This window comes from Tympanuchus pallidicinctus, unplaced genomic scaffold (genome assembly GCF_026119805.1).
Source record: "Tympanuchus pallidicinctus isolate F22 unplaced genomic scaffold, pur_lepc_1.0 scaffold31, whole genome shotgun sequence".
Taxonomy (NCBI): Eukaryota; Metazoa; Chordata; class Aves; order Galliformes; family Phasianidae; genus Tympanuchus; species Tympanuchus pallidicinctus.
Window position 1 is genome coordinate 11,511,423 of NW_026294749.1, and position 72,089 is coordinate 11,583,511.

The 72,089-nt window shown below is 39.4% G+C and overlaps 1 long non-coding RNA gene across 1 annotated transcript; it reads right to left on the reverse strand.

Annotated features, from left to right (window-relative positions):
- Positions 1 to 18,357: 18,357 nt before the first annotated feature.
- Positions 18,358 to 39,377, reverse strand: LOC128087946 (uncharacterized). Its single transcript, XR_008210084.1, has 4 exons — positions 38,500 to 39,377; positions 20,041 to 20,241; positions 19,579 to 19,684; positions 18,358 to 18,477 (listed from the first exon to the last, which is right to left on the reverse strand). It is a non-coding gene; the product is annotated as an uncharacterized LOC128087946 (long non-coding RNA).
- Between the last annotated feature and the right edge of the window lie 32,712 nt (positions 39,378 to 72,089).

Below are 72,089 nucleotides of genomic sequence, written 5' to 3' on the forward strand. Positions count from 1 at the left end.
ATGTTTAAACAATATTGCTTTGGCTAATGAAGAAATCCAAGCAAACCACTTCTGTTAGTCAATGTGGTCATAGAATTTAGCATGTTTTACCATATGCTCCCACCAAGCTGATCAATTTTTTTCACAGAATCTTTCAGTTGAAATTGCTTAATGAATGAGGTGGATGAACATACCCCATGTGAACTGTTCTTTATTGATCACTATCTGTATCTGTTCAGTATTACTAACTTTAAAGATAAAATCATTTCTATTTTGTTCAGACTGTTTTACTCAATATTGCCTGTATATCTTAAAGTAAATATTTAAAGAAATAACTCTTCTAATATCTGGATTCACTGTACAACTCCAGTGCAATAGAAAAGAAGTAATAGTAGATACAAGACCTCTAAGTTAGTCAGGGACAGACTGGGAAATATCTTAATACATTACAAAAATCCCAAGAAAGAAAGTTAGAAGAGCTGTATTACAATTTTTAAAAGCAAAAGAATCCTATAAAGAGCAGTAGATCTTTAAAATAATTCTTGCTTAAAGAACAATACCGTACTGTGATAAAAATAAAAGAACTGACCAAAATGCAAATGACTGAGAACTACTTCACTTTTTTTGGAGATGGAAAGAAGAGTAAAAAAGAAAAAGATCTTCCCTACAGCAGCAAGAATAGACAAATGTGATTCGTATCACAAGACCAAGTCCTGCACTTCGTTCACAACAATCCCATACATTGCTGCAGGCTTGGGTCAGATTGTCTGGCAAGCTGCACAGAGGAAAAGGATCTGAGGGTGTTAAGTCAACAGCCAGCTGCACATGAGCCAGCAGTGTGCCCATGTGGCCAAGTAGGTCAATGGCATCCTGGCTGGTATCAGAAATAATACAGTCAGCAGGATGTGAGAAGGGGTCCTTCCCTCTCTACTTGGCACTGGTGAGGCCACACCTCAAATAGTGTGTTAGTTTTTGGCCTCTCACTACAAGAAAGATATTGAGGCTCCGGAGCATGTCCAGAGAAGGGCAATAAAGCTGGTGTGGGGTCTTGAGCACAAGTCTTATGAGGAGCAGTTGAGGGAACAGGTATTGTTTAGTCTGAAGGAGGGTCAGGGGAGACCTTATAGCCCTCTGCAACCTTATAGCTCAACTACAACTTGAAAGGAGGTTGTGGCTTGGTGTGATTGTTGTCCTCTTCTCTCAGGTAACTTGTGATGAGAATTAATGGCCTCAAGTTGCATCCAGGCAGATTCAGGTTGAACGTTAGGGAAAATTTCCTCTCAGAAGAGTGGTGAGGTATTGGAATAGGCTGCCCAGGGATGGTATAGTCATCATCCCTGGTGGTGTTCAAGAAAAAGGTAGTTATGGCACTGGGGCACTGGGTGTCATCATTTAGTAGGGATGGTGGTGATAACAGTTGGATTTCACTGTAGAGGTCATTTCCAACCTTAGTGATTCTATGATTCTGTGCATGATTCCCTATTAATAGTATTCTTCTATTACGTACAAGAAAAATAATAAAATCCAGAGCCATCACTAGAGAAATTTTATATCAGAATTAAAAATGAAAAGTGTCTCCAAGACTAGAATATGTTCAAAACCAAGACATTACCATTATTGCTTGCCATATTTTCCTCTTCACTATTTGTAGGTCTGAAAATCCCTATCTGATTTGAGATTTTAATTTGTTCATCTCTACTAGTAACTTAAAAATCCTGGCAGCTGTCAAAAATCATATCCAAATAAGAGGTGAGATTAAGAGACAATATGCTGAACGTGTTACTTTTAGGTTAAAGGACATCCACAACTGTCCAGAAAAAATGAAGTAGCTCAAAAGATCATAGATAAAATATTCTGTGGAACAGTCACATGTAACTGGCAACAGCACCAGCTCAAACATTAGTCTGTTCCCATGGATAGACCAGGCAACTCAAATACCTCAAATAAGAGATTATTTACTTATGGAGGGATATGAAAGGGACTTAGATGAAAGAGTCAGGATCTAAGAGATGGGCAACAACAGCTAAGGCTGAATCTAGTTACACTGTTTACATGCTATAACAAAGGAGTGTGGGTGAAGTTCATAGAATGGACTGGAAGAGATCTTTAAGCCCATCCAGCTTCAACCCCCTGCCTTTGGCAAGGTTGCCAACCACTCGATCAGGCTCCTCAGGGCTCCTTCCAACCTAGCCTCAACTGCCTCCATGGATGGGATATCTATAACTTCTCTGGGAACCTCTGCCAGTGCCTCACCATCTTCTGAGTAAAAAAATTCTTCCTATTTAAAGAATTTCTGTCTAGCTATCCTAAGGTTACTCTGTGCACAGAAAACCAACCTGTTTCTGTTTGTTTATTTTTTGTTTTGTCTCCATCTTAGACAGGGGATCTAGTAAAAAATACCATGTTTTTTCTCTAGGCCACATTCCAAATTTCCTTGTGCAGAAAGTAAGAGTACATCACACCTAGACCATGGTGGGTAGGTGCCATGCAGCCTGGCATGGACTTGAGGAATGCCTCTATGCCTGCTGCTTGGAGTGCAGCCCAAGTGATGCAAAGAAGCAGCAGCCTGAAATTGGCAGCACAGCCTAACAAAGGCAGGAGCCTTGTGTCTGGAAAGTTAGGAGCAGATACTAAGCACAGGGAGAGTTTTCTCCTCCCCCAGCCTGTGCAGGCAAATGAATGTCACCAGCATGTGCAGCAGTTGCCTGCAGCTCTTGCATTCAATTCAGTTGTGTTAAAATGTCAAGCAGGATCTTTGCCATTGGCATAAACATTTTAGAGATGCTTCAGGGAATACACTTCAGTGTGTACATTTCTGCTAGTTCTTGTCTTGCAACAGAGGAAAGATCCCTCAGAAACAAACACAGTCTGTGACTTGTAGTGCAAAGTAGGTTTTCAGCTGCGAACAGATGAGGGTTTGGAAGGGAGGGGAGGAGAGGTGTCAAGATCTAAGAACCTAGAGAAAGGTCAGACATTTCCCTTAAACATGCAGCTCTTTGAGAACAAACCACACGGCACTCTTAAATTATATATAAAACATTGTTCCTGCAGCATTTGTAATTTCATATCCAAAATTCCCCAGCAGTAGCAGAAGACAGTCGTACAGATCCCTAAAGTGCCTGGGAGATTTCAAGGTCATACACAGTGTGAAGAAAAACGCTTCCCTTTAGCTTTTTCCATGTCTGTCAGAGTGGTGATTAAATTAAATGGGAAAAGACAACTAAGGAGCATTGCAAGAATATCACATTTTGTAGCTGCATGGCTTGTGTGAGACACTGTTCTTTAAGAAAGCTAAACAATCACTATTCCCCCTCCTGTTAAATCTAGTAGCCTCTGAGATACTGCACTATGTCCTACGTTCCATGAGTGCAAAGTGATACTGAAAAGGATCAAAGTAATAAATGAACACCTGATTTTCACAATCAATAGAATTCAGCAAGGGAGAAATATCATGGCAATGGTCTGCAGTTTTCCTCACACAATTAGGTAGCCTTCAATTTAAGAAGACTGAGATGCATAGCTTTATACAGACTCTCTCTTTCCATTCCAGCTCTTTTCTTAGACAACAAATTATACATACATACATGCCCATAAGGGATTGTGATGGTCTGAAAAGATAGCAAACCTCCTTTTCTCTTAATCTCTTCGACAAGATGCATATGACCGCAGCAGAGTTATTGAGAGCTATGAGCTATATGGGTCTATATATAAGCCTAATAAGTGTAGTCATCTCACAATTTGAACGTAGAAAAAAGCACATAATGTAGCTAACTCATACATCCTTCTCTTTACACTCACATACCATTTCCTTTTATTCTTAGTGATGCATGGAAGCAATGAAGAGAAATGCTAACAAAATACAAGCGTAGAGTTTTGTAAATTCTTGTCTCAGACTACATATTATTGTCATCAAGAACCATAAAGTTTACAGAAAAGCTCCTCTGATTTTTTCCTCATTTTTTGCTATTGTGGCAGGAATGAAAAATATTTAAAGTGACAAACTGCTTTTTCATTTGTGGCCTCGAACAACTGTTGAAAGGCACTTAAATAAAGACCCTTTTCCCCCTAATTCTGGCAGATACAACAGATTGAGACATCACTAGACAACTACTAGAATGAAGTAATTAAACATTATAATGTGCAAAGAGCATTTTAGAGGCAGCAATTAGATCACTCAAATTAGATGTTTTGTTTGCTCAAACATGTCTGTTAATCCGAGAGAACAAAAGGCTTCATTTACAAACAATGCAGCATCAGACTTTCAAAGCACATTGCTAGAACATGGTGGACTGCTGCCCATAGACAGTATATAGATAGATATTTATATACCAAATATATCCACTTGTTTTTTTCCTTTTTCTATCTGTACCCAGAAGGTAAAAACAGCAGAGACCTGCCACAGTCTTCTGAGCCCAACATTGGCACACCACCAGGTTGCACCCAGTTACTCTGCCTCTTGGTATGAGCAGCGGTTGCTCAAATGCCATGTATGGGCCCTACCTTGGACTGGACCCAGTTTCTCAAATGCAAGACAATAATGCATCAGCAGTACGACATGAACCGATCTGATCTGCTTGTTTATCTTTTGAAATTTCACTTGTAAGCATTTTGTTCTGAGCTTATATGTTTCAATTTTAACTTATTGTTTCTGAAGCTTTCCTGTTCATTACCTTGAAAATTGAAGTCTTTGGGTCTGGACACAAGAAGAGTAAATGAATAAAAGCAATATGATCATCCTTTTAAAATAATAAGAATAAAATAAAATTGATATTGTTCTTCTGTTATGCTTTAAAGAACAGCTTAACGCCATTTAGCTCACTCTGAAAGTAATGCCCCTGTCTATTTCTGTGGAAACTACAGCAGATACAAAGATCACAATAACATTATTTGATAGAGCAAATTCTCAGCTACGAAACACTATTTTTCAACATAGTCACCAACATTAGCTATGCAATAAACAAGACCTTGCATTATGTGCTTATAAAAATCTGCACCAATGGACGTGACATACTGTTGCCATTGACTCACTGTGCTCACATACACTCTTTGGTCTCCATCAACATCCAGCAAGCACTGATGAGTGTCAATGGTTGTAATTATTCCCACACTGAGGAATCCAGCGACGCATCTCCGCTTCATATTCACTTCCATGTCAGAAGCCGTTTTGTCAGACCGCCCCTCTGCTGCCACCTGCCAAATGGCAACAAAATGTAATGGAATATTGGATAAAAGGTCACTTTCTAAAAAGTAAAATAATTAGTAAAATTAGTAAAGTAAAAAAAAAAAGCAGACATAATGCACTGACTTCTAAGTTACTCTTTGACAATGTTATATACACTCTATATCTTAAGTAAGAAAGTGTTTTCTTAATGAAAATCTCTGAAAAACCATCCAAAAATCTTCATTATAGTTTACACTAACTATTGTAATTAAGCACCAAGAAAGTTGTTCACATAATATAAGCTGAGTGTATTCACAGGTTAAAACATATGTACCTGGCCAAACAACAGAGCGTGGACTCATTCAGGAACAGAATATTGCAGAATGCTGAAACAGGAATGACTAAATTTGACACTGGTCAGAAATTTCTTACAAAACACCATCAGAGCACTAAGTCATGATTATAATATTCTGCTATTTACAAATCATCCAATGAATCTCCAATGAAGCTTGAAAACTGAAAATGTTTCACATGTCTGTTGTTTTAGACACCAAGACAGATGCTGGGTAAGTAAATCATGTGCATTGTCAGCTAGGTGCACATTGAGAGTGGAAAAAGTCCAGACCCAGTCCCATTTAAATCACTAGCATCTTTTACACTGATTTCTGTTCAGCTAGAACTAGATGCTGAATATATTTTCTTTGAAATCAAGGTTATTCTGAATGATCTGTGCCTTCTAGGTACTGCAGGAATAAGTACAGAAGCAATAATCAATGGGGCCATTTATAAATAACGTTGCTGAGCTTGTTTCCAGGAGGAAGTCTCTCTTTGTTTCTTCTTTCCTTCTACTAGTGAATAGCTTTTGCTAAAGCTGCAAAGAACATCCTGGAGCACAGCAGGACATACCTTTCAAAGGATTAGCAGTTTTTAGAGCAGGTACTCAGCTGGCTTGAACATGTTTTAGTCCTAAATAGTCTCTTATGTCAACATGAACTTTGCAGAGGGAGAAAAAAGATTTTCCCTTTGTTTCTCATTTTCAGCCAGAAACCGGTTGCAGATGTATAATATGATTATTGCCAAGGCTGATTCACTGCCTTTCAGCAACACAGGTAAAATGAAAACATTGTAGATCCTGCAGAAAGAAAAAAGCTGAGATGTGCTTCCTCCACTCACATACAGGAGAGGAGGAAAGAGAGGGACAACTCTTGTTGGTCTGACTTGCAACGCTGCTTGCATGATGTTGCTCTTGGAAGAGGTCAGCTCTCTGAGAAATAATTCATTCTCCTCACAACTTAATGTCTGCCTCTGTAGCATCAATCAGGGCTTTGACACAGAAAAATGAGCTAGCAGGACCAGGGCAGTTCCATCAAAGCCACAGAACAGATCAGGTGTTGTAACAATCTTGCCTATACCTAATCCCAGATTGTCATAAATAGGTTATACAGTATTCCTATCTAATTGTCCTTGTATATCCCAGTGGCTTGGGAATGGGAACAATCTTTTCTATTACAAAGGAGTGTAACCAGCAGGAAAAAGCCAATTCACTTCCCTCAAGGAAAAGCAGTCAATCCACTCATCCACTAGAATCTTAGAAGAACTCACAACAGAAGAATTGAAAGAAATTATGAAGAAAAGTGAAGCAAAAGCAGTAAAGAATACCTGGTTCTACCTGTGTCCCAGCAGCTATCTGGAGCCATAGAGCAAAAGCAGGATCTGCATTCCCTCCAAGATTCTTGCTGGTAAAGGGTACCATTGCTCTTTCTGTCATGGGCAGATTTGGCAGTTATTCTGGCACCAAAACAAACCTCACTTTGGGTGATGTTTACCTCTCCAGCTGCAGTGTTTGATCCTGAGAGATACTGTGAATGCCCTGCTGGTGAGTATAATTGGCCTCTTGAGGGGGGGAATCAAGCAAAGAATGCTCATAAAAACATAGCACATGCTCCAATTTGCCACATTCTCAGGGCTGCCACAAGAACATCAGTATAATCTCAGCTCATGTGACTATGAGCATAATACTGCAGCCCTTAAATCATAAGGTCCTGTCTCACCCTTTGAGCATATATGCAGAGTTCAGCATTTATCTAGCATTTATCTAGCATTTATCAGCACTATGAGAACTCAGCAAAATATAAAGCCCTTTCCCTTATTTGTATGCATATGTTCTTTATTTACATTTCTTCTCATGTGACTGTCAGACATCAATATTCACTGCAGTAGCTGGAGGGAGGCAGGGAAAAAGGAGAATGAATGCATCATTACATATTATTATTGCTTACTATATTACTTACTATCGTAACTCACCACTGAAGCTTCCTTTCCTGATTTAAGCCAAGCAAGTCAAACGGATTAAGAGCAGCTGACAAAACCAAACCAAAGCCATTGGAGTATGATGAAAACCAAGGAAGATTATTAATGTGTTTCAGGTAAAGGAGAAAGATGCAATTATAAGATTCAAGGAAAATAAGGCATAAAGAAATCTGCACTGAAAGTCAAATCCTTTGAAATGATTTAATTTAATAAATTCTCCTATCACTTGAAGTTTAAAAGATTCACAGCAAATATCATTGCTTGCCAGAAAAGCTTTGACAGAACACGCTTTGAAATATTCATCATCTAACTCCAAGGGTACAGTAAGAACTAGAAATAATGTGTTGTTTCTTTTTCTTTTTTTGTAAAGGCAGCTTTAAAAGAGACCACTATTACTCTGACAGTGCATTTCAAGGAAATAAAAAAGAAATGAGATTATTTTATTTCTTTTTTCCTCCTCTTTTGAAAAAGTGTTCTGTAATCTTGATCTCAGTACACTAAGTACACTGAACTGCTTCCTCTGTATGAAAGATGTGCACTAGGATCTATTCTACTCTGATCAAAAACAGATGAGATGCACCTGCAAGAGACTGAGAAAATCAACAATGTCTGCACGAAGTACCAACATAGAAGAATTCATAGGTATGACTAAAGAAGGAGGAGAATACTGGAAGGATCTGATGATAAACTCCTCTGTAACAAATGGAACCCCTATATTTAGAGAGCTTTTATGAACTGGTTGGCGAGGGATGGGCTAATTGAGTGCCTGAAACACTTCCACTCTACCTTGTTGGTGATTAATACCGTTTGGATTACATCAGGCTGTGCTACAATGCAAACAAGAGCCTGGATCTCTCTGCTCTAGCAATTGCACAAACAAGCCTTCATTCCTATAAGTCTGACTGGCTGAAGACTCTTGTGTCGTCTGCAATATTTTTTTAAGTGTTAAGATTCCTTGAATCATGACAGCAAGGGTTAATCACTGTTCAGCTGACCTGAATTTCCTTCTGAACATTCTATGACATGGAGCCTGCTCAATTCAACCAAATTCAGAAAAAAAGGTCAACACATTTAATGCCTTTTTTCTTGCCTCGGTGTTTAATAGTAATGACAGATCCTGAGATGCTCAGACCTCAGATTTGGAGGATCATGACTTGGGAAGCAGTGACTTCCTAACATTGTAAGGCAACAAATTTGAACATTCGTTAAGTCCATGGGAATTGATGGGATTCATCCCAGAGCTCTGAAGGAAGTAGGCCTTATATCTGGCCAACTCTTAACAGTTTGCCTAAGCCAATGGGAACTGGGAGGTGCTTATTGCTTCCTGGAGGGATGAGAGGCCTTGCAGAGGGATTTAGATGCATGGGAGCATTGGGCCATTATCAGTACCATGAAGTGCAACAAAGCAAAATGTTGATGCTACACCTGGGATGGAGCCATGCTGAACACAGGCAGAGGCTGGGGGATGAGTGGTTGGAGAGCAGCTCAGCAGAGAGGGACCTGGGGGTGCAAGTGACAGCAGCTCAGCAGGAGCCATTGGTCTGCCTGGCAGCCAAGGGGCAAATCACGTTTGGGGTGCATTAAACACAGTTCAGCCAGCTGATCGAAAAGTGTGGTTATCCCACTGTATTTAGTGATGATGCAGCCCCATTTTGAATATTGTGTGCATTTCTGAGCTCCATGGTATAAAAAGGGTGTTAAAATCCTTGAAAGCTTCCAGAGGAAGCACCGAAGCAGGTAACAGAGCTGCCAGGTATGTCCTGTGAGGAAAGACTGAGGACACTTGGGCTGTACAGTCTGGAGGAGAGGAGGCTCAGAGGTGACCTTGATACTCTCCACAACTCCCTGAGGGGGGGGAGCAGAGGGTCCACCTGCCTCAGGCTGTGGGTTGAAGCAGCCCCTGAGCCTACCTCAGCACCTGCTCTAAATGACTGTAGCTCTTGACCACAAATTTAAAAGCCATTTCTATAGCAACAGCAGCAGCATGTCCATACACAGCCTTGGGATAAGGCATGAAAAAAGGTTGGCCTTTTTGCTGTACAGTCTGCTGTAACAGGTATCACACCCCAGCCCTCACACACAGTTTTATCTGTGGTGAGGTTAAAAGAATGAAGTCTCAAAAGAAATCTTTCCTTCCTCATCTCCCAGCACAGATCTCCAGAATTCTCTGAACGTGAATCCAATTGAAATAACTTTCCTCTTAAAATTACAGAGCATCTCAGAGGGAAAAGAAGATTTCCACAGACAAAGCTTCTGAAACCAGAGTCTGAAAAGCTGTTGTAATATTGATGTTTACAAATGATCATACCAAGGTGACAAAAACAATACATTAACAAGCAAGGCTCCATCATTTTGATTCAGAAACAAGCTGCTGCTATTCTGGGAGCAGAGGTACTGTACACCCATGCCCCTACAATGCTGAATACCATTCACCAAAGTCCAGCTTGCACACATATGGCCCTCTGTACACATCCTACTCCCTGAAATGGGCTAGATCAAATCAAAAGAGGCTGTCATCGGAAAAGCAAGGAGCTGCAAAGACTTCCTGTCAGATGGGTAAGGAGGACAAGATGGTGACAAGCGCACCATCTGGCAATTCTCTCTTCTCCTGTGTGCTGCAGCACACAGCCCAGATTAAAACACTTGCAGGAAATGCTTCCTAGACCCATTGCTTCCCAGCTCCTATGTTACCCTCCTCCTCACACAGCATGTGGGGAAGTACAGAGACAACAAAGTTATTTGCAGTGGTTTGGGGCAGGGTACCAGTGGAACAGCATCTGGAGGATATGTCCAACCCTGGCCCACTTCCACCTTACTTGTGTGACCCTGTAGCACACAAGGCTCCAGAGCTTGAGAAGCATGTGTTGTGCTCGGAGGCTGCACAAAACTCAAATCACCAAGGGTCTGGCCCTGCTGGCTTCATGCTTTTCAAAATACCTGTAATCACTTTGAAAATCAGGGGAGCCATTACTAAGCATAAGTTAAAAGACAGAGAACCAGGTTCTATTCATAGGTTGGAGGCTGGGAGTATAAATATTATAGGTCACTTTAAAGCTGGAGCAGAGATCTTAGAACACTTTAAATCAACCTTCTGAGATTCACCTTGGCAAAATTCACATCTAGAGACATATTGAATTCAAGCTTATCTACTTGAAAACTTTAATGTTATTAGGGCATTAGAAAACACTGTTACTCAAAAGGCAAAGGAAATATTTCTATTTGTGAAAGGAATAAATGCACATAAAAAGCATATTGAAGTATATATTACAAGTCACATTTAAGGATAAGTAGGTCGTACAGGACGTCAGGTGTATTTAGAAAGTGATTAAAATACTGAAAAATGGTTTTGTTTTAATTTTTACACCAATTGACAAAGAATAAATAAAATTTGGCAATATTATTACATTTAAAAAAGGGTTTTAGAATCCAATAACATTAGATACTTATTAGCTGCAGCATTCAATCAGGAAAGTTATGCAAGCATTTTAAGTGCTTACTGTTGTGGCAGAACAAAAACGAGATTAAAAAAAAAAAAAACACACAATCAAACAAAACCCACATGAAAGCTTTTTCTTGCCCTTTTGTCACAGATAATTAACTGCTCCTTTCGTTAAAACATCGCTGAAATCACTGTTAGCAACTTCTCTTTTAAAATACTGGGCAGGAAGGGAGGTGCGCCAGCCCTATTCTGTATTTGAATAGGTGGAAAAATTAGATCTGTTGTCAATTTCTTCTGCCATTTACCTGCCTGGACAAATTTTGATGCATTACGAAACAGTAGAAGATGCTTAGGACCCAGATGATGCAGGGATCAAGAGGCCAAGAAAAGTTATATCCTCCTAGTTTTATCAGACTATCAGACTGTGACAATTTCAATGAAGTTTCTGCTAATATAAACAAAAAGCAAGAGGAGAGAGAATCCTGGAATGAGAATATTTATTGAAAATAGTTTAATTTCCATGAAACGTGGGTGCTGATAATAGTATTTGGAAAATCCAGCTGCTCAATGTACAATTTTATTTACAGGAGCTAAAATGCATTCAGCTAACTATCAAATAAGGACATTTTTTGGATGGCATTTTTTAAGCTGTCTTTATAAAATCCTTCATTAGGATCATACTAAGATCCTGCCAATTATCTTGAACTAGAATAAATCAGGTCATTGTTCCTGACCCTGCTCAGAATCCTGACAAATAAAATTCTCATGTATAATCTAATTTAATGAAAAAATAAGTAAATAATGATTGAAAGAGAGGCTATTTCACCCGCGGAATTATCTCACAGAGAATTAAGGTAATTTGGAATAAGAACATTTTCTTAGTAAATTATTAAAGAATATGAAATTAATTCAAACTACGGGATAATCTGGCCTCACGTCCCTACACAGAAACTGCAGAGTTGTATTTACATTTTAAATTTAAATAAATTAGCATAAGGGGGACCTACTTACTTCATTTTAACAGTATCATATGCTAATAGCATTACAGTAGATTTTTGACAGTCTTTCCTAAGATATATGAGTTTGCTCTGAAAGCAGATCAAGACTTTCTGCATGTCTTCCTTAGAACTTCCCTTCCCCTTTTTAGTTTCTGAACTACTTTGGATAAGGAAAGGTATATTTATGCCCATAGTCTTCTGCAGAATACAGACTCAGCTTACTCTGTGTTAATTATGCATTGGCTCCAATACAAAAGCCACATATCTGTGTTAGTACAATGTTTTCTAGTTACCTTCTGTCAGTCCTCAGCACAATCATAAGCTTATACAGAGTTGCTTTCACAAAATTTTCATTCCAGTTTTCTGCAGCCTCAGTTCCTTCTTGTAGAATTGCTGGAATGGATGGGACTCTGTTCATTTTCTACTTTGTTACTGAATCACTTGAAGAGCATTAAAACCACAGGCATCTTCTCCTAACTTCATCACTTGGATACAACATATGTTCTTTCCCAAACATATGGCTTTTTTTTTTATTCTTTTTCTTTTTTTCACTTGTAGAACCCTCAGACCACACTCACAGTATTAATGCCTCCAGCTTTGACCAGCCAGATAAATTATCTTCTCATAATGATCAGAGCGTTTCTGTTCTAGAGCTTACCCTGAGATATTTACTCCTTGCAGTATTTTCTCTGGACTTCTCTACTTTTTTTTCTGTTCACTATCTTAGACGTAGAAAGTTTCTTTTTATCATCCTCATTTAAAAGAACTGCTAAGTAATATAAACATCTTTTGTTCAGCATCTTCTTCTGCATGTAGCAGCGAGTTTTCCTGGTTTTGTTTGACTGTTCTTAACAAATCTGTCTCCTCTTTCAGCTTGCTGTCACATATTATTTGGATTTCAACGTTCAGATCCTCTCTTTCTGTGATACCAACCCATCTCCCAGATGGTTGAAAATATGTTAATTTCAAATTACTTCATGGTTTTCCTCATATTTTTTTCCTTACCTTTGGAAACTTTCTCACAGCGCAATTCTTGCTGAGAACAAAAATGATGATCAGAAACACTATTTTGACCTAACTTACAAGGTCTTGTTAAAGAAGTCATTTTACAAGAAGTTCTTAAGTTTTCTCAGTCAAGTAAAATACAATCATTTGATTTTTCTAGTAACTTGTTCGAAGAATGGGCCACGATCAGATTTTCATATCTTCCTCTTTACAAGGGTTTTATTTTTATCAGTCTTTAACATTTATTAGCCAAATATCAGTTTAAGATTCAGCTTGAGGAATTCTCTATGTGCCACTAAGAGCTACTTGCAATATGAAAGAGGAATTCTGAAAGACATTTGAGAGACATCAGCCTTTGCTGTAATGCAAGCAGCTAACCATTAGAAAATCACAGTATTGCTGAATGACAGAATTGTAGGGGCTGGAAAGGACCTCTAGGGAGCATTGAGTCCAAATTGCACCAGGGTAAGTTTAGATTGGATATCAGGAAACACTTCTTTACAGAAAGGGTTGCTAAGCACTGGAATAGACTGCTCAGGGAGGTGGTTGAGTCACCATCCCTGGTGCTCAGGGCCACGATTTAGCAGAGGGTTGTTAGAGTCAAGGTATTATCGTTAGGTTCTGGTTGGACTCCATGATCTTGAAGGTCTTTTCCAACCTGAGCTATACTATGACTCTAAGATCTAAACAGAGAAAACGTTACATTACCTTCCTTTACTGGGTGGAGTCCTATGGTGGTCTCTCAGTAATTAGTTGCTGTAAATGCTAGTATGAAAACTTAAAACTACAAAAATAGGATTCTAAAAGACAGGCCTAGATAAGTAGAAGGAAATGTTTTCAGAATAATGTGCATGTAAACGAAGTGGGCACAAATAAATTGGTCTAGAAGAGGTCTCCAGGAAGTGATCCACTGGGAGACAAAGGATGGGACTGTAAATCAAGAGGCAACACCTTGAATCACTTGCTTCAAATTTTGACACAAAACACTATGCATGTACCAGCTGCAGTCATTTATAGCATCTCTTATTCCTTTGCTCATTCATAACTGTTCCTTTTGTTCAACACTGGAAGAACAGTACTAGTAAAAATGTGTTTTCAAGGACTCTGCATCCTGAGTCCTGGACTGCTAGTGGTACCCCCAGCATCTCCCAGAATGTGATGCAGGGTAGTGCATGGCAGGGAGTGTACCAATGTACAGGAAGATGAGACAGTTCTAGATAGTTTCACAGAGACATCACCTGCACAGATAAGAAATGTACTTTGCTACTTTCAGCACAAGACAGCAGAGAATAACCTGTCTTATCTACTAGCACAACATAAGACTCTAATAATTCTGCTGACAAGAATGCAATTACTTCCTCACCCTCTTCTAAAATCATCGCTGATTTTGATTGCCCAAGTTGCCCCACAATTGGAGATGGTGCAGGAAAACTTGGAGTAATGACTGAAAACCAGATACGCACCATTGCCTCCATGCAGCTGAACGATTCCCTTTCTTCTTTCCTTCTGCTTGCTAGTCACGTCAGAAAGCCTCATTACAAAAAATGGTCTCCCACTTGGGGTGTGCACTTTTTGAAACCCTTGACAAGCAGAAGAGGAGAGCGGGACAAATAGTGGAATATAAACAATTCCATGAAGCCAGCCCCTCATTTTTATTCTGATTTTTTTTTTTTTTTTTAATTCTGTTTTCCACACCCATTCACATGTATGAGTTAGTATTTGCATAAGTGCTGGGAATAAGGGCCCTTAAAAGTACTTATTCATATGCAAACAAGGCTATTCACTCTTGTTCCAAAAGTGTTTGCCCTCTGTTTACAAGGCTTCAGTAGCTAAACCACAAAGTAGAAAAAAAAACCATCATGAATTCCAGCTGGTCAGTGATATACCATCAATAACATTAATTGTCCCAAAGATAAAATCAAAGAAGCAGGCAGAAAAATACTGACACGGATGGCATCTTGATCCAACGACCTACTGAGAATAAACATACACAAATCAGACTCTGCACACAGTGATTCAGAAAACACTGCATTTGCTGATAAGCTAGTTGCCTGATAAAGAGGCGCATCTACTACAGCGGAGAATGCCTTAGCACCTACCTCTGCTTTTTGCTGCCACATAAGGAAACCCCTGTTTCAGTGTTTTATCATTTGCTTCATTCCGACGTCCAGGAGCAAAGCAATCCACAGAAAGAAAAGAAAATCTCCCTAAGAGATGTTAGGGATGCTCACCTGGGAACATAATTCAGCTTCTCAGCGCTGACTCAGATAAAACAAGTACTTGAACTTGCTTTTCTCTGTCCCTAGTAAATTGGAACACCAGTATCTTCTAGAGATGTTAACATTTTGTCATATTCAGCAACTAAAACTCTTTTAACTCTACAATTTTTTTTTTCTTTTTTTCTTTTTTGCTTGCTTTTTAATTTTACCAGCAAACGCCTGGTGAGCTGAGTGCACTTGCCTTACATATATATGATTCATATATATGATTCAGACTCAAATTCCTCTTCCACACTGGGCCTACCCTGAGCTTTTGAACATATGTTGAGCAGTTTCCACAGTACTGAAGTAATCACTTACAGGGCTAAGTGATACATGGGCATCTCAATCTCCTTCCTGGGGGAGATGTGTTCAAGTAAAATGAATAAACAGAATCTTTGCAATTCTCTTCCTAGGATATACTGCTTTTTAGGTGGATCAGCATTTTCTGAGATAAGATTTTATTGAAAAACAAACAAACAAACAAACCCAACTGTTTCTCATTCTGCAAGAACACAAGAACTAAACTGAAGAATTATGAGAAGGTTCATCTTCTGATAATATGGGAAATTCTGTACACAACATACGTTGGTTGTAAATTCTACTCAAACATAAAAGAATGGCGTTGATGTGGTATTTTTTCCCAATTAATGCTTTGCTACAAATATTCTATCAGTAGTTTCAGATACGCTGTTTCTTTCTTCCTCAGTAAATGTTCTGAAAAGAGAAAGGTCAAATTACTGCATAAGAGGTAAATTTCGAACCGTCTCAAACGAACTAATTTTCATAGAAACTAAGAAATGCTGGATCACATCTTGGCGTCAGTTATGACAGCTTAATCATACTGACACAGATTTCACAACCAAAATTTTTCTTTCGCATCTGCTGTCTAACAAAAAAGAAATCACAGCATGATCAACATTCATTCCGTATGCACAGCAAAACCAGTCTATATTGCAGTTAAGCTTTTGAAGATCTCTTTGCTAGAAACACTCTCCACTTTTTAAGAACCAAGAGCACACACCTTGAACACCGTGACCTTCCCTTCCCAGGAGCCCAGGTATGCTGAACTGTATAGCAGAACCAAGAAACGTATGGCAGAACTGTATGGCAGAACCAAGAACCTTCTCCAGTGGTGGTCAGTTTCAGACCAGAACACTTCTCTGTCAGCAGCTGAAAACAGAGCAGGAAATGACCTCTGAGAACAAAAATAATACCGTGTGCATTTTTATGTATGCCAACAATCAATACAACAGAGAATGGGAGAATTCAAGTCGCAAGCATTCAGAACATGGTTGTAAAGGGAAATTATTCTGGTGACCTCTCAAAATGTATTAAAGATTTTCTTGCCAAGTTCAGATAGGTTGATTGAACTTGATTAATTCAATAGTTTTCATTTTAAAGTGAACTGCTTCTTTCTTCCTTCTCCAAAAGATTTTCCATTTACTGGAGTTATCTTTGGTTGAGATATATGATTTTCTCACACATTTCTCTCATTTTCAATAGAGTCAGGCTGCAGCAATCAGTAGGAGATACAGAAGAATTCTACCCTGATGTACATTTTGATAGAGATCCATTTTTGCATTCTCTTATAGTTTGCATTTGTACTGAGTATAAGCTGCACGAGGATAGCAATTGATTTACAAAACAGACTGCATGCAGTACATACAAACTGATTCCTCTTACCAAACAGAAATGTCTTTCTGAATGCAACAGCTTGCTGCAGAAGAGTATGCTGAGCTGAAAAGCAAATACAGCTATCTGATTAATTGATTCTGACCTCATAAATATTATACTTTGGGGGCTCTAATGGAACTTCCTGAGGGTAAATTGCACGGTTCACCTCATTCATTTATATCTCTGGCTGACAGATGTACATTATGAAATGTCACTGAATATGCTGGCAATAAATGAGATATAACATTAGCATCTTGGTTCTGTTTTCCTGAAGGAATGCTTTTGTTAAAGAATCCCACACCGGTAAAAATATTATTCTCTACCAGGTTTACATCTTTCTATTTTAATCAGTCTCCCAGAAATACATACTGGCCTTTCAAAAAAAAAAAAAAAAAGAGAGAAAATGCCCATAAATTAATGAAACAAGCTGCTCTTTTGTTGTACGTGTTTCCATTGTGAAGCTATATTGTTGGAGAGTATTAGGCTGTGACAGGCATTTGATAGCATAGTAGTCACACTAATGTTGTGGTTATTATCTTTACTACCATGCAGTGAAACACAGTTAATTAAAATACAGCAAAGAAATTGTTCTCTCCCCAACCCACACATAAATGAGGCGATAAATTTGTTGTTGTGGTCAGCATACAGTCTCCCTTGACCCTCTGCATGTGTTTAGACATTATTCCTTTATATTTTATTTTTCATTTTATTGCCATTTGAGACTGATATAACTGCACGTAGAGGTCTAGGGAATAACAGCAAATAACCATGACATGCACAGTTTAATGAAATGATAGACTGTGGTGCATTACAATAAAACTCATAAGAATATATGCCAGACTCCTGTAAGGTGCACAAATTCCAATAACCCATTAATCCTTGCTAGGAGCAGGCCATTACTGCAAAGGTAACTTTGCTGAGGGATGGAATGAGGTGAAGGAGAAGAAGAAGGGAGGGAGGGAGGCTGTGTGAGGAATAGAGCTACCGGTGAGTGCAGCAGTTAGAGGAAATAAACCATCCCTGTGGGATTAAACCTGCTTTTAACTATCCCCTTTCCTCCCGCTGTTGGGGCACAGTTGTTACAAAGGACAGCACTAGAAAAACATGTAATTTATCCCTCACTAGTCATTGACAGTGCTGCTACTGCAGTCTTATGAGTCCAAGTGAGGCTAAAAGATACACCGTTGCCTCTTTGACAGCTTCTGGGGAGCTGCAAGGTGTCTGGCTGCTGCATCTCTGCACAAAGGCAGCAGTACCAGGAGCAGCCCACACCTGTAGCTGCTTCCCAGATGCTGGATGCAGGTGCAATTCCCTCCAAAAAAAAAAAAAAAAACCTGCCTGTCAAGCTCCATCCCCTCCCCTTCACAAGAGGAGTAAGACAGAGTTAGGAAAATGGCCATTACAGGGTTTTGCCAAGGCTGCAGACAGGTGTTGCAAGTCGGTTAGAATATTTGTGCCTGCTACTACATCTGTGCATGTATGGATTTATTCTTGGGCACAGACCACAGCTGTGCTGTAAAGAGACTGCAAAGACCTCGCAGCCTTCACACGCGAGTTCACAGGTCAGATGTCACTTCAGTGCTTATACTCTTTGAGTTCATGCTTTCAGAAAGGCCAGAGATCCTGTGCGAGATGCAAACGGAGCACTACCTAGCAACAGGAACGGAAATACAAGGCGTTGCTTTTGCATCATCTCTTCTCTCTGTGCTGTGAATGCTTCTGGGAGCCACCAAGCAATGGAGTCAGGCTCAAGGTGGCTGCAAGGGGAAAGCAGCAAGTGTCCTTGGCACACAAGGATGCTTGGGTGCCAGGGACCGGGATGCTATGGGAAAAGCTCCTCCCTGTACCATTTATTTGCTTGGTTAAGGTCACAAGTCAGGCACTATACAATTTATGAGGTGGTTTGTTGTTGTTGTTTATTTATTTTTGTTTTTTAAAGGCAGTGGAGCTGAGAGGAAGCAAGTTATAAATACTGAGGCACTGCCTTCTTGTTCAGGCTTTATAATTCTTGTCTTGATTCTGCTAACAAAGATGCAAATATTGATAACAGAATCTGAATGTTATGAAGTCTGCTAACACTATCTATTAAAACAGGAGTGGAGATACAGAATCATAGAGTCAATCACATCCAAGATCAATAAGTAGGATCTTTGGTCTAGGGAATATTTACAAGATTATATATGTTTAGGCTTAGACAATTAGACGTGGCTATAAAAGGCAGTGCCAAGAGAGTATAACTATGGTGATTCTGGGTGGCTTTCTCCTTTCCATTTTTTTTTTTGCCATTTAAGATTACCTATTGCTTCTGCTTCCATCCGGCACACAATTAAGAAAAACAAAACATAGAGAACTGGCACATTGTATGAATACAATAAATGCAAGTGCTTTTTTTAGTGCAAGGATTACAGCAAAGATCCAACCGTCAGGCAGAGGGAACAGTTCCTTCCACTCATAACATTCAAAGAGGCCACAAAATCTCTGCAAGCAGTCTTTGCCTGCCTACCATCACACCCACACCTTGGCTGAAAATTCCCTTGGATGAAGCAAGGGAGCTAGTCCATGCTGCCTTGTAACAAGGGCTGTCATCATGTGCATGATTACCTGGCCCATAAACCAGGCTCGCAGTTACGCAGTGCCCGCAATCTAAACCTGCCCAGGCTTTACATAATCAAACTGCTCAGAGTCCACTTGCTCTGGGCATGCACCCAGTTTTCTCCTGTTCCAAATGCCTGTACATCATCAAAATCTTACCTCCTCACAGACTGGATTTTCACTATGCAGACACCAGCAGATGCTTTTGACTCCACAGTTGTACATTTCTTAAAGCTTTTTTTAGTGCTTTCTATTCACCACACTTCTGTAAATGAACCAGTCAAAACATCATTAATTTTCCCTCTACTAACTCACCACATTCTGAGGGTACAATATCCAACAAGCTCCATTAATGTCAGAGATTTGGAAGTTTCAAGTTTTATTTTTTCCTCAAAAATCAGCTGCTTGATCTCTAGGAAGGCAAGCCTAGCCCTACAATTACCAGTGTCTATAGTGCCATGTGAGATCTCTTTTACAAGGCATTTGGTCAGTAGTGCTTAAAGAATTGATGCCCACCAACAGAGCCACTCAGCTCTGAACAGACAGATAGACACATCATTCAAAGAATTCTCTTTTTCCAAGTGACATTTCTGTAGGAAAAAATTCTGGGCTGCTCTTTACCTTTAAAAGGTCTGATGAGCATTGCAGTCTCCTTCCTTTTAAAGCAGGTACCTGCACCATCACATTACTCATTTCTCTTTTCAGCCTAATGGCCAGCAGGCACCCTGTTGTAGCCATTGGCAGCTCTCTCTGTGTTGTGATTCAGTGGCTCCCAACTAAGGTCAGGAGGAATAACTTTGGGTCAGTTCAACATACGTATCTCTGGAAGGAAGGTGAAGGAGAGCAGAAAAGAAATGAGTCCAATATATGCCAGAGGATTAAAGGAGCTTAAGATGTATAAGCTTACAGTGTTGAACACTTAGCAATAGTAATAAGAGCGTTCTCTATGCCAGGAAAGATAACACAATCTGGAAGCCAGCAAAACGTGCAGAACTTGCTTAAAAATCATGGTAGATGTTCATGATGAAGAAACAAAGTATTTCTAAGATAGTGGAGTGAATGTCTGTTTGGCAGACAACTATTAGCTGAGTACACTTTGTGGTTATGCAAAGTTTAGCTTCCAGGAACTCAGATGGACTGATCAAAATCAAACCAAAATGGTTGCAAGGAGGCAAATTTTGTTTCACCTCTCTGACCTTCTAATTCCCACTGAAGAATGAAACGGTGCTTTAAACCACTTTTTCAAGTCAAGCCACGTTGCCTAATCTCAAATATTTTTAAGCATTAGAAGGCCATGGTGAGGGCTGGGAGAGAGGAGAGTTGAGAAAAGTATAAAGCAAAACAACAACCTTTAAAAAAATGCATATGAAAGATTTTGTGTAATCCCAAAACAAACCATGAGCTCTAAATCTTTTAAGAGAAGAATTTTGCTCCTGTTAACAAGTTTAACAAGAGACCATTCCCACCTTAAGCCGCAGCCAGCAGAGCTCATCTGATTGAATGTGGCTTTTTTTTTTCCCCCATGCTGGACTAAATCAAATTACATCTCCCTTCCTACAGGAAGCTGCAGAGAAGATAATAGTTAAAAAAAGAAAAAAAAAGGAGAGCCTCTAAGGGATGAGACTTTGCTAACTCCTCCTCATGAGGCTACACCATCTGATTCAGCATGCATGATCCATGGTTTTTTAGTTATGCATGTATATATAATACTTTTTATCTAATGCATTCATCTTATCTAATCAGTTCAAATCATTAACTGACAGTGGTTACGTACATCTTTCTCCATAAATCTTCAGTGAAATACCACACTGAATAATTTATAAGAACCTATTTTGCTGATTTTTGTGCTAAGCTTGATACCTGCAATATATCTGAGGGAACAGTGGAAACAGGACGTGGTAGAGGTGTTTGTTCCCAAAGCAGAGGGATACAGGGTTAAGGTTATATTTGCCAAGAGTGGGAAAAGACGTTATGTCATCCACACAGTAATCTCAATATGCTGATGGAGAAGAATAATGTTGCTTGCATTATTGTTCATGCATACAAGCAAACCACAAGGCAAGCAAGACAAGAGTTGGAAGGTGCTTGCTGAGGCAGAAGCCAAAAGAACCAAAAAATATGGGTTACAGAGGTAAAGAAAGAGGCTGGGGAAAACCCACAAACACTGCCCAGCTTCCAACTTTTGGAACAGATCTCCTAATTAGAAAAAGCATTGGAAAGAAACACGAAGCCAGATCCTGCTTTTGATTTCCTAATTTCAATCTTACCTGCAAAGAATTAAAAGAAGAGCAGCAATACCACAAAGATTTGAATGAGTTACGCTGAGGTGTGAATACATGCTGCTCTTCAAAGCGGCAACCTCCAACACGAGTTCTTCTCTCTTTCACGATGCTTCTCTCTTCTCTTTTAACGAGCTCTTCCCTTAATTTTAATCACCTCGGTCTCTCTGCAGAGCTGTACGGGAAAATGCTGCCATCCAGCGGCATTCTTAGTGCCTGCGGGATGGGGAGGTGGGGGGAGCGGAGGGCCGGGCGTTCTTCCCAGCCTTGAGCAGAGAGAAGAAAAAGGGGCTCAGGAGCTCAAGTTCTAAGGGCTGCTGGCTTCCTGCACTCTGTTGTCAGCCACGATTTTCTCACACCGATGGTACGGCAACTCCAAGCATCCTGCAAAGCAAACTGGTGGTACATCAGCTGAATCCAGCTCATAAACAGGCTCATGTGTGACTTAGAGGATTGAGAAGTCCTGATGTTCTTATTTTCTTTCTTTTTCTTTTTTTTAGTACTTAAACCAAACTGCACAGAAATTGAAACAAATGGCTAATCCTAAAATGTTGTTTGAAAAGTATGAAAATACATTATTCTGCATGCAAAATACTTCAAGTTTTCCTCACTTAGGGTTCTTTTTTGTTTGTTTGTCTCCCAGTGCCGAGAAATTCACAGTTTCTCAAGCTAAGAATTGCAGTCTACTTCCATGTTACAGAATCACAGAATGGCCCGGGTTGGAAGGAACATCAAGGAACATGAATCTCCAACCCTCCTGCCACATGCAGGGCCATTGACCTCCACATTTAATACTAGACCAGGCTGTCCAGGGCCCCAACCAACCTGGTCTTGAATAACTCTAGAGATGGGGCATCCACAACCTCTCTGAGCTGCTGTTCCAGCACCTCACCACTCTCTCTGTAAAGAATTTCCCCCTGACATTTAACCTAAAATCTTCCCTCCTTCAACTTAAAACCATTTCCCCTTGTCCTGCTGCTATCTACCCTTTCCAAGAGTTGACTCCCCTCCTGTTTGTAGGCTCCCTTTAGCTACTGAAAGGCTGCAATGAAGCCACAGCCTTCTTTTCTCCAGGCTGAACAAGCCCAGCTCCCTCAGCCTGTCTTCATAGGGGAGGTGCTCCAGCCCCCTGATCATCTTCATGGCTCTCCTCTGGACCCTCTCTCTGTCTTTCTTGTACTGGGGGCTCCAAATCTGGACACAGTACTCCAGACGGGGCCTCACAAGGGCACAGTAGAGGGTGACAATCACCTCCCTGTCCCTGCTGGCCACCCCTCTTCTGATGGAGCCCAGAACACCATTTGCTTTCCAAGCTGCAAAGGCACACTCCTGGCTCTTCTTAAGCTTTTCATCCATCAGGACCCTCAGGTCCTTCTCAGCAGGGCTGCTCTCAAGAACTGCTCCTCCCAGTCTGTATAAATGCCTGGAATTCCTCCGGCCCAAGTGCAAAACTCTGCACTTTGCCATGTTGAACCTCCTTAGGTTCACCCAGGCCCACCTTTCAAGTCTGTTGAGGTCCCTCTGAATGGCATCCCTTCCTTCCATGATGTCAACCACACCAGTCAGCTTTGTGTCATCAGCAAACTTGCTGAGGGTGCTCTCAATTCCCCCATCGATGCCATTGATGAAGATGTAAAAGAGCACTGGTCCCAAGACAGACCCCTGGGAGACGCTGCTCATTACCAGCCTCCACCTGGACACAGAGCCATTGATGACCACCCTGTCTGCAACCTTCCAACCAGTTTCTTATCCACTGAGTGGTCCACCCATCAAATCCACATCCCTCCAATTTGGAGATAAGGATGTGGTGGGGGACCATGTCAAAGGCCTTGCTCAAGTCCACGTAAATGACATCAGTCACCTTCCCTTGTCCACCGATGCCGTCACTCCATCCTAGAAGGCCACCAGATTGGTCAAGCATGACCTTCCCCTGGTGAAGCCATGCTCGCTGTCTCGGATCACACGCTCATTCCTCAAATGATCAAGCATGTCGTCCAGGAGGATCTGTTCCATGATCTTCCCAGACACAGAGGTGAGACTCACTGGCGTGTAGTTCCCCAGGTCCTCCTTGCTCCCTTTCTTATTCATGGCAGTGATGTGACCCTTCCTCCAGACATCCGGGACCTCACCTGACAGCCACAACTTCTCAAATATGATGGAGAGCTCAGCAACCACCTCAGCCAGCTCCTTCAGAACCCTGGGATGCATGCCATCCAGCCCCCTAGACTTGTACACACTCAGCCTCATGAGTCTCGGACTTGCTCTGCCCTTACAGTGGTGGAGATTTACCACTCCAGTCTCCACCTAGAGGTTTAGGGATGCAGGGCTCAGGGACGTGAGAAATACTGGAATCCTGGCTGCAAAGCATGTCTTAAAACAAGAGAGCTAGGAATGCTCTGCAAGGAGGATAAGTGGACCTAAGCCCTCAGAACTGGTAGAGCATTCAAGCTCCTATTGAACTAGAATTAAATTATTCCTATTTCTAACTCCACCCAGGATAGTAGGGCTGGAAATTGAAGTTCGTATAATAGAGTGCCTCTGTTTTACAGGCTCAGGAAACGTTTGCAGCTTTCACTTGTCATGACAACGATCATGTATTAAATGTGTCTCTGACACATTTAGGAACACGTAGCATTTTTAGCACAAGACTTACCTGGGATATCCACCCGGGTTGCCATACTCATAAGGACATATTTTTTTCTACCAATCATTAAATGAAGATATCAGAGAGAAAATAGAGCTGTGGGTGATCTGCATGGTCACCAACACACCCCATGAATCAACTGTGACTTTTCATATCTACCACCATCTGTCTCACACAAAACCTGAACTAATTACTGAGCAGTCCCTTATTTTATCAATTTATTTATGAATTATTCAGTCTGCTCTTCTAAGCTCTCTCCAAGTTTAGTACGGTCCACAAGCATTACCTTGGAAAATACATAGGTAGCTCTGAAAGCAATGCCTCCTATTTATTTTCACAGAAATTTCAACAGATAAAAAGAGCACAATAACACTATCTGATAGAGAACATTCAGCTACAAAACACTATTTTTCAGCATAGTCGCTACCGTTAGCTGTACATTTTCACCAGTCATTTTCAGCTGCTTCTTGTGCTCAAAGAAATCTGCACCAGGGAAAGTGACCTGCTGTCACCACTGGTGAAACACACCACCCACCATCTCACTGTGCTCACATCCACTGTTTGGTCTTCATAAACTAACAAGCGCCCATGAATGTTAATGGTTGCAATTATTTCCTCATGGAGGAATCCAGTGACACACCTTTGCTTCTTAAGCATGTTGCATGCCATTTTGTCAGATTGCCTCTCTGTTGTCATCTGTTGCACAGCAAAAAAGAAAAAAAGGAATATCAACAGGAAAGTTCAATCTCTAGTGCCATACCACCAATATCCACATCTGATTTTGTGGGCCAACATAATAGGAGATATTACTTTCAGAACAGTCCTCATATATAAGGAAATTAAAAACTTGAAGCCTTGCTGTTTTTTCAGGACGTCTGGCAGAAATAAAATTGATCCTGTGATTTAGATGCAATCAAGTTTATACCCAATTCACAAAAAGTATGCACACTTTCCACTTTTCAGTCACTTCAGAGACACGGCACGTGATTGACCGTTGCCCAGCCCTAGTCCTGCACTAATGGATAATGGCCTCATAAAACGAAGCAAAAGGGCTGCCTAGGATTCTCCAGTGTGAGTGGATAGAGACAGGCTTGGGGCTGGCTGTATATCTCTCAGACTGACAGTTGAGGGGCAAAACACCAGGCTTGTGAATTTCCTGGCTGTTAAAAGATTGGAAAAGAAACCCTTCTACCTATCAGATGCTACACAAGTGCTGACATACATATTGTAAAGTCATACATGACAGGATTCCATCTTTCATACCATACCAAAGTCCACAAGCAGGAAACAGAACTTAAGGAAGACATCTACCACTGCATGCACTCATGAAGAAAAGTTAATGGATCAGGTAATTCCTTGTTGCAGTGTATATAAGGAACTTGGTCTTGATTCCATGTCCTTCACACCCAGTATAAATCATTTTCAGGTGGTAACATCTCACTAACGTATGCCCATCTTTTTTATTATCCTTAACTGAAGCCATAAAGCACAGGTCTGTATCTGAATTCAAGAAAGCCTATTTCCGTTCTGAAGGTTAAGTGTTCGATCCATGCAAAGCACATATAAATAGTTCAATTTTAAATCAACTGAATCATCAATCAAAAGGCTCAGCCTCAAAGGCAAGCTCAGTACATCTTGATACAGGACCTTCCAAGGCATGTCCACAAAATGTAGAGTAAAGGAATTTATATTCCTCACAAGACAATGCTAAAGGGAGCCATTGAAATATATTGCTAACCGTCTCTTATATTTGTTCATTCAAATAGTTTCTTCGGTGTTTTCTCCCACTAAATGTTTTCCCTCCACGTTAGTAACTGGCTGGTATCCTCTATCACATTTGCAGCACATCTAGCTCTATGAATAAACAGGACTTCTCGCTTTCCATACAAATAGCCATAGTAGGCTTTAAAAGGATGAAGAATTATCACAGTATGGGAATAATCTTCTTTCTACCTATCCAGAGCCATTAAATTTCCTAGAGTGCAAGAAAAGACAAATTCACATTCCACAAGGAACCATTTTCCCTCCTTTTAATTACAGATAGTTGCATGCATCTGGTTTTGTCAGTTTTGTAAGAGTTAAAAGACTCAGACTGTTAAACTACTCTGCTTATTCTGTCTGGACTGGAAAGGGTCATCTCTTTTGATGACTGTCATTAAGCTCATTACTGCACGATTTAATCATAGATGCTTAGACAAAACACTCAAAGCAAAAAAATCTCACAGTCAACATGTCTAAGTGTGTTAGATAATAGATTAGTGGAATGGAAACTTCCAATTTCCCATCAATAAGACTGAGTAAATTATTTTCTGGAGTAGTCTAATCACTAAAAAATATCTCAACCAAAACCTCTCTAAACTCCCTCTATCTGTCATTTATTACATGCATCTTTGTCAGAAGTAATATCCATTTATCTGCTCCATTTAGAAAAATGAGACTAATGAGTTTATAATTGTTGTTTACTAAAATACTTTATAAAAAGTAATGAAGGAAAAAGCAATTGTTGCATCAAATAAGTAGGGAAAGCTACCATGGTGATGCATTCCAACAGCTGTCACACTGCCTTAAAAACTTTTGATGTGAATGCCAAAAACATAAACAAGGTAGAAAAAAAAAAAAGGAGCAGTTTATCAATCAAAAGATCAAAACCTCCTTCACTCTTGCCACATTTTCCATTGCAAGTAAATAAGCAAGCTTTGTAAGAATAACCCACCTGTGGACAAAGTTCCAAGATAAACGGTTCAGCATTGTTCAGTCTTCCACTGATGGAGTCAAAATGGTGTGGGCTTCCAGATTTACAGGATGAAAAAGCATGCAAAGGTAGTTCTCTATCCAACTGGTGAACTAGTATTGCCATCACTAAATCCTACTCTTTCACAGCTAAGTAGGATTCCTGCCACATGAATCAGTGCTCAGCATTTATATGCCCCTAGTAGAACTCCTCCTTGCCTCTCAGCTTTCGGTTCATAGCTCTTCACTCATCATTGATGTCATCTTCTAAGCATTTTGCAAAGATTAACAATTTTTAAATGAATAAACAAACAACTGGAATTGGCATAATATAATGAAGAGAAATACCAGTGGACTGTTTTGCCCCAGGCTACAAGCAGTAAATGAACGCATTACAAAGTTATCTTAACACAGACACAAAAAGCACCTCAGCATCTGAGATGGCACCACAGAGGGATGATCCCACAAATCAATCAACGGCTATATGTAAAGGCACATTTAGCCTGGATTTGCCATGTTAAGTTTGAACTGTCACTAATCACCTGCAAGTCCTCCTCTGAGCTTTCAGCAGACTGCTGTGCTGGCCCACTCATGCTTGCTCCTTATTCACTTCAAGTGATACCATGACAAGCAAGTGTCTTGTTTTGCTTGTTCTCTGCAAGCCTTCCAATTTATTTCATATATGTCTTGTCTCGATTATCAAGATGATCTACAAAGTTTCTCTCTAACGCATGCAGTCTCATACTCATGGACTGCCTATTCCCAGTGAGCACCTCTGCAAGAAGTAGAGCCCCTTGAGATCACAGAAGGAAGAAGACTACATTATAAGTGTAAACCGAATCACACAATTTCACACAAAACACATCTCCAGGGAGAATAAAGTATTTATGAAACTAATTGTTAGGAAGTAAAGAAAACAGATGTACTGAAAACAGATTAGCAGAAAAATTAACTTATAATGAAATTTGAACTTTAAGTCCTAATAGATGATGCTAGAAGTATATAGTATAGAGATAGAGGAGTATAGAATACAGGTACGTAGTACCTAAGGAGTAGAAATAAATCTGAAATTGGAATCACACTGAGGCTGGGAGTTATTATTCTATACTGATCTGGTTCATAGACTCTAAGGCTCCCAGCATTAATTCCTATTAGAAACAGAACACTGGCCTAGGCAGACCAGATTTGATCTAAGCAATAGTCCCTGTCAAAAAGGGAGGGGTTGCATAGATTTTTGATCCCAATCTCAGGTTGAATGAATGTGAAAAACAGATGGTGATATGTTTCTGGTTTATTTGGTAAGATGATATTTTTGAAAGACAGGAAATAATTTGTTACTATTTATTTCTTTTTGACAGCTACCAACATTGATGTAGCTTCAATACTAGTATTTCTTGTGAGAATATTTAATTTCTGTGATGTTATTAAAAAATGTTCTGGTTGAGAACTTGCATGTCCCTTCATTAACAACACATCTACACAACAAATTCATAAATGGAACAAAACATCCATTTCTTATGCATAAACCTCTGGGATACTGCTTTGTTTGTGATTTTTTTTCCCCATTTCAGACGTTATGTTTTTCATACTGGGGAGAAAAACCTTCCTGATGCAACTGTGTAAGTAGGGATTAGGCTGTAAGCGTGAAGAGTAATTTGTTTCAGTATGTAATGTCTAAAAAGATTTAAAAAAAAAAAAAAAAAAAAAAAAAAGGAAAAAGTGAATAGGATATCCCTATACAATCTCATGCACATTTGATCAATTGTTGTGCAGGAATGCTGTGAGTCTGTCTACAGATAATTCACATAGAAAAACATTCTAAAAATACCTTAATCTGTTTGCAACTTATTTCAATTGCTTTTGTTACAAAGAGTCTGGTTAACGGAACGAGATAAGTGTGCAATTTGGAGAAAAGCATTGTCTGAATGGTACTGAAAGTGTCTCAGTAAGTGACTGTTTGACAGAAAGGCAGTAAGGAAGGATTAAGAAAGGGGCCTTACTGTTCCCAGCCCTGCTTTGTCCTTACCACCTGCTCCTACAAAATGTCCTTGCCCACTCTAGCTGAAGGTACTGTAATCCAGAGGAGTTCACACCTTTGAAAATCACAACACAGTCTCTTATCTGAAAATATCTCCCTTTGTCCCTGTGAATTCATCTCCTGTTATAGCAAAAGCAGAAACTATACAGATCCAACCCCCCCCCCCCCCCTTTTTTTTTTTTTTTTTTGCTCCAAAAACAGTGGGAAGAGTAGTACCTTGGGATTCTATATGCTCCAGGCTTTCATTATCTAAAACTTGGATGATGAACTTCCAACGTTGTTGCTTATAAAGCATTGCCCAGCTCCACTACCATGACGAACTCTGTCATGTTTAGAACTATTAGAAATAATTAATGTTTGGTAGCTATAATTTTAAAAAGCATTATCTGGGGCAGACACAAACCAGATTTAAACCAAAATAAAAACATACGCTAAACCTCACTCACTTCAGTGCCAGACCTTTGGTTAAAACGTTCCATCTGTCTTTTTATTAGACCCTGAGGACGTGAGAAAAAGGTAGAAGATACTAGTTAGCAATTGGAAAAAAAAAGTACTATTGCAAGAAACTCGAGAGGGGCAGCTGTTTTTGAAACCCTAAAATTCATTGGAGATATGGGAATTCAACTTTTGTATTTAATCAGTCATACCTATCTTCCCAATAGCAAAACAATAACCCAACTCACCAAGTAGATACATATCCCTCATGATTTTCCCTAGGCCATGGACATATCTGAATACTTATGCATTTCAATTACAAACAATGGCATAATACCACAGATCCATGTAGGTGTGAGTATTTCTACTGTTCGAGTCTCTTCCTTCACATGTTCAAAACTGCAACATATTTACTCAAAGCGTGGAGTTCAAAATAATTCATTACTGCTTTGAAGATTTTAAAAATCCTTTAAAAAAAATCCTCTCTGGAACTTCAATTGATTAAACTCTCAAACTCTTCAAGACAAGTGGAGAAAGCAAACAAAAACCTTTGTCAATGGCAGTTTTAGTGTGCAGATGAGAAATTTAAGACGACTCATAAGAAAAACGTATTTCTCAGACATTCACAGAGTTTGCAATAAATAAATTAAATGTCTAGTCTAGTACTAGAATCTTGACAAAGGCTAACTTGCACATGGGGAATTACATCTGTCAAAGGGGCAGTTTGTTCACTGCCCAGATGGCAATGGGTGTCTTGCAAAGGCCCTGGTGGTAATGTCTTCAGCTGGATTGGGTTAGATTTCCCAAACTGCTCCTCAACAGATTCCTTGTACCAGCTGGCCCGTGGTGCAAAAAAGACTACACATGATCCATTATGTTAACCGACGTACAAAACATCCTCTATCCATCTGAGCTACAAGTAAAAGCCTTCACTTCACAACTGTAGTTTCTACTCATTATTTGCAAACATGTATGCAGTAAGTTTTTGCAGCATAGATCCAGGATCATGTCCAAAGGTGTCACTGGGGCAGTCAGCTTCTCCAGCCAGCATGTTAATCACCATATCTAAGCAAAAGAGTTGGTTTAAACACAGGAAAAGCTGTGTAGGGTCAATCTTCAGGGCAGCCTGAAATTTCCATGCGGAGACCCTTGCGCCAAATACTTGGTGAAATATTACACTAAACACCACTCAAATGCTTTGCTGTAAGAATGTCTAGGAGTACAGCTGATAGCCAAGTTTCAAATCAATTCACAGTCTCAAACCAGGCATTATCTCATCATGATAGTCAAGCAAGGGAGTTCCTGGACCACCCAGGCTGCTAATGACTTAATCGCAAGTGTGAGAGTTTGAGCACAGGCAGTGACCTGATATCTAGCTTCAATTACAAGGATGCTGTACACTTGAATTTTGTCTTTAACTTCAGTCCCATACTCCTCAACAACGAAAAAAAATCCCAGATCTTGATAGCTGTAATTGAAAATGTTTATTACAGGGCCTCCCTGCAAAATCTCGGCTTTCCAGAGAATTCTTCCATTATATCAGAGACCATGGAAGGGCTCATCTAGAGATTCAGCATCTCTGTGGCACCGTTTTACAGAAGAGAAATCAGGACTTGGTGTTGCAAAGTAGAAAATTTACATTTGTAGCTCAACTTGTAGTAGTTAAATTACCTCAAGAAATTCTTTATAGCCAAGTTCCCCTGAAGCAGTACTATACAGGCTACACGCACTGAAAAACAGTCAATATCCTTCCGTAATAAGGGAACTTATTTGCAAATGTGATCTCAAAATGTGTTGCAACATTTTGACTAAGATAAGGACATCGGTTCTCTAATGGGCTAGATACAAACATCATCTGAGCCAGCAGTAGGCTTTGTGAGTGATACACAAAGGAAAATAGGCCTCACATTTTTGAATGGTTGATATTTATAGGAAAAACAGCATATTGCAATTCTTATTTCAGGATTAGAACATTAAGACAGGACCACCTACGTACTCCCCTGACTGATAACATGACTCAGGACAGACATGTGACAAAGCAAAAGGACTATGTCTGCCCAGTTTGTTTTTTTTCCAACACTAAAGTGTACTGAAAAGGCCAAGAGGCAGCTATATTTGTACTTTACTTATCCTGCTATTTCAATTTCATCTCAGTGAAGGAAATTTATGAAACTCTGGATGCTGAAAGCATAGTATAAACATGGTAAGGCACTCAGCCACTGGCATTTTGGATCATTTAAAATGAGTTCTGTCTAAGCTGACAGCCTCCTATTTCAGCTGTGAGAGGCAAGTACATGCATCTCATCTGCACCTGAGTAAAATGAAATGATGATTGTTACTCCACTGATGGTTAACCATACCAATCCTGGAATGATTGAAAAAAACCAGAAAATCCATTAAGCCCTTGGAAATCAGGTGCTTTTTTAGCCACTGATGCCGAGACACTGTTCTGCTAGGGTAACAGAAGTTTAAATTCTTAATGTTTGCCCTAGGCAGTATTTTTAAAACCACAAAGGGTCAGCAAAAGAAAAGTGACGGCACGAAAACCAATAAATAACCTACAATATGTAGGCCTTTGGGCTGCAAAAAGACTAAGACACTCTATTCTGTCATAAATTAAGAGAATCTTCCCACACTAATTATCACATTTGCTTTTATTCAGCTCTAACTGCTGCATCTGTTACAAAAACATCCTCAAGCTGCTGGCTCAAAAATGAATGGTTCTGTGGGAAGACTGAAGTGTCTAATACACTGTGAGAAGGAGAAGCCTAGTAAGACGTCCCTTTGACTGGCAGTAGCAAATATAGATACTAACTAAGGCACTAGATCTACATTATCTCAGATTCCTTTCATTCTCCACAAACAAGGTTACACAGTAATAAGATTTTCTAGACAGAAATCTACTAGCCAAATGTTTGAAATTGTACATAATGCTTTCCAGAACACCTTGGCAATCAGCGTCCCTCCATCCATTCTGCTCCATTTTCTTGAGGTAATACGATTCCTACCCCACAGCCTTTTAGCTTCAGCTTGCAGTCCATCACTATGACCATCTCCTTGGGTTTGCCCTGCTGACTATTATGAGAGCTGCTAGTATTCCCAGCAAACAAAATTACTTGATCTCCATATCAACTGAAAGTCCCCATCAATGCACACATTTGAATATTCAAAGACAGTAAACAAGAGACACTGCAAGAACAATGGAATTAAACCATCTTCTTGCTCCCATGCAGGATCTGCTTCCACCACTGCTATCTTGTCACTGTTGTGGGGCTTGGGAGCTCTTTTTCTGCTCTACTAATTTCTTCCAACAGTTTTTGTAGTACCATATCCCAAGATATTTCTTCTACAACAACCCATGTTGCCATGAGAAGGGAGTGGGCCGTGTTCTTATTCAGGCATGTACATTCACAACTAAGAGACTTTCTGCGGGATATTTTGAGGTGTTCCAGTTAGTTTTCTTTGGGTTCTAAAATTAGAACAAAATATATTATTTTTGAATGATTTCACAGCTTCACACTCACAGTATCTTATGTTAGCCAAAGTCCATCCTGTTGTCTCGCGGTCGACTCGTTCCTGTTGTCTCGTGGTCGACTCGTTGTCCATCAGGACACCCAGGTCCTTCTCTGCAGAATTTCTTTTTCAGCTGGTCAGCCTCTAACCTGTACTGATGCTTGTGTTTTTTTTCTCCCCCAGCTGGAGGACCCTACTCTTGCCTTTGTTGAACCTCATCAGATTCCTCTCCATTCAACTCTTCAGTCTGTCCAGGTCCTGCTGAATGGCAGCACAGCCTTCAGGTGTGTCAGCCACACATCAGCAAACTTCCTGAGGGTGGATGCTCTCTCTTCATCCAGAGGATGCCCCCAGGTGCCCCTCTGGGGAGCACCAATAGTTAGAGGGCTCCAAATAAACTCTGTACCACTGATAACAACCCTCAACTCCACCAGTCAGCCAATTTTAAGTTCACCTCACTGTCCATTTATCTATCCCACACTTCCTTTGTTTACCTACAAGGATGCTATGGGGGACAGTGTCAAAAGTCTTGCTGAAGCCAAGCTAGAAAATAAATAACATTGCATAGGAGTGAAAGAGATTTCTGAAGAAGTTATCCCTGTCATTGCAACTTAAGTATAGATAACTCCACTGAAGACAATAAAGACCCTGTGAGAGAGAAGCATTAATCAAGGCTTGAATGTCATGCAAAATGGCTTACTTTTTGTGATCTTTGGAGCCATTCCACTGAAGAGATTAAAATCCTCTGTTCTGTTAAAAGGACATGATAGAGTTTCCCATTCAGTCTTAAAGAACTTGAGCCTTTGTTTAAAATCCTGCACGAGAAAAGGTTCCATTATTGACAATGGTTTGGAGAGAGGAATCAATTAATTACTGGTGATTTTGGCCTCATGTGATTTTTCCATTGTACAGTTCAAGTAAAATACATTGTTTCTAGCAATGCAGTAGCTCTCACTAGTAAAACGAAGCATATGAGAAATATCTAAGGAACCAGCTGTCTATCATAACAAATGAAATGAAAATTCCACTCCATTTAGTGCATTCCCACAGGAGTAAAGCATGCAGCAAAGTTTCAAACAAACAGAAAATGCAATAGCAGCCCTTAACTTCATTTTCCTGTATCTGTTCTCAATTTTACAAGGGATATATTTTAAACATCTGTAATAATTACGCCCTAATTCTTTTTAAATTAAACATCACGGAACACAGTTGAGAAAAAACAGTCTTCAGTACAGAAATTACATATTTTAAAGCGACACATAACGATTAAGGAACTGCAGGTACATTTAATGAAAGGTAGTGAGAGACTCAATGGGATGACTTTTTCTCTTTTCCCGAAGCTGTTGTATGTGACTGTCCTTAGAATCACCCTAAAAGATTCCTCCCTTTCTATCACTCCTAGCTTCTCCTGAAAGCACAGGCCTTTTGAAGAAATGATTCATTATTGGGGACACTGACATACCCTAATACTCTCTTTGCTTTCTGTTTGACACAGCTTACGTATCGTGAAGTACAAATACAGTTCTAAATTAGCCTGTTTAAAGCGTTGCCAAAACCCGTCTAACAGGGATAAATAAACTTAAGTGTATTTTTAAACAAAATATAAACATATGCATGTGTATAAACATACTCAGGCTTCTGGTGCAATACTGGCATCTTTTTGGGGGAAGACCATAATAGTCATCAATTTCTCCTATTCTGTTGACATTCTGGATGCTGACTTTCTCCTGCCAGAAGTCCTTGAGGAGCCAGATTGATGTGGAGTAACAAGGCAGTCACTAGTAGCTTAACACAGGGAATACTATCAACATTTTTTCCTCTAACTAATGTTTTCTCTTTGTCTTTGACATAGCCAGTACAGAAAAACTTAATCCTCCACAAAAACTTGCTGTGAAGCACCACTGAGCTGCTCTTATTTGACTTCACTTTCTTCCTTCACAGAAGCGAGTAGAGAATGCATTAAAACAATATGAAGAGCTCAATCATTTTGTTCAAGCATCCATATTAAACAATTACAAAATATTTAAGCAGTCAGCAATAAATCAAATAGATAACTTTTTTTTTTTTAATATACCAGAGGAAATCAGAATCCATGAATCTGTGCAAGTTCAAACGATCAAAAGTGCTGACCAACCTGAAAAACGGACCTTGCAGTGTTCTCAAAAAGTTCATTTCTGAAATGCTTTTTCTGTCCTTTTTTCTTTTTTTCCCCTCAGAACTTCAAGCAAGACAAACAGCCATCTGTTACAACCCACTGTACTTCTGCAGTGTACTGGGACTTCAAGTTCTTCTGTACTGGGATTTCAAATTGCCAGAGTCTAGTATCAATCAAACCTGAATTCTCCAGGAATTGTATTACATGATCTAAGTCCTACCTTTACTGAAGAAATGGCTAAATTTTTGTTTAAGTAACATTTACATGTGATAAAACAATCACTCAAGTTTATTTCACTTACATGCTATAGTTGTATTTATTTAAAATAGAGCTGACTCTGGCTCACTTTTTCTGCATTAAATTACATCAGGAAAAAACCATATATTTAATTAGGAATAAGTACAGATTATTTACTACAAAACCTACCTGCAGTGGAGAAATTCTTCTGTTTATTCATTCCCACAACCACTGTGTTTGAATGGGTTTTCTAGATAACCCTTTACTGAAAAGAGACCTTTTTACTATCAATAACCAGAAAAAAAAAAAAAAAGTCTTCATAGAAACAGCCTAACAAGCATAAGCCTACACAAGTGATAGCATAACTATGAACCAGCGAACAGATACTCTTCCCTACATCTGTTAAGAGTCACCCACTTTTTAAGGTTTTGCCAAAGAAATTCCCCTGTATGGATATATGCTATTCTCAGCACATGAGAATGGGCCCAACGTTGTCTTTTTTTTTTTTTTTTTTTTTTTTTTTTTTTTTTTGCATTCTATTGGAAACTTTTTAATGAAAATATCATCCTTAAATTTGTTTTGTTTTATGTTGCTAATAATATTGCACATTTCTGTGTTTCCCATAAAAGAAAAGCTAGCTCTATTCCTTTTTTTTGAAAATTTCAGAGCTATGCTGAAGGCCTAATTTGGTCCTCAACTAGTAGCATTCATAGCATCATAGATTCACAGAGTCATAGAATGGCCTGGGTTGAAAAGGACCACAATGATCACCCAGTTTCAACCCCCTGCTGTGTGCAAGGGTCACCAACCAGCAGATCAGGCTGCCCAGAGCCACATCCAGCCTGGCCTTGAATGCCTCCAGGGATCAGGCATTGGTGATGCTTTTGATATTTTTCCAATTTCTAATCAGTCTTAATTAAAATCAACTTACAGCCCTATGAGAAAAAAAAATATATATATATCTTTACAAGTAATCCTTGGCACAAATTCTACTGGGTAAGAGATGATACGTTTTGTGAACTTGATGCATTTAATATATTGCTAAAATTTCTTACTGCAACAAGCAAGATATATCAGAGACGTGGTGACAGAGAACAGAGGAAAACAACTGCTGCTGAAAGCCGACAGACTCAAGGATCAAAAGGTTCAAAATAAAGTAGATCGCCACTATGGAGGTGTAGTGGAGCTATGGTATTATCTTGAATAAATTCATTTGGGTTTAGCTTTTAATGTTAACATTGTCAGTGTTTCTTGCACTCTGAGGCTCCTTTATGCTGTGCTGAGGTCTCTCACTTCCAAAACACTCCAGAGTGAAGTACTACCCTGCTCTAATTATCACAATTGAGCATTTGGAGCCAAGGACCTTCCATAGTGATGGCTGCGCCTGAATTGATACCAGTGGAAATCTGCTTGCTTGTCAAAAAGCCAAAGGTATCCTGGACACAGACTACCACCAGCTAGGAAGGACTGACCCAAGTCATCCTGCTTGCCATTGCCCCTCACACCTCTCATGACAGAACCACCTCACTTGCTCCAGTCTAGATGAGCCATAAAATAGTTTAACACCAAGAGAAGTAAATAAGGGAACAGCAACACAAACGGACCTGACTATAAACCTCACCAAGAGATCATCTTCAGCTCAGGGCACTGACAAGCGGGTTTCCTCCTCAGCAGGCAGAGCTGTGGCTGAGGGACGATGCCCAAATACATCCTGATATGTGAGCTGTAGCACAGCGGCCAAGCAAAACACCACAGAGCAACCTCTCCACCTGGAGGGAGCATGTTTGGTATTGGCTTCTAGCTTAGTCTCTGCTGTGAAGTCTAGCCATGAAAGATCTCATACCAACCTGATTGAATGTGAGAGGAGGCCTCGATAAAGGACAAAACATCAAATGGAAAAGATACGTCAGAGTTTGTGCTGAAGGAGCACTTCTATTTTTTTTTTATTTATTTAGTTAGTAAAAATATTTTGTGCTCAGCTGCTGCCATCTTCAGAGAGCAATGCATAATCTCATTCATCCAAGCACATTCACATCAATCCACAGAGCACAATTTTCCTCTTACTAGGGAAGCAAATCTGACTTATACAAGTTAACACCTATCATATACAGACACTATTTCACATCATACTGGTAGCATGGTATGACATGGGCTGGAACACTAAATCATGCATCACCTGAGAATCATTGCCTGAGAAAGTCCTATCATCCATGCAAAAACAAAGCTGCCTCTCCAGGCCTACAGGAGCAAGGTTATCATTACAACCTACTGGTTATAAGTATAAATGTGAAAGCCACATGCCACTGAAGAAGCCACCGTGCAAATGTAGCAGGCATGATGGGGATGCTAAACCCATAGAAAACAGAAAGACACAAGCCCATGTGCCACAACTGGCACAGTTGTCTTGACACAGGTCAACACAACAGTAAAGCAAGAGAGAAAATGTGATTTTCTGCATATCTTTGTGTAATAAAACAGGTGACGCACGACTGATGTGGATCTTGATAATCACATAAAGCACAGCTGCAGCTCTCTGGGAATATTTAGGATGATTTGCACCCCTACTAAAGAGAGCACTGATGCAAAGCCAGAGTACTTTGGAGTAAGAGAGAGGAAGGACAATCCTTGTCACCTTTCCTCTCACTCAGCAGCCACCAATTCATAAATAAATGAAGTAATACTGAAGCACATCCAGGCATACAACCATAAATCCACAGGGATAGCACAATACGTTTTTATTTTTTGTTTCCTCACTGTTAAACAGATTAAGTTGTGTCCAAACAAATTTTACTTTCATCGATACTCGTGGCTGGAAGTAAGTTTACGTCAAGTAATCACTATGCAGTACTAAAATTAACAACATAGCCAGTTACGCCCCATGGCTTCACAAATCCTCTATGCATGCAATTTTTTGTACATACTTCACCACTGTATAATCAATAAATATTAAGATGTTATAATTATGAAATAAACAAGAGAGTTTGACAAAGCAGACTATGATAGCAAAAAAAAAAAAAAAAAAAAAAAAAAAGATAAACTGAAGGCTTACCCCTATCCTGGGCTCACTTACAAAACTCCAGCAAAGCAGATCTTCAGAAGAGATCCTTCCCTACTGGCAGCCAGCTCTTAAATAGGTGTAGGAGCAGCACAGCTGAATTGCCTTCACCTGTGCTCCTGTGGCTGACTCAGTGCTCACCTCAGGTGATCAATCAGAGGTTCAGGCCGTGGCTCAGCAGTTCCCATACAACCACCATCACCGTGACAAAGCTCCAAAGATTCGTACTTGGATACATGAGAAAGCATCTCACTACAAAAGGAGGAAACTTCCCTGAGTCCTCTGCTCTGGAGACCAGGCAGCAAGTACTTCAGGTTCCTCATTTTACCATCACATAACAACAAAGATGGGATGAACATCTTTCTTGGGGCTTTTGTCCCCCATCATAACATTCTGAAAATATAAAGTTTCCCTCACGTTTCAAGGGAAAGTCTCAAGCATATTTTTAACAGACCGTTAGAAAGGCTGACTTGTGCAATGGCACATTCACAATGAATCTTGAGAAAAATTAAGTATCATTATAAAATTATTACTTTTTGGTTTGAAAATCTTGGACAAAGTATTTTTGAATGCTTTCCAAGGACAGAAAGGGCTGAGTCCCTCATCTGAATATCACTGTTATTCAAGTATTCAAATTCAGACCAATCTCAGAACTTTTACTGTGGATCACTGGAGGGTCTGATTTAATTCTGCACTATGTTCTTGAGGCCTGCAAGGCTGTCGAGTCCAGACTTCCTTTACACAAGGGGAAAGGCACACTTGTACAGTACAGAGGAAATGTCAGTTCCTGTGATCTTCCATCCTTCTATTCCCGTTCTCCAGATATTTATCTTTTTCTTCCACTGAGTTAAATCAACTGCTAATCAGAGGTAATTTCCTGTGGAACATAATGTTAGAAAGACATCAATTCATGCAAAGCCTGAAATACCAATCCAAGGTGATCACTAGCAATTAAACAGGTTCAAGAGGGGTGCTAGAAAATCTACCACCACAAGCATACATAATGTCTGATTCTGTAAGATAAATACACATACCAGCTATAACAACAGGATAGGCATTACCACATTTAAATATAATCAGTGCTTCTCTAATCAGCATTCCTACATGCTACACATAGGAAATCTTGCCTCATGCCTCATGTGATGAACTTATACAATGATGCTGGAAATTTAATTACACTTGCTTGTAACTGTGACCACAGAACTTAATTATAGCTATTATCAGCCAAAATAATTGGACAGCTGTTTTAAAAATTAGACTTCTTACTCGACGTGAGATATTCTAATAGGAAAGGATTCAGAAACTTAGCCATTAGCCTGAATAGAGAAGAGGAAGACAAGGAGAGGTAGAGTCTGTTTAGGACATCAAAGGAACACATCAGAAACATATACTGAAAGGGGAGTGAAAACATCAGATTTTATACTAAAGGAAGCCTTTATCAGCTGCTTTATTTTGCCTGAAGGAATAAACTTTAAGGGAACATGAATTTGGCTGGGGTCAGAGTGAGATAGACTGGTGACAAAAGCAACAATCAAAGAAAACATGGGAGAAAAAAAAAACAAGAAGAGAGAGATAAGAGGAAAAGGCTACTGCTACTTTTCTTGCCTTTTAGTCAGTTCCAATTCACCATCTCCACCTCACAAAATATGTTAGAATTCCTAGAAAAGCACAGAAATCAGCTGTGCAAGCAGCAGAAGCAAGGTAACAGCAAAACAGACAGTAATGGCAGTAACAGAAACAGGACAAGAGCCCCCAGGGCAGCAGCAGTGGCTTTAGCTACTGCTTACCAGCTTACTGGCAACTGTCCTTACCAGCCATAAAGCAGTAGGAGGAAAAAAAAAAATTAAAAAAAAAAAAAGGAAGAAAACAGCTTTTTCTTCTTGGCAGCTGAATTCTTAATTCACCACCTGCTGCCCAATTCAAATAGCAGCATGCAGCATCCATGGATGCATCGCAAGAGACAGGTGAGGTGCCCATGGAGTCTCTGGCATCAAGAGCCTCTGCTTAGCAAAAGCAAGCAATAAACCCTGCAGTGCTTCCCCATGGTTTTGAATCAGTAGCTGATGATTTTTTACATGCCATTTCTGACTCAATTAAAACAGCAGATTGCAGCATTGCTGGTGTTCCAGGCACAGTGACAGCACTTTGGTGGGAGAACAGGGATGGGAAAGAGCAGATGTGCTTTTGGCAGCTCGTTGTCCTCCTCTTGGCCTTCTGCTGCCTGCATTACAGGAAGGGCAGGGATAGCAGTAGCCCAGCATTGACTGGGAAAAATCATAGACATGCCAGAGTTCAGAAGGAAGACAGGATCTGATCTGTCTCTTTCCTGCCTTTTCAACCCAGAGGGCTTCTCAATCTACATTTAATGGTTCATCGCAGTAAAATCAGCAACTGTTTTAGGCATCACTGTAAAGCAGCAGCGACTGGTGCAGGTCCCAAGCTGGAAATATCCATATAAAAGTGAAAATCACCAGGCCCTCAGTGCAGAATGCCAGAGCAGGAAACTGTGAGGGGATCTCTGGCTGGTGCTGCTGCTGCTGCCAGCAAAAGTGTCTGTGGGAGAAAAGTGATAGGAAATGGAATAGATACAGTGCATTGTGTCATATTTTCTTAAGGCAGACACCGAGAAGCTACAGTAAGGAAAAATGAACAGCTGGAGAATGAAGCCTGAAATATATGATAACCCCACCAATTAATGCATTCATTGTTGAAATGCCAGATGAAAAACAACAGCAGAGCCATCTGAACACTGACTTACCATTTTGAGATATTTCCATATGCCACTTCCATATCAAAGTGCTCTTAAGTAAAATAGGAGGAGCAAAGTAAAATGTCTTTATCACTTTAAAATGTAAAATGTCTTTATCACTTGACAGCCATGTCTGTTTCTGATTATTTCCAACACACAATTAATTTATTGACACAATACACGTAGTATACATGTAAGTAAGAATTAGTAACATTTTCCATCTGTGCACACTTGCACTCAATAACCATTCAGTGTGTTCAAATGCATGCATATTTTCTGGACACGAATGGGTTTACAGTTGAGAATTCCCTAGAAGTTCACTTTATGACACACTGTAGGTAATAGAATTTTTACATTACGAAGCACTTTCCCTCCATTAACAGTGTGTAATATTGTAATGAACAGTCAGTAGAGCAACGCCTTTACTAGCTTTCATTTAGTAAAAAATAAGATGAAGGTAAGCACACTTTACCAGTAAACTTGGTGAGCAAGCAACTTCAGATTTTTTCATTATTTTATTAAAAAAAAATATTGGAGGAGTAGGTAGGAAAGCATACAGAATTCATAATACTCCCATTCCCTACAAGGAGCAACTGAAGAAACTGGGGCTGTTTAGTCTGGGGAAGAGAAGGCTGAGGGGAGACCTCATTGCTCTCTTCAAATATCTGAAAGGTGCTTACAGCAGAGTGGGGCTGATCTCTTCTCACTGGTGGCAGGATGAGGGGAAATGACCTCAAGTTGTACCAGGGTAAGTTTAGGTTGGATATCAGGAAACACTTCTTACAGCAAGGGTTGTGAAGCACTGCAATAGGCTGCCCAGGGAGGTGGTTGAGTCACCATCCCTGGATGTGCTTAAAAACCATTTGGATGTGGTCCTCAGGGACCTGATTTAGCAGAGGGTTGCTAGAGTGAGGGTAGGATGGTTAGGTTGTGGTTGGACTCGATGATCTTGAATGTCTTTTCCAACCTGAGCAATTCTATGATTCTATGATTCTAGTAAGCGACCATGTATCTTGACTCTACCTATGCATAAGGAGATTCTTATTTTTAATTTAGCCTGATCTACCTTAAATTAGCTCAGTAAAAGATTCAGTGAGCATCAGGACTGCTGCAGAAGGGACGACAGTTAATTTCTTCTTGGAAAAACTGAGTCTTCCTTTTCAGCATCAACAAGCTGCTGTACAGTGTTCGATCTGAAGCAGAACAGTAATCAGGTATAACAAAAACAAACAAACAAAACAATACCACTAATCATGATTCATCAACAGTGTTGGCACACTGCGCATGTGGTTCTGCACAGCAGCATGTGATTTGACCAAGAGCAGACATTTCTTCTGAGGAGTCAGAGGAGGGGCAGCAAATGTGGGAGAATACATTTCTGGTGTGAAAGAGGAGGAAAAGCCTAGTGAGACTCTTTCCAGTGACAGTCATGAGCTCATGCTAGCATGGACTTCTACTTGGGTATAGCTTCTTGGAGAAAAACAGGTCATCACAATCAGTACTGCGAACACAAGTGCCAGAAGGAAAGAAATAAGTGCAAGTCTCACCCAAAATTTTATAGAATAAGTGGAGGTACTTCTCTAGCTTGAATGCTTTCCTGTGCAACCCACTGCAGGGAACCTGCTTTTAGGGTGTTGGACTAAGTGATCTTAAGAGGTTCCTTTCAACCCTGACAATTCCATCCTATATGCTTCTGTGATTACTATGGAAAACACTTTGCTTAAGATAATAGAATAGTGAAAAGCTTCACCAGGAGCTGAAGGTCTCTGAAATTACAAAGGACAGCAAAAACAGCTTGTGAATAGTGTTGTACCCTAAAGCAGTAAGAAAACAAAACAAACAAAAAAACACTACAAAACAGATAACTTAGTTCCAAATAATAGCTGGTGCACAAGAGATTGATCTTCTTTTCTTTTCCTTAACATTTTTTTTTAAAAAACACAGACAAAAGGCAAAGCAATGCAATGAAATTACAGTAATTAGAGTGCTACATGCTACCTGAAAACAAATCATTTTCAAGGAGACACAAGGAAAATAAGAACAAAACAGACAGACTTAGAAAAAGGCAACTCAGAACTGCTATCCATCAAAACCTGGGCATGATTAGAAAAGTAAAACAAGCTTATACAATACCTGGTGCAAGAAAGGAAGAGGAAGGCTAAGCCTGTGGGTCTCCTCCTTCTATCATTTTGTGATTTTATGTTGCCTCAGTTATTTTGCATGGAGTAGCTAATGTAGGAAATGCTAAGTCAAAGCCTGAAACAATGATTGAGCACCTGGTGGGAAGGCAGGGCCAACCCAGGGGAGCTCTGAAGCAGGAGGTTTAGGCACCAAAATTTGGAAACTGAGTCTATGAGGAATGGTGCTTAAAAGGAGGTCTCATATATTCAAATTAATGAAGAGGTGTATCTCTGCATGGAAGTTTAGATGAAACAGTGTTCCATGTCCAAATACACCCAAACACAGCTTCTCCCTAATACTAAGATTAGCTGAGTAAGGAAGAGACATAGGGAAAGAATAGAAGGAACAATTGCAGAATGAAAGTAAAATACAAGGAAAGGTGCAGTTTAAAGAAAGGAAAGTAACAAGAAGTTCAGTGAGAAAAAAACGCCTATCTTGGATTTAGGCACCACTACAACCAGTTGGTTTTTCAGCTTTGGCTTCTGGAGTAGTTGAGTCTCCAGTAAATAATGAACAATTGAAAGTTTAGTTCCCACCCTCACCATGCATTTCTTCTGATCTGATAAAATTTTATCACAGAAGCTTGCATGTTATAGCCTGCTTGTTGGGTTCTAGTCATAATACATGAAGGTAAAAGCTTTATGAAAGTAAAGATGCAGAAGGGAGCCATAAAAGTTTGTCAAACATTACAAAATCAGAAACATTTTTTAAAGCACACAGGTATTGCAACTTCTACTGTTCCATCTTCATATGTACTTATGTAAAAATTGTTAATGTTTGTGCGAAGGTATAATTGTTGCTGCCCTTTTATGGGCAGAGAAATCAAAGCTATTACTACTCTAAATGGATTAAGCGTAATTCTATACTGTATTGTAAGTACTTCTATAGATCCATCACCAGTTTTAATTAACCTCAGACATAAGTCAATGGTGTGTATGCAGAATGTGTTCTTTGCCTGTTAATCATTTGCAGACTGGAAACACTGTGCACAAAGTACAGCTAGGAAAATCAAGAAAACTATAATACTTATTAATGACAGTATTAAAAAGATAAACTATGTGGAAGTGAATGACATACACTGAAGTTACCTAGCTCAGTTCCCAGATCTCATTTTAATTTTCTGAGACTGAAAAGAGAGATGCAGATGATATAGATATATAGTAGAACATATATATTGTAAGATTTCCTAAAAGCAGCTGGCAGTGATGCAGTGACTCTAGCAGTTCTTCGTCTTTTCATCAAGCCAGGAAGACCAAGGATATGCAATGACAGATACAGAGTATGTTAAATGCCATTGATAGTAATGTATTCTTCTGTAGTCCTAGACAATTTCTCCATGTTTGCAGGTCTTTCTCCCTTAGAAAAGGTTAAATTGACTGATTCTTGCAACTGCTTTAAGAGCAACTGTCTTTCAGAAATAGAGCATTTTAAGCTCATCAAGCACTGTATTCAGCACCCATATGAAACTAGTTAAATGGTCTAGTATTAAATGGGGAAGTTGGTGGCCCTGCATGTGGCAGGGGGGTTGGAAATTCATGATCCATGAGGTCTCTTCCAACCCTGGCCATTCTGTGATTCTGTGATTCCCTCCAGCTCAGTAGGATTCAATCACAACTGAACTGAAATTTGTCTGAGTGAATTCTCAATAGCAAACTGAGGGCCAACCTATCATGTCTGCAATCATTCCAGTTAGCATCAAGAAATATTTGTGAGACCAGTGAGTGGAACGACTGCAGACAGTCACTGTACTATGTACATCCAACACATTGCTCAAAAGTGCAGCACTGGTGAAGACATGACTGTTCATGCACAGACCAGAGATTATATTCTCAGTTCAGAGGAGAACAATGAACACATGGGCAATGTTTAGGTACTTTTCTAACTTGGAGCTCTATTACAAAAGCTAGCAGTGGCTAATTGCCTAGGAGAGCGTTGAGCCCAGGAGGTTTTACTCCTTACAAAACAGTGTAAGGTGAGTCTAAAAAAACTTTTGTAAATAAAACAATGCCAAAAGAACAAACTATGAAGTGAAACAGAAGGACCTGATGACACTAGCTAGCTAATATTATCTAGAATACTAGCTGCCTTTTAGCTTAATCTTCAGTTTTATTCCAATATTTGGAGTACATCTCTTTTGAAAACAGATCTTAGTGGACTTTGCCTCTTTGTGACATTAGGTATGCAGAAATTCCAGGATAGACAAACTAAAGTTGAGGCCTTTTAAGTTTTAGCTAATCACATCACATTTCTGCAATTGAACTAATGAGCTATCCTGAAGCTGTTTAGAAACTGATTTTTTCATTACTAACATAGAGTAATGAACCCATTTTTATGTTAATTTCATGATATAACTTAGAGGAAAAATGGCAGCAGCAAGAGAATACATATTCAGGAGAAATAACGTTTATTAAAGACAGAACATAAGGGAAAAGTTAGTAATTTTTCCTTTTGTCCAGAAAGTAAGTGATTAGCTGCAGATATAGAAACTAGGTAAATTAGGCATAGGAATTAAATAAAACCCTACACCATTTTAAATTGTTTACTAAACATCCATTAGAAGAGGTGATTAGTCAACAATATTTTATCTTATGATTCATTTTCTGGTTGCTGAAGAAAGAAGAAAAAAAATATCACAAAAACCATTCATTTTAGAGTAGAAAAAAGCTGGCAAAACTCTAAACATCAGAAGATAAAGAGGTCTTGCTACATACAAGGGAAGAGGAAAAAAAATGTCATGGTGTCCCTTCAGTGACTTGGTTGCAGCCTCTGAGAATACAGAACAGAGCAGGTTGACTTTAAAATCACTTTAACTGAGGCTTTAAATCCTCACTTATAACAGGAGGGGCCTACAGCAGACCCGGAGATTTCACCCAGATGGTCTGACAGCAGTTCAACTGCTCAAAGCTACTGGTGGATCTGCCAGCACTGGAAATCAAGAGTGTAAGTTGTATACGAACACACGCACACGCATATGTTGATTTGTTTCCTAAATCTGCAATGGGAAAATCCTAGTGCTGCAGCCAGATGCAAGGACTCACCAGCCCCTACCACTGCAGAGTCCACAGTCTCTGCGTCTGTTTGAGAAATAGAATGAAAGCTGAAAGCTGTGGAAACTGCAGGGATACAAAACCTACATGCTCTACAAAGCAGAGTGATAAGAACAAAATTTCCTAGATTAATTTGGTGGTGCCTATGCTTTTCTGGTATATTTGTCACACATCATGAAGCAGTCTCTTTATGAGCCACAGTAACATTCATACACTTTGAGCAGAAACAAGTAAGAAACAGTTCTACTTAAAGTAACTACCCTTCAAGTCCACTCTGAGCTAAGAGCTGTAGTTTGCTAAAACTACACAGAAGGAGAAAAACACAAAAAGTTTCAAGTCTGAAAATTATACAGTGAATTGGGATGGAGTTAGTAAGAACATCAATATGCAAACTGTTCTCTTGTGGGTTTTTTTCCCCAAGAACACCTGATTTATCTCTCATAACTGTTCAAGATGTCAAAACTAGCTGCGAAGAGGACAGTGAGAGCCACCTTTACTTTCTAAAAAACATAGGATTACATCCCATATGTTCAGCTTTCTGGCTAAGAAACCATCTTCTTTAAGATCCCCCCTTCTTCCTCTCTGGCAAACAGATCGTGCTGGTTTAAACCTGCTCTACGTAGCAAAGTAGAACAGCATCCCTGGAACTATTATAGCACAAGTTTGACCATCACATATCGAACCCCTCTCACTTTTTGCTCCAGTGCAAATTTTCCTAGTCTTTTCCTAACCCAGGGAAAGGTACACACAAAATAGGTAGCCACCATGCAAGTGTGCCTGGTGCATGTTTATGGGTGATGTGTGTATTCCCTTCAAATTCAGGGCATCTACTTCCCTTCTGCTTGACTGTCACTTTCACTCTTCCAATTACTTGAGAAAGTCTGATATATGAAAAAGATGAGAGCAACTGCCCCTCCTTCCCTTGATAATGAGCTAATGCCAGCCCAAACAATTGCAAGATTGTTGTAACTGCCCTTGGTGCTCAGTTCCCAAATAAAAATTTGAAAGAGAGATATGAGAATTTATATTTGGTACAGAAAGATATAAGCCAAGGGGGAACTGAGACATCTATCAAAATGTGCTTCATACTCCACATCTCCCTGAATTCACCTCGATTACAGAATGATTACCTCAATCTATTTGTAACAGCAATATTCAAAAAACTCTCCCTTTATAATTTCACCACTGCATTCATCTAACCACTATAGTGTTTTCTGCAAAAAATTAGCCTAGAGCACATATAAAAACCCTTCCCATCTACAGGTGACTGAAAAGGCCATAGTGTCTACACTGACAGTCATGCCTTCAGCATTTCAGGCATCATTGCTCACACTTCGGTATCACAACCCAAAACTTGCAGTTTTTGAAAACAGATCATCTTGAAATGATCCTGATTGATGAAGACAAACTCAGCATGAAAGTGATTAAAACTTTTCACAGCATGCTCTCTTGACCTACACAAGTCTCCATCATTGTTGCAGTCTGCTGTATGCACCTTCTAAAGCCACTGCTTGATACATCTTCCTGCAGCTCCTGTGAACTAACTTAATACAAAACATTGAAGGAATCCACTGAATGTTGTGTAACAGGTAAGGATGCCTGCATCCCATGTGCACCACAAGATGTTTTCCTCTTGCCAATACTAGCTATTCATAATGTGTCCTTTCTACAGGGAAATATCACTATTCAGAGAATGTCATCCAATCTTTATTCAAGAGCATGCTGACGTAATCGAGTAGTGCTTAATGAATTTTAGAAGAGTTTACAGCAGAGAGATCAAGGTATCTTGAGGAGGATGAGTGCTTGCAGCTGAACGAGAAAACAGTATCTCTTTTCTATTCTTTCACTCTGGAGCTATTCCAGCCATTTTGTGCTACTGAAGGAAGTCAGCAAGTAAGACTCCTTTATGTTGCTTTGAGGGGTTTACATCCCACTGACCTTAGAAAGATTCAGTGGTGGAAGTGGAGGGAAGAAGCAAGGTGAAACAGAGAAATTATGAAACGAAAGCCAGGAAGCGTAAAAGAATAAGTCAGAAATCCTTTCTGTAAAGTGGAGCAAGCTCAGTACACATTTGCAACCAAGATAAGGTTTACAGCTTTGGGAAAAGAATATATAATCCTTCAGCTTTTAATTTTTTAATTTTTTATTCCCCAGTAAACTGGTATTATCATGAACAAAGCCAGCTCTGTTTTATTAAATTAAACAATTCCTTAACCTCTGCAATAGTCAATGCAGCTCTGATCCTCTGCCTCCACAAGAACAAAACAAAAGAACAAGTAACAGAAGGCATGATGCTGTAACATCACAATATATCTGCTATTTCCCTTAAATCTTAAGATAAAGCCCCTTAACCTCGTCCAGAAATGAGTTCCTAGATATGGAAGGAAATATCACTCACAGCAGTCTTTCAGAGCAATATATTTTTCTTCGTAGTTAAAATATTTAGGAAGGTATTGGCCAAAATAACAGCTAATGGAGCACATATTCCACATATATACAAACAAACAAACAAATAAATAAATAAACAAACAATTGTTTGCTTTGGAAGGGACCTTAAATATCATCTAGTTTTAACCTCTCTGCTGTAGGCAGAGTTGCTACCCATTAGATCAGGCTGCCTAGGGAAGGAGGTGAGGCCGACCAACTTGTAACTTCTCAAGCCCTCTTTTTTGCACATCTTGAAGACCGAAGTGACAAATGCTTTCCTCCAGCATTCCCATTTGACACAACAGAGCAGCAATTCTAGGCCTCACAACTTCATCTACCAACTCCCTTAGCTCTTATGGGTGCCATCATATCAGATCCCATAGATTTACAAACATCCAGTTTGATTGAACGTACTCTGACCTGATCCATCAAATGTTTACTCCTGAAACATTCTACAATTCAATGAATTAATACAAGCTGTTTATAACAATATCTAAATATTAAATACACAAACCTTATTAAAAGCATTATGCTCATTGTTCTGAAAAAATGCATATAAAAAATTCTACCAAATCACCCTTAAAGTTAAAACTCCCAACTTATATTCAAGTATCAAACTGCTTTCGACATTTAAGCAGTGAGATATTGGACTGGACACGTTGTCTCCATAGAGAGAATAGATGAGTTCTTTTCAAGTATTGGAAATAGCTCAAAGTGAGCAGATTTGCATGGTAAATAGAATGAGACCAGGAGGCTGAAGAACACTGTAAACACAGAGCTTGGCAATATGCTCTTTGCAGCGATGTTCCATTAGTCTATCACTTTAATTAGTACTCCTAAAAAAAAATACATAAAGCTGTGTATTTTCTGCGATCCTTTAGACATTTTTCAATAAAACATTAATTATGCTGCCAGTCCAAAATATTCCCCTTACAGCTTTTATGTTGTCATTGTGGCTGTGTTTGACAATCTTGAGACAGAAATGCCCTTTCACAACTGTATTTTTGTCTCCTGAAGTGACTAGTTGTACTGGAAAGCAGACTGAGATAAGAGAAATAAAAAGAGGAGGAATTAATTGAAAAACACTGGGAAGAGCTACTTTTTCATATTCAAGACATAAGGTAGGCATTGTATAAGAACATACGTTAAACAAAGCAGGTTATTCCTATAGGACATAACAGTTCAGAGATATACAAGTTCTGAAAAAAAAAACAACAAAAAACTTTGTAAAGTTAAGTAAAAAAAACCCAAACACTTCAGATGAAATGAGAGACTGTTGAAACAATTAGTCACAAGAGATAATTATTGTTGCCTACTCGAGGCAGCACATGATATGTGTGCCTGCATGCGTCTTCATCCTTAAAAAGCATATCTGATGTTTCCTAGTGGTCAAAAAACCTACAATTGCTATGTCAGTTTTCCATCTTCAATTAATTTTCTTGAGATGCGTTTAAAGCCTCTGACAGTCTGAAAGCCTTTCAGTCACTGAAATAGAAAAAGGTCTGTCTTCTTTGCTTATCCATGCCATGGATGCTCCTCTGTATTAATCACGATTTGTTTTGATGTCTTTTGTTTCACACCCCTAGCGTGGCTGTAGTCAGTTATTTTACAAATGTTCAGGAATACTTCAGCCATAAGATTGAAGGCAGTACAGAATAGCAGAAGTTAAAGTAGTGCAACACTTGATCATTTCAAAACTGACAGATTGGGGGTGGTTGCTGGGGTCAAAGCAGTAAAGAAAACGTCCAAGATGTTGAGAGAAGGCTGCTGAGGCTGCTTCCAATAGTAATGGCATTGCTATAATTTAACACAGAGAAGGAATGATGATTTATGCTTTGAAACCCTGGAAAAGTGCGACTTTTGTCCTGTTTGGTTATTAATCAAATTCTTAAAAGCACCTTGGCAGAGGTGTCTGACCTCACAGTAGAAACTTTATTAATGCAAGAGGCATCAATACTTGTGCAACAGCATTCAAACCATGTGCAGTATGTAAGCTGAGAGGAGAGGTTGTTACTCTGCTACCAAGTCAAATGCAAGGCTTATGGAAGGAAACAAAATTTTGAGATAAGCTGATAAAAACCATGAGTCCCCCTAATGCATGAAATGACAACCTCACAAAATCAGGAAGGTTGGCTGGAGCACAGCTTTACAGCTGTGTTTTGTTCTATACTGCTTGTTCTTCAGTTATTTCTCTAATGTCATATCATTTGCATCCAGCAAATTAATAGTGCAATCTCAAGTATTATGCAGTGGCAGAGACAGACTGACAGCCCAGTCTTAAGTCTTAGCAAGGGGAAGAAGATAAGACTTCCAGTCTGGTGGAGGGAAAACATGTACAAGATGAGAGAGACAAATATCATCTCAACTCAGAGCAGAAGGAGAAGCCTCCCCTTGTCCCAGAAGTTCTCTTAGCCAACAGATATGGGAACAGGAGGAGAAGAAGCTATGGATTCATAACCAGAAACGGGCAACTGCACTAAGAAGGTCCAACTGAGAACTAGAGTCACAACCAGAGCCATTAAAATAAAGGTGAAATGCCTTAATAACTGGGGACTCAGTGCTGAGGGGCACTGAGGCACCCATCTGCTGCCCAGATAATTTCTCTAGAAAGGTTGCTGCCTGCCAGGAGATTGGGTACCAGGTATGATAAAGCCAGAGGACTGCTATTCACTCCTGGTCTTTGAAGCTGGGTCACATGAAGCTGTGACTAAGGAATTAAAAAAATATTGAAAACAACTTCACATTCCTTAGCAATGTGCTGAAGTAATTGAGAATACAGGTAGTGTTCTCTTCAGTCCCTGAACTTCCAAGTGGGGGTCGGGAGAGCAAAATACCTCTCAATGTAAAAGCAGAGCAAGTTTGAGATCACCTCCTGAGGCTGAACAAGTTGGAAGGTTCAGAAGGTGGGTACTGGGGAAGTGTTGCTCCTCCTGCTCTAAGCAAAGATCACCTGAGCATCCTGAATGTCCATAAGTCTATAAGATGCACATCAGTGTCCTGAGGGAACTGGCTAAAGTAATCACCAAGCCACTCTCCATGATATTTGAATAGTCAAGTCAGCCAGATGATCAGCTCCTAAGCTGTACTGATGTATGTGATTTTTCCTTCCCATGTGCAGGACTCTGCACTTGCTCTTGCGGAACCTTGTAAGGTTTCTCTCCACCCAACTCTCCTGCCTGTCCAGGTCTCATTGAATGCCAGCACAGAGCTCTGGAGTATCAGCCACTTTTACCATCTTTGTAGCACTGGGACGAGTACTCCTGATGCATGATTTCCATATGACATATATCTAAGATAGAATATACACTTGTTTTTCAAGTAGGAGCTGCACTGCAATGTCTGAAAAAAAGCACAGATTCTTCCCCACCACTGCTTCTGGACTTCATGTGTATCTATCCTTTTAGAATTCATGACTTTCTATTGACATCACATTTAATTGGTATTCTTTTTTTGCCAATGGTCTACTAAAGACTTCTCATATTAATTAGTAGTAATGAGACAGTTCTAACCATCTACTGTCATTAATTTCTTAAATATGTACAAAAGATGCATGCTAATTGTGACAAGTAATTGGTACCTGCCCACATTTTGCCTCTTAAAATTGCTCTCAAGTAGATTAGGAGCTAATTGTCATAAAACTGTATCTTTCACACTTAGGAAATACAGCCTTTTCAAGCAATGTGAGTCTTAATTTGAACTGAAACTGTTTTTCTTATTTGCTTGTAGACTTTCAAACAGAGATCGGGTTATCCAGCAAACAGATCAATTCAAACTTAGAGGAATTGATCCCATTATACGTTTTGCCAAAACTCACAATTTCATACAATAAAGGTCTTTTGGCTTTAAGTGATTTTTGGGTCAAAATACTCTAAAAGGCATGAGACACTTAGCAAGACAGAGAAGGAACACCTCCAGCATTGACAATTCAGGCATTTGCCACACCATGGCCTGAAACATGAAGACAATGGGATTGAACCTGAGAACTTCCACCACAGAGGACTGCTCCCCACACTGCCTTACAGCCAGGCAGAAAATGTCCCTCATTCTTCTCTGCTAGAGCTTTTCCCCAAGGGAAAATAATACCAGATTTGGACGTATATTCGAAAGACTGGGATTAAAACACTTATTCTTAATTGTGGGTTTTTTTTGTTTGTTCGTTTGGTTGTTGTTGTTATTATTATGTTTGTTTTTGCATAAATATTGATTCTGACATGTATTTAAATTATACTGTACTGTAAATATTTAGAAAATAGCAACAGCTTCTTACAGTCCATGACTGCGATTGAAATTCTCCACTGATAATCAGCAAGGGTGCGTCAGTGAGCAGGGACAGCAGCCTGTTATGAACTCTTGCTGACCAGTTGATTCCTATGGGAACCACAAGAGAAATTAATCTGACAGACACAGTCTCCTTCTCACATTTCCACATCAAAGGAAGTGTAATGAAAGCAAGTAGCTGAATGTAGAGACTGAAAGAAGCACACGGAAGGGGCATCTCTGCATCCATTTATGGTCACTCAGAAGACATGATATTTGACGGACTGTAGGTGCTGCAGAGAAAAAGGTGGGAGGGAGAAAGGAAAAAGGAAGAGAAATGCAGTTAGCTTCTGCCAGTAGCCAAATACAGCTTTCTGTATATTCTCAGCCCATTCGGCCTCACAAACAACTCAGCACTTTAAATGTAAACAACAATTCTGTGCTCCGTCTGTTTTTAGGCAGGGGCAGAACTGATGTATAGGAAGAGGAAACTTGATGTGAGAGCCATGTTCTTCAGTCTTCAAAAGATGGAAATCTGTTCCTTACGTCTATGACGACTGTCAGGAGAATGATCGTTTCAACACACAAAATCTTTTTATGTGTGATCTGAAATCACATCTTGTCTTCTAATTTGCTGCAGCACTGGATCAAAATACGAGGCTCAGCTCTACCAACATATTATTATCTCTAAACTCTTTCATCTCCTCCCAGTGAAAATTTGCAAGCAAAAGGTATACACGCCATTCAAATAAAATTGTCCACAAAAGGCTTTCTACAGCAGAAGTCCCCATGGCACCTACAGGTCACAGAAAATGCATTATAAACCACTAGGCAAACTTCATGAAAAAGATTTCCCCCTCATTACATCTTCCAAATAAGAAAGGTTCGTGCTTGTAGCACACAGTCTTTTTCCCTACTGTCATCTTTAGTAATTAATAAAGATATCTATAATAATATAATATAAAGATATTTAGATATTAATAAAGAGTATAAACAGAGGGGGCATGACTGTTTACCTGGGTGGATAGTGGAAAGAAAAGGGGGAACGGCTCCAGACTAAGACAGAGAGGTTTAGGTTGGATATTAGGAGGAAGTTTTTCACCCAGAGGGTGGTGAGACACTGGCACAGGTTGCCCAAGGAGGCTGTGGATGCCCCATCCCTGCAGGCATTCAAGGCCAGGCTGGATGTGGCTCTGGGCAGCCTGGTCTGTTGGTTGGTGACCTGCACACAGCAGGGGGTTGGAACTGGATGAGCACTGTGCTCCTTTTCAACCCAGGCCATTCTATGATTCACTCTATGATTCTATGATCAGGCATGCCATGGCCTTGCTGAAAATGTCAAGGAATGAACTTGCTGTGGACTTCTGTAGCATTTCCACCAATCACTATCCAAAGGTATGAATTTCTCACATCTGAGTCAAAAATATTACAGGTACTAGACATTGTTTGCATCACAGTACCACTCTGTGGGGCATCTTTACTCCAAATCTTTTCCACTCAAGAAGTTCCTATTTTCTCAAAGGCAACAGACACACAAAAGTCCAAATTCAAACTTCTGCTTTACACCCTGTGCTTCATTTACTAAGTTAATTTTAAGCCTCCACAGTCCACATGCTACTACGGTCAGGGGCTGGGGGAGCTTACACCTCTAGAGGACCAGCACACTTTCTCCCCCACACTTCAATGCTTTCTTTGCCTCTCAATGGAGCTGACCTGGAAAGACGCTGAGATTAATTACCTGAGCAGCACAGGCTATTCGCCCAGTCACGCTCCTATTTTCTCTGGGGAAAGACATGGGGACATAGTCAAAGGGTCTATAATCTCTCATCAGGCTGTACAACAGGCTTTACAGGCTGTACAGGGCAACAAGCCTTGTGAAGGGCTTGGAGAATATGTGCTATGGGGAGTGACTGAAGGAACTGGGACTTTTTAGTCGGGGGAAAATGAGGATGAGGGGAGGCCTTATTGCTCTCTTCAAATATCTGAAAGGTGCTTACAGTGAGAGCAGGGTTGGTCTCTTCTCATTAGTGATAGGTGACAGGATGAGGGGAAATGGCCTTAAATTGTGCCAGGGTAAGTGTAGGTTGGATATCAGGAAGCACTTCTTACAGCAAGGGTTGTGAAGCACTGCAATAGGCTGCCCAGGGAGGTGGTTGAGTCACCATCTCTGGATGTGTTTAAAAACCGTTTGGATGTGGTGCTCAGGGACATGATTTAGCAGAGAGTTGTTAGACTGAGGGTAGGATGGTTAGGTATTGGTTGGACTCTATGATCTTGAATGTCTTTTCCAACCTGAGCAATTCTATGATTCTATGATTCTACTGCTCCTAAACTCCGCTTCCAGGCCAAAAAGGCTTTGGGGGATGCTATTTTTTAAACAAAATATCAACGTGTACTTTTTTATTATAGGAATTTCTCTTGATTCTGAAATTCTGAGTCATCCTGGATCCTTCTAGCTCCATATCCACCTTTAGTCAGCAGATGGCACTAGTACAGAAACTAAGAGGCAGGGGCAACCACCCTTGTCTCAATGGCAGGATGTAAAGCAATCAGATTACTTATCTGTAAATATTTATTTGAAAGCCATAACTTGAAGTTAATGTCCTAGTATGCACGGCTAGAGAGTAAGTTGCAATGCCTTCTGATCTTTAAATAAATATAGATTACAAATCTAACAGCAATCCACTGTGAATTTTGCTGTTTCCTTGTAACTATACAGAGAAGACAGTCTCTCTCAAAAACACACCTATAAATACTCTTGCTGAAGATAGTACCTATAAATTGTTACAGTAAATAAGAAACACCATGTTTAATTCTGGCATACTTTTTTGTTACAAAGGAAAGAATACACCAATAGCAGAGAGAACTGTAAATGTGAGTAGAAATCAGAACTCAGGCACCTGCCCCTCTCTTTCCACTTATTTTTTAGCAGCATGCTAATACTGTTGTGGACACTCTGATGAATGACTCTCACTTTGAAATATTTGCAGCTCTCAAAAAGCAAATGCAGCTCTGCCAACCTCTCTATAACATCTTCACCCTTGTTCTGACAGCAGGGTGAAGACATGCTTACATGCCAACATAGGACTGGTACCAGCTGCACTGCTCAAGTCAGTTTGCAAACTCAAATACTTTCAATTCAGTGTTATTTGTTGGGATTCAACCCCAGATCTGTCAATTGGGAACTCATCTACTTTTGTATATTGATTTTTCCTTCAGGAAAGGTCAAATCCACAGGACTCCTATCGTATGTAATCCACTCAAGTTAACCAAGATACAAACTCTCCTTCCCAAGGGTTAGGGATGAAGTACACAATAAAATGCTTGAATTACCTGGGCATAGGCAGATTGAGAAATTATCAGATACAGACTAGAGGTAAGTGCAGATTCTCACATTTAACCTGGCCACAATCAACTAGAAACATACTGTTAAACCCTCCCAACTGAAGTTCCCTTCAGAGCATGGAGTATGGCTTACTAAATATTGAGAGAAAGCAGACAAGATACACAAAAGCTAGCAGAGTGCACAAAGAAGAGTAAATACATACAAAGAGTGAGAAGCAAGTGCAATCATTTACATTATTAATAATCCCTTAAAAAACAACAGCTTGTCAGAGGCAAAAACCTGTAACTTGCTAGCATGCACATGCTGACCAACACATCAGACTGTTCCATACTCTAACTTTTAATTGTTTAAGTTTCTAAGTTGTTTGCACCAATTCTGAAGCTTTTAAATTCATCAAAGGCTTACAGATTTCTGTGCAAGAATATGAAGGAGCAGCAGAAAAGGGCAGCTCAGACAGATTATTAGAAATTGTGGACTGAAGTGACAGTAAGAAAGGCAAGGAGTTAAAAAATAAAATAAAATCAATAGAAGTGAGGATAAAAAATGAGCAAGCAGAGGAAAACACATGAAGGTCATTGTGGAGATGTTTGGTTTGCAGAAGGCATCTTCAACTTTGAGCAGTGCTACCAGAAGTGAATGTGTACCACTTGCCTCATCAAACAAACAAATACAACAACAACAAATTGAAATAGACCTGGAAAAAGTATTTAGGTGCAAAGGTCAACAAATAGTGGGGGTTCCTCCAAACAGTGTATGAAATGTAAGAGCACCTCTGGGTCTGACCAGGCTTGAAGAGAAGTCAACTTGGGGAAAAAAAAAAAAAAAAAAAAAAAAGAATAATTTTACACGGAGTTCTGGGATCATTTTTCTCATTTCTCTGTGGCTTTGGCCCACTAGGAGGTGGGAAAAATTAAACATAAGCACAGCACGGCACAGAAGTAAGCAAAAAAAAAAAAAAGGGGGGGGGGGGGGGGGGGGGGCTGGAGAGAGGAAAAGGAAGGTGAGAGTTTGTTTTCCTATTAGGATTTCATAAGGGCAGTTAATGTACTTTTGAATGTTACACAGAAAAAGAAAGAAGAAGAAGAAGAAAAAAAAAACCCTTTACTTAGTTGAATGCATTTCACTTTGAACTTTCAAGCCTCAGGAAAGTAGCTAATTTCCAAGCTGGTCATCATGGCAAATTAACTGTTTCAAGACTGAGTTTTTTGTTTGTTTTGATATGCACTATGAATGACGGAAAACTATTTCAATGTTAAGCCTAATAATCATTTCAAATTGATGAAAAGATGTAGTAATCCTTTGGTTAACTGTTTTTCTTTATGCACAACTGAAAGGCATTTAGATCTGCTATACTTTAAAGACAGTGTAGAGCAATAGATTTTCTCACCTTGGATTTGAGGACAGAAAAAAAAAAAAAAAAGGAGCCTTTCAGCAACCTTCAACACTTCGATGAATAAAACCTTATTCTCAAAATTAATCTGAATATTCCCTCTCCTTACAGCTCATTAACCTGCAGCACCTGAAGCAGCTGAAGCAGGAGGCAAGGCAGAAAACATGAAACCCAACCGCTCTCTACAGATTGCAGGTTGCTAAGCCAGCACCTCCAAAACATCCACCAGCACAGAGACAGGAAAACCTGGCAACGTGGCACAGATATTTTACTGGGACCTAGTTTAAAACAGGCTTTTAAAACTGATACACATGGCCCATTTTTCATTAAGATTTGGTGGCTGTTTTTAGTTTCTAGGCCACATCAGTGTTCCTTCCCATTCGTAAATACGTCCAGCTTATAAAGGGGTAATTTACCCTCACTATCTCTCTGAGCAAAGTATCACTTGTTGACTGATGTTCTTCATATGAAAAAGGAAAAGTTGGAGAAGCAATTGTGATGCAGAATTCCACAATAAATCATTTCTTTTTTTTTAATTATTATTTTTTTATTTTTTTTTAAACGAATCTTCAGTTTCCAGTCCACCATTCCAGAAATGCATATCATAGAATCATAGAATGGCCTGGGTTGAAAAGACCACAGTGATCATCTAGTTGCAACCTCCTGCTACGTGCAGCATCACCAACCAGCAGACCAGGCTGCCCAGAGCCACATCCAGCCTGGCCTTGAATGCCTGCAGGGATGGGGCATCCACAGCCTCCTTGGGCAACCTGTTCCAGTGCCTCACCACCCTCTGGGTGAAAAAAATACATCAAAACCAAACCAGGATTAACAGCTGCCATCTTGAAACTTATCTAGAAATATCCTTATTGGTACTCTTAGTTACTCACAGTACGAGGCAGGTATCAAAGGATAATAATGAAGAAAGAGCTCCTGCTGCTGCTGCTATACAGTTTGCTAGGAAGTGATCCCCATTGCACTTTTCAGCATCTTATCTGTCTGTATCCTGAGTATGAGACATCAAAATTACATAATCCCAAAAGCATTAGCAGTCAACTCGCCCCTAAAATCAAATTAGTTTGAGGGTCCATTCTGGGATCTTTCTCCATCCTTCCCAGATGGTTGGTGATACAGAGTGAAGGAACCAGTCTCTTTGAAAGCAGTATTTTTTGGTAGCAAGCCACATTTCAGTAGATTTAAAAGAGGGATAGCTAATTTCTCACTGTGTGGAATTATGTTTTTCTTAACTCCACTTCATGTTTCTGTCTAATGACCTGCCTAGCAGTGGCAGTCATCTGGCAGAACGTTTTCAGTAAGTGTCCTATTAACAATTTCTTGTGACATTTCATGGCATTTGATGACTCATTCAAAGCATTTGATTATGCACATCTTGATTAGCTTTTGTCACTGTGCAGGCTTGAGGAAAAAGTACATACTTAGAAAGTAAATATCTTGCATCAGCAATACTGCCCTCATTTTCCCAAGTTCCTCTTGGTTTGGAAACATCATTTTTTATGACTGTTCTTCAGCTTCTCCAAGATATGGATTGCTTTTACTTCACCTATATAAAGTAAAGGGGGCCATGGGGAAATAGGGAGACTTATTCTGTGTGAAAAAGTTTTGCAGCATTAAGTGCCTCGTGTCGAAACACGGACATAAGGCTGAAATTCCTTACTGCATCCCCTAACTCAGCACTATACTGAACAGGAACCCCAGCAAAGCTTGACTAAAATTGTGAAGTTCCTGGAGAGAGTGGAGCCTTCTTTTAGCAGCAGACTGCGGGGAATTGTGAATTGGGTAACACTCTTTTCTTTGAGCAATTTATCATGCTGATACATTCATATTTCAGTTCCATCAGTCACACACCACTGTTTAGACACCTCCAAGTCTCAGGGTAGCATAGAATCCTCTAGACACTCTTTTTCCACAAACACCCACAGGCAGCATATGCAAAGTATCTTTTTAATGCTATGTAATGGGAAATGAGTTTTGTTCCCAAAGCTATGAAAACAGTGCCTAGTGGTTGAGTTACCTACTAACTCAACAACAGTTGAGTTTTCAACAGTTTGTATGCTGTAGAGAAATAAGGCAGTTCCCTGATTTAGGAACACTTCTTTGTTTGTTTTGTTTTTAAACTGCCTTTTGTTCCACAGGATAATGGTGCAGAAGCTTAACCTTATGGCCATCCTGAAACTCTGTGAGAATCATTTTGAGATAATTCTGTTTTTTTGCCTACCATAATACAAATCTCACTGACAGATGACAAATTAAGATATTAAAGATACAAGAAATAATGTGAAAAGACAATCCTGTAGCAGACACTAGGCTATGTTTATGAAAACATGGCTGTAACACCAGGATCTGATAGAGCCTTAGAGTCGTTATTTCAACAGAGCACTTCTGCCTCTCCTTTAATCAAAGTAGGAAATTAATCTACAAAAGAAAAAAGGAAATAAATGAAGAGAAAGGCAAGATTTTGTTGAAGGATCTCTTGAATCTAGAAAACTGAGTAGTTTTGTTCCATCTGCGTCAGTTAACTAAAAAACAGGCAGCACATTTACAAACCTTGCCTCAAACACATCATGGCTGTAATGGTAAAATCACTATTAGAATTTAGAAGAATCCCCACATCACCAGCCCTTCGAAAAAATGAGGCTCATAATAGCACCTAGACAGAGAATAAAAGAGAGCTCCCTTTGATCTCATTTCATTTCTAATTGCAAAATGACATGTGAAGAGAAACCCAGTGAGTCATAGCCAAATAACATGATTTAGTGCAACAGCAGGAAGAATTATTACGGAAACCAAATTGCTATAATACCCTAGGCAAAAATTTACATGAGCTTGAACTTAGGTCTTTTCAGCTGCAACAGCAAGCATGGCAGTTTGGCTAGGTGAGCTTTGGAAAGAGAGAATAAGCACAAAATCTGAAATGAAGAATAATTGCTCAGACTGAAATTGCTCCAGGAGAAACCTCTTTGTTTACAACCTCTACTTGAACATTTTTAATGATTCTCCAAGAGAAGCAAAGCACCCTCCTTTCCACAGTATTTTTTCATCTGGATTTAATGATCTCCATAGACCATCACTGCACAAAACTTAGAAATAAATAATGGATGATTTTACACAGTCTGAGCTGGCTGAGTCATCTCAGATAGACTATTAAAACAGTATCACGAGCTCAGCTGGTATAACATGCCTAGAAATGCCCAGTTCTTCCTGCAACCAGAGCCTTTATTCCACTCAGACTGAGACGGAAAGAAAACAAACAAATTAAGGGAAATGTGAGGTTTGAGGTTTTTAATTTCTTTCCACTATTCTTTGAAAATGCTTTTCCACTAAAGCAACGTGGTTCAAGTCACACACTTCTCTGTACCTATTATCCAGGCGAGGAAGAAAAGCTGAACTATCCCAATAAAAGAAGAAAGCTCCTCATTCAGGAGAGTGAAGTCAATGGCAGTGCTTCTGGGACACTCACAAGGGTGTTCTACAATCACAGATCATGGCACTGCCTAGGTAAAATGGAGTTCCCTTCTCGTTTTGTGAGTGTAGGTTATACCATAACTCTGCTGCTTACGTTTAAGAGGGGCTCTAACCACTACACTGTAAATAATCAAAAATTATCTGACACTACCGTGTCCCCTGCCATAAGATTTAAGCACATGGCTCTAATTAGGAAAAAAAAAAAATGAGCTACTGTATATTTCAAGACATCTCTAAACAAAAGATTTTTACACCAATAAGTAAAATACATGTAGAGCTAGAAAGAATTTATCAACCAAATGGGAAAAAACAGCCCAACTAGATGCTCCTGTTTGGGGAGCAGCAGCAGATTTACACACAAAACAGATTTTCAGTGATTCAGTCTCAAGGTAAGTTAATAGTAGAACTCTTAGCAGCACACTGTTCCTAGTGTAGAGCCAGACTAAATTACATTAGATCTGACAATTTCAGAGAAGATCGTACATCAGACAGGTTATGGGCCTACCTGCAAAAAATTATACTATCCATACACATACTGCAACTTTCCCTAGAGAGAGTCGTTACCAGGATAACACTCATCTAGCTGTCCCATAGCCTGTAGTTTATCATCTTATTCTGAGCATCTTCTTTGTACAAGCTTCAAGCTGAGCAAAAAGTGCACTTCAAACATACATACCAAAGCAAGTTTTAGATGGGTTAGCTGGCTGACTGCAGCTGGTTCTGGTGTAAGTGAATAAGAGAAGCTATTCTTTCTGGCTGTAGTTACATGCTGGATTGCATCTGCAACACCATAAAACCCAATCACAGGAGAGTCGATAAGGATCACTCTCAAATTCTCTTCACACCAATAGAATGTTGGGGGACAGAAAGGGAACAACAGCACCAGTTTGCTGCCAACTGACATCAGGTTTCTCTTTTTTTCTTCAGTAGGACTAGGATCAGTATAAACACCAGAGCAGATCCAGCGCCTACTGAAATTAACTATTAAGAGCTCTGTCACTTTCTGAAAGGAATGCTGGAAACTCCTCACTTAGAGAAAGAACCACATTTAATAAGCAGCTCATGGACTCCAGTATCCTGGTTTCCCTGTTTCCCACACATAGCTAATCATAGACAAGTTAGAAAAAGTCAGGAAATGAATGACTGCATCCTTTTTGCTCCCATAGAATTTTGCATTTGAAGAATTACCAGTTTCCATAATAAACTTAAAACAGGCCAACAAAAAAACAACACAGCACAGCATCCAAGACCAACAGGTTCCATCCCACGCCCCTACTCATAAAGGTAAAAACTGCAGACAATTCCTTCACAAGGAAAAATGAGGCAAATGTTTTTTCACTTGAGTGGAAAATGTTTAATCTGTTCCACCTAAAGAACAATAATCAGACATCTAAAATCCAGACAGCTAACACAAAGATAGCAGCATCCTGAGCTATGCATGTAGAAATCTACTTTAACCCAAGATGTATCATCCTATTGGTACCACCTACAACTCCAAAATCTCCTGTACAACACAGTCACCTAAACTCCATGCAGCATTACAGAACAGGCATAGTAATATCCCATTCATTAGTCCTCTACTGCTAGTAATCAAAATTGATTATTCTTTCAATGTAATGATGCTTGTAGATTGGACTGGGATCATGCAAAGTCTAATTGGGTACCTCTAAGAGGCATCAGAACACTGGCTGATATATGTAAAAATAAGCTAAAGATAAATAAGAAAATCCTGAAGTCTGTTTATGAAAGCTAGTCCTCATTAAATTACTGCAAATTAATTATTCAAAATGAGATAGAACATCCAGCTCCCATTTGAAAGAACAGCATTGCAAGACTTTCTCATTCACTGACTCATCTGAAAATAATGTTTAATGAAATCAAACACAAATAACAGCAGCAAAAGAACACACACCAAAAAAAATCACATGCAAGCTCCGAGATATGGAAAAGAGTTGACAAAAAGTAATCACTTTTGGGCATCTGAACAGTAAAAATCCTTAAAAATGGCCATTTATATATGTCTGAGAATTCTGGTGAAAAAGCACATTCGGAAAATGTGGAAGTAGAGAAGGGAAGGAGAAATTGAAATGATAAAGAAAAAGGAGTAGGAGCATAAAAATCTTATTACTAATGCCTCAGGAATAACGTTATATTTTTAAAAACTGGTACCACCTTCCAATCTTTTTACGTGTCCTGTCAGTTTCTCAGTTCAAAATGTACACTGCCATAACTATCCAGTTTTCTAATGTTTTTTATAGTGGGATTCATTAGGACATATCTTTTCCTGTCTTGTACCTTCTCTATTCCTAAAATTAATTGGACTAGTTTCTCAGCTCAAAGTCTTGTAGTATTACCAGTGTTTAGTGGTGAAGAAAGATTAACACCTTACCAGATAATAGCATGCAAACTCAAAAAATGAGCACTTTACAACATACCGTGAAGTTATTTTTTATCAGGCAATGGAAGACTGAAGTTCTGTTCAGATGGCAGTCAGCTGAAGCAATATTCCTCATGAAGCAATATGCTTCATGAGAGGTAACAGATCTTAACTGCCACACACTAGAATACTGCACTGAAATATAACCTGGTAGCAGGCAGTAGGGCTGCATTAAGCAAAAAGAACCTTAATAAGATTATCAGAAATTATGTATCTTCCATATCTAACTTATAAATCAAATCCTGCATAGCAAATAGATAAGATTTATTCTTACCATAACCATTATCAAGACAGGGAAAATAGATCAGCAATACCATCAGAAAAGAAAAGCAGTGCAAGCAGCGCTCTCAGCCCTAAGTCAGAAATTGTGCAGTTTTAATATCCAAAAATAAACTGAGCCATCCACCTTAGCATGAATTAATCTTTAACTAGCCATAAAACATATATTCATAGCAGTTACCCATTTGCTGCCTATCTCGCAGGCACTGTAGCTCCCACCAAGGACTATTCTTCCTTTGAAAATTAGAATACTTAATAACATACATCCTAGCCAGGCAATTAGAAAATCTACTTGGATGTCTTTATTTGCTACACAGTTTAAGTCTGATAGCAACTCTTTCAGGGGGTTTTGTTAGTTTCTAAAGCATTAACAGATGTTTCAGGTTTGCATTTATTAGGAGCTCCTCTACAAACAGTTTGACATCAGCTGTGATTTTATTTCATACTTAGCTTGTTTACTGCAGCTTTATAAAAGCCATGATGAAGGGCTTATTATAAAAATGTCCCACTTGATATTTCCCCCCCAGCAGCTCTAATAGATTCTTTACTCCCAGCTACTCTGCCTACACTCCCCTGCAGCTGTGCTTGTTAAAATACTATTCAGCAGCATGATTTCACCTGTTTCTAGCTCACAAAGCAGACACAGCAACAATCCACACAATGAACATGAAGACTATACTTAATTCCTCCCATTTCTAAAGATGTAAGGGCTTAGGTCAGACAGGACTTTTGATGAAAACAGGATGGCTCTATTTTCATACCACTCATTTGTAAGTGTGTAATACTTTGATTCCCAATCTCATTGTCTTGGGACATAATCATTCCACTTCAATCTTCCTATGCTTTTAGGAAAAGCTACAGTGCACTGAGTCCTCAAGATCTGTTTATTCGGGAATTGAGTAGAAATGCTCTTTAAGATGATTTAACAGCATGTTTTAGAAAAGCTATAGAAAAAAAAAAATAGTCTCTCATTATTATTCTGGAGATCTGCAATTTACAGGCCCTTTCTTTCTGAAATAAAGTTCAAGCCTCTTAGGCACAATGTAAAAATCTCCAAGAACTCATTTTTTTCAAGAATGCTTTCTGTGTTTACTAGTTGCTTGAGCTAATGGAAAAATAAGTTCAAAATAGTGAAGTTTAATTTTGCAGTTAATAATTTATCACATATATTTTTTCAAGGATGCTAATGCCTCAGCAGAACTACTCAGAACAATCAAGCAAATCAAACACTTATGTTTTGAAACATTATTTCACACCAAAGTTTGACAGCAGCTGATGGGCTATTTTGCTTCTTTTATTGGTGGATATTAAAGTATTTAACAAGAGAGATTGTTTCTATCATCCTTGGATGCGGAGAAAGATTCTCACTGAACAACACTGTTTTGTTTTGATCTGATTCAGTTTGGTCCCTATGGATCAAGGGAGTGCTAATCCCTGCAGTAGATGTTTTACATTCTTCCTTGTTCTGCTTTTCTGGCTATAAACTTGACATAATGTACATGAACAAAGATGTTATATACAGGAACCATGTGAAAGTCAACTGTAACTCAAACTTGCAGCGCACTGGAGTCAAAGCTTTTTGGACCAAGTTTATTCAATTTCTGTAAAAACTAGTGAATTTATCTATGAGGACAATATTAAAAACTAACTTAACAGTCCATGTGATCTGTTGGAAAAACAATCTGATTTTGTGCTGGTAGAAATGCCTTCATTCTTCATAGCTTGGTGCTGGATCTAGTGCAAACAGGAAAAGCACAGTCAGTTCATCATGTTCATGTGTGCTCATAACAGTGCATCATCATATAAACCTCCAGAGACACCTTTGCCTTTCAGTTGCTAGAGATGTACAGTTGTGCATAAACAAATGGCAGCAGATGTCATTATTCAAGGGATGCCTTTATGCAATTGCTTGCAACATCATAGTGTTTAATGCTCCTGAGAGGTGATTTCATTTTAGTTTGAGTTTAGAGAGTGATTTAAACACTGAAAAACAATTGCTCAGGAATATCTAACAATTCTTGCTTGTGTAAGTGTGTATTACCTCCACAAAATGTTTCCTAGTAGAAAACATCCTGGCTTCTGCAGGAAAAGCTACTCAAGAATGATCAATAAGCAAATTTCTTGCCTCTAATCTAAATACAATTATGTGTATCAGCCAGTCTAATTGTCAGTCTTTACAACCACAACAAAGAGAGAATTCCTTGGGAAGATGGGGAGATTAAACTACGTTCTTGACAGACTTGTCAAGTACTTCTGGACAAAATATTTTAAAATTGATAATACCTTGCAATAGAAAACAAAAGAAGAAAATATCACATCATCTAAAACACCCTGCAACTAACTCAGAACCAGTATTAAAAAGTATTATATACTACTAGCTCTACTGACTTGCCTCTAAATCAGAAACAAATAAATTAACAGAGCTTTGAAGACACTTGACACGACAGTTTGCAATACTCTGTCAGCCTTACAACCAGTGCTTTTTGACTGCAGGCTACATAGTTCTACCACACTTAGCTAGATTAGAACCCAATCTAAATGAATTATTAAAGGAGAGACAATTGTAGAAAGCTCACTCTTTCTCTGTTCTGTGCTGTTTGCTTCCAACCATCTCATTTCATAAGATATCTAACAGAATCTCTCATGATAAGGGGATGTTTTAATACAACCTACACTGAGGTGGTCTGTATAAGTTACGCCACACTCTGCTTGAGATTCAGCATAGTTCCTAAGGGGAAAGAAAAAAGGAAAGACAGAAAGAGAAAAAAGAAAAGAAAAACAGGGCTGCTGGAACAGGTTGCCCAAGAAGGCTGTGGATGCCCCATCCCTGCAGGCATTCAAGGCCAGGCTGGATGTGGCTCTGGGCAGCCTGCTCTGCTGGTTGGTGACTATGAACACAGCAGGGGGCTGGAACTGGGTGAGCATTGTGCTCCTGAAAAACGCAGGCCATTCTAGGGTTCTCGGAACAGCTTACAAGGGTTAGTGGAGAACAAGACATCAAAACTTGTATCAACATTCCTCTGCTTCCAGCAGTCCAATTAATTCTCCTGATGCTATAGATATTTCTCAGAAGCACACTGTTTTCACATAGCACTTTATCTAGAGCAAATACAACTAGTCTTGCAGAATCGTTCACAAGGTAAAGATTTCACATGTGAGATCAGCTAGTATTCCTCCAATTCTTCTACTAATTGCTCAGTTGGCATTACCTCAGTGGTTTTAAGTGGTATGAGGTTATTCTATTTTCTCTTCCTTGTGGGGGAATCCACCTGAAAAAGAGAGAAATAAAATCACGATATCACCAATTCCGTGGATAAGCCTTAATTTTCCATTATGCCATTACTTCTATAATATTTAAGGTGAAATGAAATAAAAAATTACAGACAGTTACTACAGTGAATAAATTTTTAAACATTAACAATGAAAATGGAAGATAAGCAAAGTTTTCAAACCGAATTTTTTTCTTGCTTTTCCAAAACCAATTTAGAGGTGGGACCATCACACTTGGACATGACTGTTCATGCAGCCATTTCTGAGTTCTTTTGTCATAAACACCCTTTAATTCTATTACTGTGTGGATCCGTTGGTCATTAGCTAACCAAAAGTAGTAGAAAGCTTATGATGTGGTGGTTTGTCCTTAATATAAGCAGAAATTAATACTGTGATTGGATGATTCATGAAGAACACTTCTAATGGTATGAAAAATACTAGCTCATAAAGAATTTGTTTGAAAGTTATTTTTCTGCAGTGTCTGTATATCAAGTGAATTTGTACCCTTTGATAGAAAGACCTTCTTGCATCAACCACCTATAAACTGTATTTCTCTGTCATCACAAAAAAGAATGCAGACCTGACTTGCTTACGGTGAATGATAGGCTTCATTCCAGACACAGGGGGATGAGAATATCTCATCTTAAAATAATTGTTGTTTTCTAACAGATTCCCTGAAGTTTTCTTTAATCATCCATGGAGAAATTTACATACACTTGAAGGGGCCCAAAAAATTATTGACTGGCACAAATTGCTGAAGGTTTCCACATACAAAAATATTTATAGACTAATTATTTCAACGTCCATATTGATTTTTTTTATTTATTTATTTTTTTTTTTGCTATCATTAATGAAGTGTTGATCTGCCTGAGGGAAGGAAGGCCTTCCAGAGCAATCTGGGTACGGGCAGGCTGGGTAGCTGCAATGAAGTTCAACAAGACCAAGCGCTGGGTCCTGCACTTTGGCCACAACAACCCTAGGAACTGCTACAGGTTTGGGGCAGAGTGGCTGGAGGACTGTGTAAAAGAACTGGGGATACTGATTGACACTTGGCTGAATATGAGCCAGCAGAGTGCCCAGGTGGCCAAGAAGGCCAATGGCATGATACCCTAACTTGTATCAGAAATGATGTTGTCAGCAGGAACAGGGAAGTGATCGGCCCTCTGTACTCAGCACTGATGAGGACACACTTCAAGTACTTCGCTCAGTTTTTGGGCCCCTCACTACAAGAAAGACATTGAGGATCGTGTCCAGAGAAGGGCAGCGAAGCTGCGAGGACTCTGGAGTACAAGTCTTATGAGGAGCGACTGAGGGAGCTGGGATTGTTTAATCTAGAAAAGAGGAGGCTCAGGGGTGACCTTATTGCTCTCTACAAATACCTGAAAGGAGGTTGTGGTGAGATGGGAGTCAGCCTCTTCTCCCATGTAACTAATGATAGCGCTAAAGGGAATGGCCTCATGTTGTGCCAGCGGAGATTCAGATTGGACATTAGGAAATACTTCTCTGAGAGAGTTGGCAGGTGCTGGAATGGACTGCCCAAGGAGATAGTAGAGTCACCAGCCCTGGAGGAGTTTAAGAAACATAATATATTGTGCTGAGGGACATGGTTCGGTGGGGAATACTGGTGATAGGTGGACGATTGGACTGGATGTTCTTAGAGATCTTTTCCAACCTTGATGGTTCTGTGATTCTGTCATTACTGAATGAAGAATGTTTCCCATTAGCAAACCTGAAAATGCATCCTGAGACACTGTGTAGGCAAAAAAATTTAGAGCTTAGTGCTTCAGCAAAGGGGCATCTACATTTGTCAGCCAAAAATTAATGTTTTCTGTAGTCGGTTTGCAATTATATGTAAAAATGTGCTCACTGACAAACACTGGATCACTACACAATATGCAATTCTCTCTAACTGCTGCTCATCTTGCATGGCCATGGGAAAGGAACAAGGAAAACAAAGGCTGCACTTGGATCCATTTTGTCAAAAACATGAACAATTAGGTAAAAAGTGGAGAAGGAAAAAAGATGTGGGTGAATAAATAAATAAAAGATAATGAAAGAAACTTTGTCGAAAATGTTGTGTCCAGTTAAATCCAAGTTAGTTTGTTACACTCAAAGAAAGAACAGCATATACACACAAACAATATTTCTACTTAAATCTGGGTTCAAATCAAGCTATCAACACTCACAGATGGCATTGAGAAACTACTCTAGAATGCCTAAAAGCCAACATCTTCTTCACCTCAGATCAAACAACGTTACATACTCACAGCAATTCTGCCAAGGTGTGCCACACTGGAGTCCCACAGTTAGATTAGTGAAATAATGAAGACATTTAAAATCAGCTCAAGGTCCCTGCCACACTGGAATATAAAAGCTTTCAGCCATGACTCTGAGCTTCTTTCACAGCTCTTTCGTGGCAACTGCAGGAACTGAATCATGAAACATTCACAGGAGACCAGAGTCCCAAAAAAGCCTGTGATTCACTCAACAGTGCTCTGTTGTTTTAGGGTGATAGATAGGATAACCAGCACTCATGACAGTGAGCAAATCTGACTTGTCAACCTGATATTTTTCCAACGCTGAACTCAGAAGTCTGCAAGAAATCTTACTCATGTTTGCAGTGCTCGCGGGCTTGGAGACTGGTAGAACTAAGATTGACGCTGCTGGAGCTCTGCACCTTCGGTCACCAGAGTTAAGTGAAGCATACAATGTATTTATAGTTGTCTGAATTCTCATGTTCTCTGGATCAGTGCCCACAGGAACCTGAAGGACTTTCTGCATTCTCTTCAAGAGATTTTTTTCTTTTCTTAAGGATCTAAATAACGTGTGCTTCAAAACAACCTCTACGCCTATGCTTCAGCAGCTGTGTTTGTCACAGTCATGTCTTTATGAGTGAAAAAATACAGCGTATGAAGTGGTTGCTATAAAGTGCATCTAGTTGTCAGATTTTGAAGAAATGAAGAAAAATCACATGAAGGAAAAAATGGCCTATTCTTGCTTTAATGCTTTACAAATTTCTTACCGCTATATCACTACTGTAATCTTTGCTGGTACTTTAGTACTGACAGTGCAGTGCAAATTAAGAGAAATGCAGTCAGAAATGGACTGGTGAAGATGGCTTGAAGCTTTAGCAGCTCTCCAAAGAAGCCTCTGAAAAAAATAAAATGATAACAGATATGTGAGAGGAATACACCTCCCTAACCAAATCATCTTCCTTCGGAAGCAGCGATTGTAGGATGACTTATGGGCATTAACCATTTCAGGTGGTTATCTGAATTTCTTCTTCAGGCAGGCTGAATGACAGAAAATGCAAACATCATCCCTTTGAATTGGAAAGGAATATAGGAAGGAGCAACAACCAGATCTCTTTCCTCTGCTCCCTGGAACAAATCAAGCAGGATCTTGATGATGCTCCTTTTTAGGTATTGCAGTGGAAGAAAGTTATTTATATTCATATATTTACTTACACACACACATATATACATGTGCACACAATCCAGAATAGGAACATTAAGATGGGACCCAGATTCTCACAACTGGGGTGAGTGGAACCTTAGGAAACAGCATCAAGGATCAGTGACAAACCAGCATAACAAAGTATCTAGAGATTCGTGGTTAAATATTCATCTTAGAACTAATAAAACAGAATGGACAAGAGAAAGAAATAAAGCTGTTCTGCAGACAAGCAGATTTCAGCCTACCTGCTTTTTGTACTTCTGTCCATAATGGAGCTGGTGCTTTTCCATGGCACTGAAACTGTCATTGAATTGATTGCCTCAGTTGCCAGGGAAACCAAAAGCATCAAGATAACAGATACTACTTAGCTTACCGCTTAGATACTACTGAAAAGTTTGGCAAATAAAATTGTTTGACATGAAAATCATGTTGCCACAAGTTAGTTAACAGCTACACTGAGTTTTAGAAAAAATAATTAGATAAGATTTTACCTTTTCTTCCTTCTAGCTTTGTGCACTCCAACTTGTTTGGCTATCAGTATCACTGTGTAGCATTTGCTTTATTGTTTTTCCAGACATACAAGGTAGATTACACAAAAGAGTCTTTTTAATACTATGGCATGGATCTGGGCATTTTAAAATCATCACAGATGATGAAAAATGAGATTTGAGTTTGAGAATTTTTAAGTCAAACACATTTAAGGTGATTCTACCTTTGCTTCCAGAAACTGTAAGTTATGGAAGATTTTCCTTACAACCTCATAAACCAAATTGGCGTGTTAGAAATCATTATGTTTTCAGGAACTTATGCTTGTATAGAAAACATTTGTTGTTGGGAGAATCATAAACGTTCCTGGTTATCACAAAAGATCCTAATAAAGCTGTTCAGGGCAAGCTTGATGCAAAATTCTGAAATTACTTGTAAGCTTATGTAGCATGCAACTTTTTTTTTTTTTTTTTTACAGAATCCTTCTTACATGTTGTGTCAGATTACTTCATCTAGACAAAAAGAAGGGAAAAAAAGGCCTGTTTCCTAAAATACTGGAAAGTATAAAGGAACTGTAAATCTTGTCCTTTTCCACAAGTTCTATGTTCACAGTATGAGTCATATATATCGAAAGCAACCACACAAGGATCAGGCTCCAGGCACATTTAATTACAGAAGGCTTGAGGAGTTATTTCTGCACTGTAACCACAGATAACCTGTGCTCAGACTCCTTGTTGCCATAGAAATCTGATGCCAGCATCCACGATCTGCCTCAC